The sequence below is a fragment of the Lolium perenne genome, chromosome 3, assembly GCF_019359855.2.
Source record: "Lolium perenne isolate Kyuss_39 chromosome 3, Kyuss_2.0, whole genome shotgun sequence".
In the NCBI taxonomy this organism is placed as follows: domain Eukaryota; kingdom Viridiplantae; phylum Streptophyta; class Magnoliopsida; order Poales; family Poaceae; genus Lolium; species Lolium perenne.
The window spans coordinates 252173988-252245514 of record NC_067246.2 but is presented as its reverse complement, the minus strand read 5'-3'; the positions used below and the strand labels follow the sequence as shown (position 1 = coordinate 252245514).

Genomic DNA, 71527 nt, shown 5'->3' with positions numbered 1-71527 from the left:
CACCACCCATGGCCGGCCAACCCTAGAGGGGTGGAGTCCCAGGTGGGCTCCACCAAGGTGGCCGGCCACCCCCTCCCAAGGAAAGGTGGGAATCCCACCTCAAGTGGGAATCCCACCTTGGGTAGGTTTCATGTCATATGGAAGGTTTTGATTTGGGGTCTTATTCGAAGACTTGTAGACCAACTCTTGGGTGTTCCACCTATATAATGAGGAGCAAGGGGAGGGGGCCGGCCACACCAAAGCCATTGTGGCCGCACCCCTCATAGTGGCCGGCCACCTCTCCCTCTCCCAAACCCTAGCCGCCCCACCTCCTCCACCTCTCCCGCAACGCTTAGCGAAGCTCTGCCAGAGTTCTCCATCGCCACCGCCACCACGCCGTCGTGCTGCCGGATTCAAGGAGGAGCTACTACTTCCGCTGCCCGCTGGAATGGGGAGAAGGACGTCGTCTTCATCAACACTGAATGTGTGACCGAGTATGGAGGTGCTGCCCGATTGTGGCACCGTCAAGATCTTCTACGCGCTTTTGAAAGCGGCAAGTGATCGTCTACCGCAGCAACAAGAGCCTCATCTTTTAGGCTTTGGAAATCTTCAAGGGTGAGTCTCGATCATCTCCTCGTTGCTCCCATCTTCTAGATTGCATCTTGGCTTGTTTTGCGTTCTCGCGGTAGGAAATTTTTGTTTTCTATGCAACGTATCCCTACATGAATCTCGTCAGGAAGTTGAAGTAAACTTGGAGGATGCTCCTTTAGATAAGCGAGAGAATTGCAATGTCGTGAGTGATATAACGAAAAGTGAGAGAGTGAATTCCTTAGTCTCATTAGCCACCAAACAAGACATGAGAGAATTTAGTGAGGATCCTACAGCCATGCCTCTTGTGCTCTTGTACAGGGGTACGATTTTGGTTTCTAACAACATGACCCCTCTTCCTCTTGGTGTTTCTAATGTTTTACAGGAATTCGGCGACGTGTTTCCGGAGGAGGTACCCGCAGGACTACCACCATTGCGAGGTATTGAGCATCAAATCGACTTGATCCCCGGAGCTTCGTTGCCCAATAGGGCACCATATAGAACGAACCCCGAAGAGACGAAGGAGATACATAAGCAAGTACAAGCGCTACTCGACAAAGGTTATATTCGCATAAGCCTTAGTTCTTGTATTGTTCCTGTTATTCTAGTTCCTAAGAAAGATGGTACATGGCGTATGTGCGTAGATTGTAGAGCGATAAACAATATTACTATTCGATATCGTCATCCTATTCCCCGTTTAGAGGATATGCTAGATGAATTGAGTGGTGCTGTTGTTTTCTCTAAAATTGATTTGCGTAGTGGTTATCATCAAATTAGGATGAAAGAAGGGGATGAATGGAAAACAACCTTTAAAACAAAATTTGGTTTATATGAGTGGTTATTAATGCCTTTTGGGTTAACTAATGCACCTAGCACTTTCATGAGACTGATGAACCATGTTTTGCGCAATTTTATTGGCAAGTTTGTGGTTGTGTACTTTGATGACATATTAATCTACAGCTGCAATGAATCTGATCATACTATACATATTCGACATGTTTTGCAAATGTTGCGTGATAATAAACTCTATGGTAATCTTGAGAAGTGCACATTTTGCAAAGATAAGGTCATATTTCTGGGTTATGTTGTCTCTAAGCATGGAGTAGAAGTAGATGTGTCTAAAATTGAAGCAATTCAAAATTGGCCTACTCCCATGAATGTGAGTCAAGTAAGAAGTTTTCATGGTCTAGCTGGGTTTTATAGAAGATTTGTGCCCAACTTTAGTACTATTGGTGCACCTTTGAATGATTTGACTAAAAACGGTGTTGTCTTTGAGTGGGGCGCAGCCCAAGATCATGCTTTTGATGAACTTAAGAGATTGTTAACTTCTGCACCGTTGCTTGCATTTCCTGATTTCAATAAGCAATTTGAGATTGAATGTGATGCTAGTGGTATTGGAATTGGTGGTGTGTTGATGCAAGAGGGTCGCCCAATTGCATATTTTTCTGAGAAACTTTCTGGTGCTAAGTTGAACTATCCTATATATGATAAAGAATTGTATGCTTTAATTAGAGTTCTTGAGGTTTGGCAAGATTATTTGTGGCCAAAAGAATTTATCATACATTCTGATCATGAAGCTTTGAAATATCTGAAAGCCCAATCTACTTTGCATAAGCGTCTTGCTAAGTGGGTTGAGTTCATTGAGTCTTTTCCATACATTATTAAGCATAAGAAGGGAAAAGATAATATTGTTGCTGATGCTCTATCTAGGAAGAATATGCTATTAACTCAACTTGATGTTAAAATTCCTGGATTAGAAGTACTATGTGATTTGTATGCTACTGATCATGATTTTGCTGAACCATATCGCTTGTGTGCTATTGGTAAAGTATTGGAAAAATATCACATACATGATGGGTTCTTGTTTCGAGATAACAAACTATGTGTTCCAGAATCGTCTGTGCGTTTGCTCTTATTGCAGGAATCACATGCTGGAGGTTTGATGGGTCACTTTGGGCGTGAGAAGACGCTACTCATGCTCACTGATCACTTTTATTGGCCAAAAATGAGGCGGGATGTGGACAGGTATGTGAAGAGGTGCATTACTTGCAACAAGTCCAAATCCAAGCTGAAGCCTCACGGTTTGTATACTCCTTTACCGGCACCTACTACACCATGGGAGGATATAAGTATGGATTTTGTGTTGGGTTTGCCGCGTAATAAGAGAGGCCATGATTCTATATTTGCGGTAGTGGACAGATTTTCTAAGATGTCACATTTTATTGCCTGCCACAAGAGCGACGATGCGTCGCATATTGCTAACCTGTTTTCCAGGGAGATTGTACGACTACATGGAGTCCCGAAGACTATTGTTTCTGATCGTGATGTGAAGTTCATGAGCTACTTCTGGAAGACACTTTGGGGAAAGCTGGGGACAAAGCTACTTTTCAGTACTACTTGTCATCCCCAAACTGATGGTCAAACTGAGGTGGTGAATCGAACCTTGTCACAATTGTTGAGATCCATGATCAAGAAGAACCTGAAGGAGTGGGAAGAATGTTTGCTGCATGTGGAGTTTGCTTACAACAGGGCGGTACATTCTACCACGGAGCTGTGTCCTTTTGAGGTGGTGTATGGTTTCAAACCCATTACTCCACTTGACTTGTTGCCTTTGCCCATACATGAGAGAGTTAATATGGAGGCATCCAAGAGGGCAGATTTTGTACGGAAGATACATGTGAAGACTAAAGAGTTGATAGAAAAGAAAGGCAAGAGCAATGCTGCAAGGATGAACAAGAAGCACAAGGAGATGTTGTTCAAGCCTGGTGATATGGTCTGGGTACATTTTCGCAAGGATAGGTTCCCGAAGCTGTGGAAGTCCAAGTTGCTTCCTCGTGGTGCTGGTCCTTACAAAGTGCTTGCCAAGATCAACGATAATGCATACTCGATAGATCTTCCACTTGATGAGTTTGGTGTAAGTAATTCTTTCAATGTTGCTGATTTGACACCATATGACGGTAAAGACCTTGGAGCGTCGAGGTCGACGCCTTTTGAAGGGGGGGAGATGATGAGGACATCCCTACCACAGTACTACCTCCGTCATTACCAAATGAAGATGAAGCTGCTGTGAAGCTCAAGTCCAATGAAGTTCGGATTGGACCTATTACAAGGGCTCGTGCGAAGCTACTTAAACAACAGGTGAAATTGTTCCTAAACGATACTTTGATTGATGAGAACTTTATACTGCCTAAGTCATGTTACTTATGTATAATCAGGTATGAAGAGGAGACAAGCATCGCACGAGGAGGAGAGGAGCAGCTGGACGTGAAGATGGACGTGAAGCTGGACATGAAGATATTACATGGACGCGCGAGGGTGGAGCGGGAGGCATGCGCGAGAGAGGAAGATGAAGTCCAGGCTGGCCCAGCATCCGGTCAGACCGGCCGCCACGCCGGCGCGCCCGGTCTCTGGCCCGGTCTGACCGGGCGGTCCGTCGGATCCACCCCGGCGCCAACCGGGCGATCCGCTCATGCCAACCGGGCGGGGTACTGAGCCACACGTCCCGCACCCGGTTGCCACCCGGTCACAGGCCCGGTTTGAACCGGCCTGCCCGGTTCCAGGCCCGGTCGACTGGCCCCAGACCGGCCGTGTCCGAGTCTGTCACGACCAGATCTATTCTGGGTCGGTTATTTTTGTACTTTTTCGACCTGAGGTCATCCCGGACGCCTATATAAGTGCCCAGGACGCCCCCAAACTTGCTTTAGACCACGTTTAAGATAAACCCTAGTTCTTAGTTGTTTGCTCTGCAAAACTATTGAATCCCCTACACCATATTGCTTGATTTGGTGTAGATCTGAAAGTCTTGTGTAATCTGATGTTCCATTGGGAATTAAAAGGTTGCAACTTACCGCTTCGTGGTCGGCGGCTACGTGCGCAAGTGTGTGGAGTTGGGAATATCTTGCAGGGTTGAGAGCTGTTGCATTGGCGACAGGGACCAATCGAGAGATCTCGTTGCGTCATACAAGTTATCATCCACTTCATCATCTGTGATTCTCCGCTGTGTTCATCCCGTGATCATCATCACCACCGTTGCTTACTGTCGTCGTGGTGAACAGACAGATGCCATAGGATGGCTTAGATTGGGGCCGAATGGACGCTAGAGGATTCGGGGGAGGGTTTGCGACTAGATGGGATGAACTTCCGGATGCTTTCCTCAAGAACACAACCAAAGGCCGGTATGCAAGAAGAGAGACAAGAGGAAGAACTCTTTACTAGATCGCTTGCTTCATTGATCTCCACACGATTACAGGTTCTTGGATACAAGTTCTATCGTCTCATCTCCTCTGTGGACACGCGCCTGTATGAGGCAGTACCCCCTCTCCTTATATAGGGGAGAGGGTGGCTTACAGAACAAGAAACCCTAATGGCATCTTTGACTGGACAAACTACTTTACAAAGCTACTTTAATCACAGATGACGCCGGAGTCTTCTTTAATCAGGGACGCTGACGTCCTCCGGCTTCTTTCAGCGTCATCTCTCTCTTTGGCGCCAGGACTCTGATTAAAGCCGCTTTGCTTAGCTCATCCTTGTCTTCTTGCTCTGAAGAGAATCTTTGACCAGTTCCGCCGACAGGCCCTTCTCCCCGGTATCTTCTTTACCGGGTTCCGGCATACCCCCTTGGGGATACCGGCTTAGCTTCACTTAGCCCGAACTCTTACCTTTGTGTTCCGGTAAGATTATTAAACCGGTATCTCGATGGCTCAAACCATCCGGTTTGGCATGCCTTTGGCATGCCGGGGGTTATCCCCCCAACATTAGTCCCCGAAGCTGGTATAGTCTGGCGGATTCTATCCTACAGACCATGCCAGGTTTTCATGCTTTTAGGATACCGGTTTAATCTCTCCGGCTTGAGCTTGGATCCGGCATCTTTGCCCTCATTTGTCTTTACTCTCTTTGCAAGGAATCCCCCGGCATCTCTTTTCTCCGATATCATTTGCATTTACTCTTTCCTCGACGAAGTCGAGAATATTTCGGGCCCCGCGCCTGCCAGTGACATGCGCACTGTTAACTGGCGCGCCAGTGTCAGATGTCACTTCGCTTCGACTCCCGCGCGTTCATTAAATGCACCACTGCGGATCCCACTAGCCACTTCGGATCTCGTGTGTGCCTCCGTGTGGCTTCTCATTTTTTCGCGTGTACTTCCTCGCCACGTGGTGGCCCGTGGTGCGAACTGTCGCGGCCCGCGAGGCGAACCGCCGCGGCCCGGCGGTTTTCGGCCCACCTCCTCTCTTCTTTATAAGGAGAACTGCCCCTTCTTCTTCCTCTTCTTGCATTCCCCAACCTTCGCGCACAGTACTCCTCGCCTCTGCGCCTTCGCCGCTCTTCGTCCGCCGTCGTTCACTTGAGCTCTGTCGCCCGGCGAACTCACGCCGCGTTCCCGCCGGACCTCGCCGGGCGGAAATCTTCCGCAGCACCTCCGTCGCGCCCGCAGCATTCTTGCTTCTTCGCGTCCTTCTCCGCTTCGCCGTCGACGGTGCTCGTCGGCGACAGTAGGTCCGCTCCTTCGCCGGCGAACGTCTTCCCCAGCGACTGCGCCGCTCGAGGTTAGTGCCAATCTCACTTTGCTTGCCATTTGCTTGTTTTCTAGATCTTGGGTCGATAGTGTTCTTATTTCCTCTTTTTCTTTGATTTTATTCTTACTCGTAGATCTTCGCGCGGGGTTCAACTGTGGGATTTCTGTTTTTTGGCCTCCAAACCAATGTCTGGCGAGGAATCTTCCTCTGCTTCGTCTTCTTCCTCCTCCGGTAGCCATCGTAGACAATCTTCCGGTGGATCTATGGCTCCAGATCCGATGGATACCGATTCCGGCAACCAGCAGGGATCCGGTAGCCGTCAAGATCCGGTGGCCATCTAGAATCCGGCAGCTTTAGCCAAGCATCCGGTAGCCACCTAGAATCGAGTAGCTCTAGCCAAGCATCCGGCGAAGAGCCTTCCCCCATCACTCGTGGAGCCTGGATGGGCTCCAATGTTACCGAATTCGAGATCGATTGGCTATACCGGTCCCGCAGGATTCCGGAAGGAGTAACCTGCCGGCTTCCCGGTGACGAAATTGAACCGGAGCCCCAGCCCGGTGAACATGTTGTTTTCCTTGCTCATTTTGAGCGTGGCTTCGGCCTTCCTGCCTCGCCTTTTTTCCGAGAGTTCTTAGATTTCTATGAACTTCAACCTCATCACCTTCCTGGCAATGCCGTCTTTTACCTTTCCTGCTATGCCACCTTCATGGAGGCCTACATCGGCATTCATCCCACTCGTGAGACGTTTGCCCGCTTCTTTTCTCTGCGGATTAATTCCGTTCAGGGCAAGGAAATTCCTAAGCCCAAGCCGCCTGTGGAGTGCGGGTCCTGCATCGTTGGCTCCTGCCAGGGGAGTCCTTTCTTTAAGTTCACCGGCCTCGAGTCTTGTCGCGCCTGGCAAGGAACTTTCTTCTACGTGAAGAACAACGGCCGCGCAAATCTTATTGATCTTCCGCCGTTCAAAGTGGGGCCTCCCAGTAGAGCCAACTGGAGCTACAACCCGAAGACGGATCATATCGAAACCAACCGGGTGGTACGCTTCATGGCCTCTTTGAAGAAGGAGACCAACATCTGCTCGGATGATATCATCCGCACTTTTATTTCGCGCCGGGTGCTTCCTCTCAAGCGCCGGGTGCATAGGATGAGCGAGATGTACGGTCCTGGCGATCCCACCAAGATCACAGGCCGTCCCCTTAGCAAGAAGGACGTCGTGCGCAAGGCTAGGCAGATCTGCCAAACCGCCATGCCGTTTGACTGGGAATGGGGCCTCCTTCCCCTCAGCACCACTAACCCTCCGACCCAAGAAGTAAGAGATTACGCAATTAGGGTCGGTTTTGCCGGTAACTTTTTTGCTCTTGTTAACCTTCTTTTTTCGTGTTTCAGGCCAAGGACCGCTTCCCCCTCATTGAAGCAGAGCGGCGTGGGATCTGCGTGAGCGCGCCCTTGACTCCGTCGACCCAGATCCCTACATTTTTTGGAAAGATCTGAAGATGGGCAAGACCCCAGCCTCGCGCCTTGGCAGGTCTCCGCCGAAGCCAACCGGTTCTTCAGATGATTTGACCATGCTTGAGGTATTTTTCTTTTCCGGTTCCTTCTCCTTCTTTCATTGTTACTTTTTCGCGAATCGCTTCTTAGCCATTTCTAACTCACAGGTCCACGAGCACGTGCCGCCCTTGCGCGCCGAGGCCGGCTCCGAGTTTGTGGACAAACTCATGGCCCAGGGCCAAAAGAACAAGCTGCCGGCATCTGATGCCGGCTCCAGTCAGGCCCCTCCCTCCAAGCGCTTCCGGACTGAGCCCTTGGGGGAGAAGGAAGTGGGCATGCGTCGCTATGGGCGCAAGCAGATGCCGACTGCCTCCGGGTAAGTATCTTGTTTTCTTGCTTGCCTCTTTTGCCAAGTTCTTTTTCCGGTTGCTTTTCTCCAACTGTTTTTCTTTCTTTTTCTCAGCCCTGCACTCAAGCTTGGCTCAAGGCCAGCGGGCTCTGAAGGTTCCGCAAGGACCTCAACCCCTCCTCCTCGCTCAAGCCCGGCACCATCTGGTGCCGGCAACACCTCTGCCTCCCCTTCGGGGGACACAACAAGTTTGGGGCGTGCGGCCCCTACACCGCCAGAACACCGCACGGAGGAGGATCTTTCCTTCCTTCCAGAGAAACAGGATACCGGCGCCAGCAACATTGGCGCCGGGGAAAAAGCTGCCGGGCGGGCGGAGCCTTCGGCTCCTCCCGTCCTTGAAAAGAAGACAACTTCCGCGCCGGGAACTTCCGCGCCGGAAAGTTCCAACCTGGGTGACGCGCCTAGCGCTCCCCCTTCTCCACAAACTATTCTAATGCCACCGCCAGATGCTCCTCGCACCAAGCCCACCGGGGCCGCTCCAACTGCGCCGCCGCCCAAGACCTCCAAGCTTATCAAGGGGAAGGCAACGGCTTCCAACGCCCCTTCCGGTGGCCAGCAGCCCCTGGTGCTGCACGTCTCCAAGGCCGCCAGAGATACGGCCACGAAGGCCACCGGCCTGCTTGGCCATATCACTGAGTTCCAGCGCAGGGGCCGGGACCTGGGGCATCTGCTGCCCTACGCCCAGAAGTGGAACGCCGCAGATATGACTCCGGCGACCCGCGGTTTGGGCAAGGATAGGCTGCCGGCACCTGACCCTGTTGGGGACCGGTCTTCCGAAGAGCACTTCATGCGGCTTCGCAGCGCCGTGAAGGAGCTCGACAGCGCGTGGTATGATGCCACGAACAACTTGATGGTACGCTTTACTAACTCTTTTCAACTTTTACCGGTTTCCTTGCTTCCGGATTCTTTCTATCTTTTCTTTAGTTTCATGCCGGTTTCTCTCTTGTCTCTCTTCCCAGTCCCCGAGTTTTGTGGTGAGAGCGCAGCTTTTAGCACAAAACTTTAACCTAACAACTTAGCGTGAAACCGGCACTGCCAGTCCCCGAGCTTCGGGTTAAGAACCTTGTTCTTAGCGCAAAACTTAGCTTAAAACGCGCGAAACTAGCACTGCCAGTCCCCGAGTTTCGGGTTAAGAACCTTGTTCTTAGCACAAAACTTAGCTTGAAACGCGCGAAACTAGCACTGCCAGTCCCCGAGTTTCGGGTTAAGAACCTTGTTCTTAGCGCAAAACTTAGCTTGAAACGCGCGAAACTAGCACTGCCAGTCCCCGAGTTTCGGGTTAAGAACCTTGTTCTTAGCGCAAAACTTAGCTTGAAACGCGCGAAACTAGCACTGCCAGTCCCCAAGTTTCGGGTTAAGAACCTTGTTCTTAGCGCAAAACTTAGCTAATCTCTTTTTCTTGAACAGCTCACGGCTGACGCTCGGAAGGCCCTCTTTGAGGAGCTTCCGTGGGAACATCGGGACCTCGCTGAGGCACATGATAAGTGCCAAGGTAAGTTTCTGTACCACCGGCATCTTCTTACCGGAAACCTTTTTTCCTCCTAACATTTATAATTTTTGCTTAACAGTGGTCCCGGAAGCTTCCATTGGGGCTCTCAAGGAGCAGCTCGCCGCCGCCCGACGTACAGTTTTCCCTCTTTCCTGTTAGCTTGGTTTTCTTTTCATCTGAACCAGCACAATTTTGTTAACATCTTCTTTTCCGGGTTACAGGGGAGAAGGACCAGCTCATCCGTTAGCATCAGGAGGAGCTGAGCGCCCAAAAGACCAGCTACCAGGAGCTCAAGTCCCAGTTCATCCAGGTGGGGCTTGATTATGCTAAGGCTTTCAAGGCTGCTGAAGCTGATGCGGCGGCCAAGATGAATGAGGCTCTTGAAGATGCCGGCAACGCCAACATGGTGTTGCTAGCTGAGCTGGAGGAGCTGGCCAAAGCCCAGAAGGCTGCCGAGGAGAAAGCTGCACGGCTGGAGGAGGAGCAGAAGGAGTGCAACCGGCTGGTCCTGCAAACTGACACACTTGCCTACCGTAAGTCCTTTCCTTTTGCACTTTCTGACTACTGCCCACAAGCCTTTTTTCTTCCGATCACATTTTCTTTTCGTTATCTTTCCTTCCGGTTGCCTTTTCTTCCGGATTCCCTTCCTTAGCCTTTTTCTTTCCTTGCACAGGCCTCTTCCCGGACTCTCAGAGGTTTGCTGTTAAGAAGGTTGACGAGCGCCGCACTGCCCAGGGCCAAGAGAATCTTGGCGTGCCATGGACCCCCTATGACCATCTGGTCGCGCTGAGTGCGCGGGTGTCTCATATGCGCGCCATAGATCGCAACTTGTCTGACATTCCTGATGTAGCTACCCAGCTCTTCAGGACTCTGTGGCCTGGCGAGGAGGTGCCGGATACTTTCTCACTGACCAGCGACCGCCTTAAGGGCGCCGGCAATAGGTTTAACCCACGACGGTGTCTCTCGAACCAAAAACACCGGTGCATCTATCTCCATGCTATCTACCAGCATCGTTTCTTCCGGTACGGCTGCAGCAGTCCCCGAGCTTGCCGGAGCAGTCCCCGAGTTTCCTTCATCGATATCCATGGGTACTACATGCGATTCGATCTGAAAATTGATTCCGATTCCGGGCTTGGTTTGATCGATGGTACTCTTAAGTGAGCTAAAGCTATTCCGGGAGGAATTTCTTGCCTGGATGAGCCCAGCTTGGACAAAGCATCCGCGGCTTCATTTTCTGCGCGCGGCACATGGTGAAACTCACACCCTTCGAAGAATCCGGCAATCTTTTGTACGTGAAACCGGTAAGAGGCCATGTTGGCATCTTTTGCATCCCAATCCCCGGAACACTGCTGTACCACAAGATCTGAATCTCTATAGCAAATGATCCGGTGTGCACCGATTTCTTTTGCGACCTTAAGCCCATGGATCAAGGCCTCATATTCAGCGACATTATTCGATGCCCTGAAATGCACTTGTAAAACATACCGGAGGTGATCTCCTTTTGGGGAGGTAAGCACCACACCAGCACCTAGACCCTCTTTGAGTTTGGATCCATCAAAGTGCATTTTCCAGTATTCTATCCTCTGATCTGGCGTTTTGTATTGCATCTCCGCCCAATCGACGAGGAAATCAGCCAAAGCCTGTGATTTTATGGCATCCCTTCTTTCGTACGCTGGCACATATGGTGATATCTGGATTGCCCACTTTGCAATCCTTCCGCTAGCGTCCTTGTTGCACATGATATCGGAGATTGGTGCTTCACTCACCACCTTCATAGGATGTTCTTCAAAGTAATGCTTGAGTTTTGTGGCGGCCATGTACACGCCATAAGTCATCTTTTGGAAGTGAGTGTAGTTTTGTTTTGAGAGGGAGAGCACCTCGCTCAGGTAGTATACCGGCCTCTGGACGGTTTTTCCTTCCTCTTCTCTTTCAACCACCACCACTACGCTCACAACCCGGTTTGTTGCTGCTATGTATAGTAGCATAGGCTCTCTTTCTAGAGGCGAAGCCAATATAGGTGATGTGGCCAGCATTGTTTTTAGTTCTTTAAACGCTGCGTCTGCCTGAGGGGTCCAGACGAACGTGTCGGATTTTCTCATTAGAGCATATAATGGCAAGGCTTTCTCTCCTAGCCTGCTTATGAACCGGCTTAGCGATGCCAAGCTTCCGGTAAATTTTTGCACATCTTTTAGCTCTCGTGGAATAGTCATTCTTTCTATTGCCCGGATTTTTACCGGATTGACTTCAATGCCCCGGCTTGACACAAGGAAACCGAGCAGTTTGCCGGCAGGGACACCGAAAGTGCATTTTGCCGGATTAAGCTTCATCCGGAACCGTCTTAGGTTATCGAATGTTTGCCGGATGTCATCGATTAAGGTGTTCTTTACCTTAGTTTTTATCATAATGTCGTCTACATAGACTTGCACATTCTTTCCGATTTGATCAAACAAGCATTTTTGCATACAGCGCTGGTACGTTGCACCAGCGTTGCGCAAACCAAAGGGCATAGTGACATAGCAATAAGCCCCATGCGGGGTAATGAACGCAGTTTTTATTTGATCTTCCTTTTTCAAGGGAATTTGGTGGAAACCGGAATACGCATCCAGGAAGGATAACAACTCACACCCAGCAGTTGAATCAATCACTTGATCGATCTGTGGCAAAGGAAAAGGATCTCTCGGGCAAGCCTTGTTTAGGTTGGTGTAGTCGATGCACATGCGCCATACCTTCGGAGCTTTTGCCTCCAGGTTCTCATCTTTTTTCTTTTCGACCATTACCGGATTGGCCAGCCACTCTGTGTGCGTGACCTCCACAATGAATCCGGCAACGAGCAGTTTGGTCACTTCTTCTCCAATAATCTTCCTCCTATCTTCAGCGAACCGGCGCAAGGGTTGCCGCACCGGCTTGGCGTCTTTCCGGACATTTAAAGAGTGCTCAGCCAGCTCCCTCGGAACACCCACCAAGTCATCAGTTGACCAGGCAAAGATATTCCAATTCTCACGGAGGAAGCTGAAGAGCGCGTTTTCCTATGCTTGATCGAGTCCGGCACCGATGCGAACGGTGCGCTCTGGGTAAGCCGGATCCAGCACAATGTCCTTTGTTTCATTTGTCGGCTTGAATGCCGGTGAGCCCAAGCTTCCACTCATTGCCGCTAAACTCAATTGTGAGGACTGAGCCAGCGCAACCGCGGTTTGCATTCTTCTCTTTTCCTCCGCGATCACCAGCGATTCCGCTAGGTTTGATCCGGCAGATGCAGTTTCCAGTGAGACCTTATAGTTCCCCACCACAGTTAAGGGTCCACGAGGTGCTGGCATCTTCATCTTGAGGTAAGCTGTATGAGTCGTAGCCATGAAAGCTGCCAACGCTGGTCTTCCCAGCAATGCATGGTAAGGACTGTCTAGGTCCACCACCTCAAACTCAACATTTTCAACCCGGCAATTGTCACGTCCTCCAAATGCTACGTCCACCCGAACTTTTCCTACCGGGGCACAGGACAAGCCCGGAACGATTCCGTGGAACGTTGTACGTGTTGGCTGAAGCATGTTTTCTGTTATGCCCAGCGTATGCATGGTATGCTTGTACATGATGTTTATGCTGCTGCCGTTGTCTATCAGCACCTTGCTGAATTTTACTCGGGTTTGCGGCCCTTTCATGATTGGATCCACAACAAGAGCATATCCACCCGGATTCGGCATGATTTTGGGGTGATCCTTAAATGACCAGGTAATTTCCTGATCTGACCACAGCATGTATTTGGGAACCGCCGGCATCACGGCGTTTACCTCCATGGAGCGGCGATGCACACTTTGCCTGTCTGTCGGCTCAGTGACAAAGACAACACAGCACAGATGCGGGCCCTCGTAAACATTCCGGCCTAAAGGTGCCGGTGGAGGTGGTTGATCATCGTTTTGCTCCACCCGGTTAACTTGCTGGTATTGTTGCCTATTTGGCTGATGCTGCACCGGTAAAGCATTTGCTCCGGTGAGTGGTGGCGGTGGTGGTAGTTGTTGCTGACGCAGCATATCTTGCGACGGTGGCAACACTGTTGAGCACCCTTGTGCCTGCGCGTCCTTTACCGCTCCCTTTTGCATCAAGTACTTGGTCCAAGAACAATCCTTCGTCAGGTGGTTTGACGGGTGATCCGGGTTCGGCGTGTGCCACCGGCAAGGTTGATCCATGGCGGCTTCCATGGTGTATTTTACGGGTTCCTGCCAATTCTTTTTCTGGCCCCAGGGTTTCTTTTCGACCCACTGCTTTTTTGGACCCGCCCATGGCTGCGATCCGGTTTTTTGCCTTTGGCTGCTGCCGGCATCATAATTTTCTTGCACGGCAGCAACGTGCTGCGGAGCGTACCTTCGATCCGGGAAATCTTCCCTTCTCTTGTTGCTCCGGTTGTCCCGGTATTGTTCCTGTCGCTGCTCCGGCTCAGCTTGTACTGCTGGTTGCAATGGGTCTCCCAATGCATAGCTATCCGCCACACGTATCATCTCTGCCAAGGTTGCTGGCATGCTTCTCTGCAGCTTTTGCCACAGCGGTGATCCTCTCCGGCATCCTTGACTGAACCAAGCAATTGCTTGTGCTTCAATCACTCCTTCACACGTGTTTCTCGTGGAGTTCCATCGGGTAAGATAATCCCTGTCTGTCTCACCGGCACGTTGCTGGCACAAAGCGAGCTGTTGGGGCCGGTTTGGCCTCTTGTAAGTGCTACTGAAGTTGTTCACGAAGGCTTCCTCAAAGTCCAGCCATCCGTTAATGCTTCCTGCTGGCAAGTTGTTAAGCCAAATCCGTGCAGGGCCTACCAGGTAGGACGGTATGATTCTCACCGCCCAACGCCGGTTCACTCCACCACCAGCTACATAAACAGCTGTGACATAGTCCGCCAGCCAATCTTCCGGCTTGGTCGTGCCATCATACGTTTTTGTGTCTCGGGGCAGCTGGAAATTGTGTACTGGTGGCTCTTCTCCCATGATCCGTGGACCAAAACATTTTGGGCCAGGAGGACCCTCTGACTCGATCATTTCAGAAAGATGTACTCTGTCTAGCCTGTGCCTCGCATCCTGGTCTGGCAAACATCTTTCCCCCAGGCGATCCCCCAAGGGGTTCCGGTAGACTCTTGTTCGTTCTACTTCGGAATCTCCCTCTCCGTATCTTTCCGGTTCCGCGGCTCTTGCCTGCCGGTACCTTGGTGGTGGCATTTCCTCACATACTGCCCTTGCAGCTCGGTAATTTTGCCCGGTTTCATATTTACCGGCATGATTGTTTCCGGCATAGCCTCCTCTGGCGTAGCCTCGACCTGCCCCTTGGCTTTTTCTACCGGCTTCGTGTTGCCCGGCTTGTTGTTTTCCGGCAAGGACCGGATCGTACACAGTCATCTGCTATGCGTTCATCTCTTTTTCTCTTATTCTGTCCGGATGGGGGGACGATGCCTGCCCATGGGACTTGCTTCTGGCATTCTTTGTTGAACGCACGGATTTTGAGGCCGCGGCCTTGTTCAGCTTAGCCAGTTGCTCAGCATTCTGCTGCTCAATAGTTTCCAGTAGCTCTCTAACACGCTCTTGCTGTTTTGCCAAAGCATCTCCGGAAAGCGATTCACATAGCTCTACTGCAGCTTTAGCAGCTTTTATAGTTTTATCCGGGCTACTGTACTTGGGTTTTTCCACGATGCTAATAGATGCAGAGGTACTTTTGCTGGCAAGAACTTCTTTGCGCAAATCCTGATCTAGGTTGCGAGCTTTTAGCCGGTTCTCCGGTATCCTAGCAGCATGAGCGCTAACAGAAGCAAAGCCATGGGCAGCGTTATACTCACGTAGGGTTAGGTTCAGCTCGCGCTGCGCCCGGACGATGTCGGCGCCGTTCGCGAGCAGCTTCTGGCGTTGTGCCTCCAGCTCCGCCTGAGCTGCTACCGGGTCGATGTTCTGCGCGATGGGCGTTGCCAGCATGTTCATCGCCGCTTGGAGTGGTGTTGCCGGTGGTGCGGAAAATGCTCCCGCAGCGCCAGCGTCGCGCTCCAGCGGTGGCTTGGCCGCACGGGTCGAGGCCGCACGACCAGCACCTTCATCCACAGCTTCTTTTCCTGCACCAACCACGCCGGTCATCATTACCTCGACGCTGCCGGCGGCGCGGCCAGCACAGAGCCACCTTGGCGGGTCCGGTGCCACCAGCACCGGCGAGAGGCGCTGGCGCACAGGGACGGTGCCGAAGTAGACGCGGTGGCTGCCGAACTCGATGGTGCGGCCGTTCTTGGGGAAGATGCCGCCGTTGGCGAAGCAGCCCGCGTTGTCGTTGATGAAGTCCATGTCGTAGATGCGCTGCACGAGCGCGGACACCGTACACTCGCCGGCGACCTCGAGGATGCCCGCCCGAATGTGAACTCCTGCAAGCGCCACTTCATGCCCCACGGTGGGTGCCAACTGTCGTCGTGGTGAACAGACAGATGCCATAGGATGGCTTAGATTGGGGCCGAATGGACGCTAGAGGATTCGGGGGAGGGTTTGCGACTAGATGGGATGAACTTCCGGATGCTTTCCTCAAGAACACAACCAAAGGCCGGTATGCAAGAAGAGAGACAAGAGGAAGAACTCTTTACTAGATCGCTTGCTTCATTGATCTCCACACGATTACAGGTTCTTGGATACAAGTTCTATCGTCTCATCTCCTCTGTGGACACGCGCCTGTATGAGGCAGTACCCCCTCTCCTTATATAGGGGAGAGGGTGGCTTACAGAACAAGAAACCCTAATGGCATCTTTGACTGGACAAACTACTTTACAAAGCTACTTTAATCACAGATGACGCCGGAGTCTTCTTTAATCAGGGACGCTGACGTCCTCCGGCTTCTTTCAGCGTCATCTCTCTCTTTGGTGCCAGGACTCTGATTAAAGCCGCTTTGCTTAGCTCATCCTTGTCTTCTTGCTCTGAAGAGAATCTTTGACCAGTTCCGCCGACAGGCCCTTCTCCCCGGTATCTTCTTTACCGGGTTCCGGCATACCCCCTTGGGGATACCGGCTTAGCTTCACTTAGCCCGAACTCTTACCTTTGTGTTCCGGTAAGATTATTAAACCGGTATCTCGATGGCTCAAACCATCCGGTTTGGCATGCCTTTGGCATGCCGGGGGTTATCCCCCCAACACTTACTGAGAAGATCGGGTCACCCCATATCAATGGGAATCATGGGGACAGCAATACAATGATCGAGTACACCGCAACCCGAGAGCGCACCAAGGCAAAATAATCCTCAACCTACTTCGACAGTGCGAGATCCCCCTCGAGCAGGTGACGCAAGAGATACGACGATACAAGAACGAGTTGATAGAGCACGACAGGAGAGAAGAGAACGTCGGCACTCACCAGAAGTCGACGAAGAGGATATGTGCGGACTCCCTTGTTTTACTCGACGAGTCCGTAAAACTCGGGTTCCTTCTGGGTTTAAGTTACCCGATAATTACAAAAAGTTTGATGGTTTGCAAGACCCATAGGATTGGCTGATAGATTATACCTGGAAACGGTTAAGTTGATGGGTGGAACTAGAGTAACTGCCATGTAGAGCATCCAGGTCCACATCAGCGGAGCCACAAGATCATGGATAAAGAAATTACCGAAAGGATCCATCGACAGCTGGGAGACTCTCGAGGACTTGTTCGTGGAAAATTTCCGTTCAACGTGCAAGAAACCTGCATCAATAGAGGTGTTGAGGGCCTGCAAGCATAAGTATGATGAACCAATGAGGGTGTACATCCAGCGATAGAACATCATAAAAAATTCGGCAGAAAACATATCTGACGAAAGAGCAATTGACGCATTTGTTGCGGGGATCCGAAGAAGAGACTTAATCGAGGATTTGTGTAGGTCCAAACCGAGAACAATAGCAGATCTCATGGAGATAGCGAATAGATGGGCGGATGGCGAAGATGGTGTTCATAATAAACGGCACAGATCACCCGAGGAAGATCGCAACAGAAACAACAACCAAAATGGGCGACGATATTCTCGTCAGTTCTCAGATTACGACGGTCCCAGCCAAGTGGCGACTGGCTTCCGAGGAAACAGTGGAGGAAATCATCGGGATGATTATGTGAGAGGTAGCGAGCAGCGCAATGATCATAGAGATGCGCCAAGCTCCAGCAGACAAAATAATCGACCAAGGTTCCAGAGGCCATACAATATATCACCCGAAGATCTTCTGAACGGGCCATGTCAGATGCATTTTTTCCTCGACGGTGAAGGGAAAAGACAGTCAGGACACCTTCAGAAGGACTGCCAAACATTCATAGCTCTGCATACATATGCGGAGCATACAAACGCACAAGCAGCAAACAGGGGCACGTACAGGGGCCAAGGAGTGAGGTTCACCTTCCACCACCACCCAAAATTGCTAGCAACAATCAACATCAGTTGCAGCTGGCAGCAGCTCCAACCAACAATGGCCCTTACATTGACACAACAGGAGCAGTGTCGATGATTCAGAAAGGGAGACCCTCGAATAGGACGCAAAAGGTAATTTCACAACATGCATACATGTTAGAGAAGATGCCTCCACCAACCATCGAGTACCTTAATTGGTCGGGCCAGAACATAGGGTTCACTCAAGCGGATCGCCCACATCAAGTTTCACGACTGAGACAATCAGCTATGATTTTACCGGCAGTGATCGCAAGATTCGAGGTCTCGCGTATATTCATAGATGGAGGAAGCAGTCTGAACCTCATGTATGCAGACACTTTGAGGAAAATGAATATCTCTCTGGAAAATCTGACTCCAACAGATACGCACTTTCATAGTATCACACTGGAGAAGCTAAACTATCCCCTGGGAAAGATCTTACTCGATGTGCAGTTCGAAACTCGAGAGAATTTCAGGAGGGAGAAGTTGGAGTTTGAGGTTATCGACTTTCCATCACAGTATCATGCTATATTGGGATGACCCGCTTATGCCAGATTCACGGCTGTACCACATTACACATACCTGTTATGGAGGATTCCTGGTCCCAACGGGCCAATCACAGTGAAGGGAAGTTTTGCTCTAGCAGATAAATGTGACAAGGACTTTCATAAGCTTTCCGAAACATTCGGGATGCAGGCTGAGTATGAAGCTTCTAAGCTCTCCATCAACTACGATGTGCTACCCGACGGAGGAAGGCCACTCAAAGAGCAAACCTTCGACACCTCCAAGAATTCCAAGGAAGAGCAGATTCACCCGATGGATCCTAAGAAGACGACAGCTATCGCAACAAATATGGATAGCGCATAGGAAAGTGCGCTCGTCGAATTCCTCCGTGAGCGCTTGGAAATCTTCGCATGGTGTCCAGCTGACATGTCAGGAGTACCCAGAGAACTCGCCGAGCACCCCCTTAATCTAGATCCAAGAGCTAGGCCAATCCGACAACCTTTGCGGTGTTTCTCCGAGCCAGACCGCAAAGCTATGCTATGAGAGATTAATCGACTTCGAGAAGCAAATTTCATCAAAGAACTACATACCGAGGCCACATGGGTCGCTAACCCAGTTTTGGTCCCGAATTAAAACACGGATGTTCTTCGCATGTGCGTCGACTTCACGTGTCTCAGTAAACATTGTCCAAAAGATCACTTTCCCCTCCCGAGGATCGATCAAATTATCTCCACAGCGGGATGCGAACGTCTTTCCTTCCTGGACGTGTATTCTGGTTACAACCAGATCCGCTTAAAAGAAGAAGATGAAGTCAAAACAGCTTTTATAACCTCTTATGGCGTGTTTTGCTACAGAACAATGCCCTTCGGGTTGAAAAACGCGGGAGCTACCTATCAGAGGATGATGCAGAAGTGTCTTGCCACACAGATTGGCAAGAACGTCCAAGTATATATTAACGATGTCGTCATAACAGCAAATCAAGGGTCATCTTTGATTGATGATCTTAGAGAAACCTTCGACAATCTCGACAAATTTCTCCTTAAGCTGAACCCAATGAAATGCTCCTTTGGTATTCCTGCGGGAGAACTCCTCGGGTACTTGGTGTCAGCCAGAGGAATCGAGGCAAACCCTGAGAAAATACAGGCCATCGTGACGATGAGGAAACCAACCAAGCTTAAGGAGATACAGCAGCTGACGGGCCGTGTCGTAGCTTTGAGTGGGTTTGTCGCCAGGTTAGGAGAAAAAGCGCTGCCCTTCTACCCGCTCATCACGCAAAGAGAAAAGTTCGGGTAGAACGAAGAAGTAGACAAAGCTTTTGAACATCTCAAGCATGACAAAGCCAGTGTTGGTGGCTCCGACAGAAAAAGAACCCCTCCTGCTATACATCGCGGCCACACCTCAGGTGGTCAGCACAGTCCTCGTGGTGGAACGAGAAGAAGATGGGAAGATTCATGGAATTCAGCGGCCAGTATACTTCATCAGCGAGGTACTATCACCATCCAAGCAACATTACCTGCATTATCAGAAACTTGCATATGGAGTATTCACAACAGCAAGAAAGTTACAGCACTATTTTTCGGCACACCCGATAATAGTAGTCAATGAGGCAGATCTCTCGAACATCCTAAACAATCCATAAGCCACGGGACGTGTCTCCCTTTGGGGAATTGAGCTTTCCCCGTGGGACATCACGTATGAAAAAAGAAAGGCGATCAAGTCACAGATTCTACCAGACTTTGTCGCAGAATGGATGGAATTACAAAATACAGGACCCCAAGATTTGTCGAATATCTGGCATATGAACTTTGATGGGTCCAAGAGATTGGAAGGAGCAGGCGTGATACTTGTATCACCTCAAAGCGACAAAATGAAATATATACTGCGGATGACATTCCCCAACGCGTCCAATAACGAGGCAGAATATGAAGTCCTCGTACACAGAATGAAGCAACTCGGTTAAAAATCTTCGGCGACTCCCAGTTGGTGGCTCAACAGGTGATGAACAAGTGCGATGCAGTCAACGATAGCATGATAGCATACAAGGAGGTGTACAATGAACTCGAGAAACTCTTCGATGGCTGTGAAGTCAATCACATCACAGGCTTAGCAACGACGAAGCCGACGTTTTGGCAAACATCGGCTCGCAATGCTTGCCAATACCACCTGGCGTTTTCTGGGAGGAGATAAGTGAGAGATCAACTAAGGCGAAGAAAGCACCGAAACAGCCAAAGAAAAAAGAAAATGCCAAGGAAGGCTCGGGGGCTCCAGCAGCTCAAGAAACAAATACATCGTCAGACGAAGAGGAACCAGAAGAATTTATGATGATACAAGTTCCATGGATGCAGGTTTACATGGCATACAACATAAGGAAAGAGATACCCGAAGATCCGGTAGAAGCACAGCGAGTTATCCGACGATCCAAGGCGTTAACCGTGGTCAAGGGAGAATTATACAAATGGAGCATCTCGGGAGTATTGCAGAGGTGCGTCACACCCGAAGAAGGGCGAGTTATACTGAAAGATATAGATGAGGGAGTATGCGGCCACCACACAAGCAGTCGAGCAATAGCAGCCAAAGCTTTTCGAGCATGATTTTATTGGCTGACAACAGTCGAAGATGCAAACGATATAGTATGCACGTGCAATGCGTGTAAGAGATTTGCGGCTAAACCTGATTCACCGGCAGCAGAGCTGATGCCAATACCATTGGCGTGGCCTTTCGCGCAATGGGGGCTTGATATGGTGGGGAAATTACACAAGTCCTGGCCAGGAGGACACACGTATTTACTCGTAGCTGTCGACAAATTTACCAAGTGGATAGAGGCAGTACTAGTAACTTCGGCAGACGCAACATCAGCGGTAAACTTCGTCAAGGGGATAGTTTTTCGATTTGGCGTCCCTAACAGCATAGTTACGGACAATGGCAGCAACTTTACCTCTCGAGAATTCAAGGAGTACTGCGCAGAAGTAGGCATTAAACTACATATTGCATCGGTGGGGCACCCGCAAACCAATGGCCAAGTCGAGAAAGCAAACGGTATCATCTGCAATGGCATCAAGAAGCGGCTGCTAACACCACTAGAAAAAGCGCGACACACTTGGATTGATGAGTTACCCAACGTGTTATGGAGCATACGAACAACACCCAATACAACAACTCAGGAAACTCTGTTCTTTCTAGTCCACGGAGCTGAGGCGGTACTCCCGATAGAAATAGAGCATAATTCTCCAAGAGTCGCAGAATATGACGAAGAAACTTCAAGAAAGGCGCTGGAAGATGATGTCGACACACTCGACGAAGCAAGGGATGAAGTATTGTCAAGAGTAACCACGTACCAGCAGAACCTCAAAAATTATCACAGTCGACATTTGCGACCCAGGTCTTTCCAAGTTGGTGACCTAGTTCTTCGGCTCACACAGGATAGTCATGAAAAATTCGAGTTTCCATGGATAGGGCCATACATCATCACTGAAGTAATTCCAGGGGGAGCATACAGATTGAAGGACAAGAAGACAGGGAAGGACGAGTCAAACCCATGGAACGTGGCGCAGCTTCGGTGGTTCTACGCCTATAAAACAATATAGTCGACTATGTAAGCATACATTGTACTGACGAGCTCGCAAGTTTTCAGACACACTCTTTTCCTTTCAGGGCACCGAGTGGGGCTGGAAGATTTTTAATGAGGCGGGCTTGCGATGCTGCAATATAATAAAAATAGTGATGGTATATATCTTTTTCGCAAGGCTCGGGGGCTCGTACCCGAAGAATTCACAAAATATATTCGACTCTTAAAATATAGCTCAGAATTACTCGCCTTGGTTAAAAACCTCGCGACTAACAAACATAGACACGCCAACGAGGACACTCGGGGGCTCGCAAAGAAAAACAATAACATACAAATTTGCCTTGACTGTACATAAGTCTCGCAATAATTACAATATATACGAGTTACAAATATATTCGACTCAGGCTACAGATCTCGAGAAAAGAAAAAAAGAATAGCTTTCATATAAATCTATCTATGGTTATGTTCTCCTTGGCAGCACGGATATTCTGCGTCGAGTCATCATACCGAAGATCCGTGAAGAAAGTGGCATCATACCGAAGAAGCTCATCAATCATTTTCTCGTCTACACGTGACACGACTTCATTGTGTTTATCAATGTTCACTCTCCTCTTCGATGTCTTGCAGTGAAAGATGTCGAAGAGATTATTGAAGTTCAATTTCGATTGATAGATCTTCAACCAAATCAGAGCAAACTTTGCGCCAGGCACCATCTGGTCCTTTACAAAGTCATGGATACTCTCCACATCTCTGAACTTATCCATAAGCTTAGTGAGGTTGGCAGGCTCGGGGTTCCGAGGAAACAAAGCACCATAGATCATGGTCAGAGTGCTGCAAAAAAAATCACCGAACTCCCGGACTCGAGCAGCTCCATCCTGGAATCGAACGATTCGGCGAGTGCGATCCTCGTTCGCCTAGAAGTCAATACCGCTATGTCTGGCAAGTTGAGAGGATTTCGACTTGCGCATTGACACGTTGGTCTTAAGTGACTGACGTTCCTCGGCAATGCCCACCATGAGGGGCTTGTGTTTAGAGAAAGACGACAATGGAAGTTCCGGGAGCGAGACAGTACATGACGTACCCAGGTTCACGTCCCCGCGGTGGAGGATTGCTACGTCCTGCTAGCAATCCACTATATGAATATTTGTGTACAGGGGGCCGCCATAGGAGGAGTTGTTGTATCTAGTCTAGTTTTGCGATGTCCAGGCGTGTCGCCTCTATGATTTATGTTTCTGATTGTGTCCCCTAAGGGGTGCCCCTGCCTGGCTTTATATATCAGCCAAGCTAGGGTTTACAAGAGTCCTAGTAGGATTTGTATTGGAGTCTTCTTTCTTGTTATTCAAGTTGATTTTCCTTGTGGGTCTAGCTTATTGAGTCCTTGTGCTAGTCCAGCTTCATAGTTTGCACCGGGTATGGCAATGTCGAGTACCCGAAGGGTTATGCCCACATCAGTGAAAGCATCCATAAAGGAACCTAGGATCATCCAAGAAACACAAGATATGAGAAAACACGCGAATAGTGTCGAAGGAAAAGGAAGGTCCAACACAACACACCCGTCATATCTTGACTTGCGTCAGTCATCAAGTCAAGCATGTAGTCCTCACGCTGGGTAGCCCGTAAAGCATCGGCTACCGCAGATTCCTTTAACTCCAGAGCCTCTTGTACTTGTCGAAGCGCAACATGTTCAAGATCCAAGGACTTTTGAGACCGATCCATCACAATTACAACCTGTTTCTTCATAGATTGAAGTTGTTGTCGAAGTTCGGTTAGCTCTTGATGGAATGAATCAGCACACGAGGAATCGTCCAAGAAAACGTCAGCAGGTGTTCTCGTAGAGCGAGACGCAGCAGGCGAAGTATCGGAAGGACCAGCAGCTTCGGTATAGTTATCACAAATCAACTAGAAGAAAGACATATCGACATCAATCATTCAGCGGGGAACACTTTTTCATTGATAGTCAAGATATTTACATAAAGGAGGATCCTTACAAAAGTGGAATCCTAGTGAGCCGATATGAATAGTCGCGAGTCACAAAGAAAGCAACAGCTACAAAAGGAAAGAAATACATAGGTACAAGTTGGTCTACTTGATCACCGTCCTGGCAGTGCTGGTAGAAGCAGCAGACTTCAGGTTCAGGAAGGCGAGGATTTTCTTTGAGTGGGTCTTGGCATTCTTCATAAAAGCTTTCCAAGTCTCCTTGTTGATCCCCTTGGGATTGCCAGCCTTCGCCCAGTCGACGTTCTGCTCGCTGGCGGCAACCAAGGCGATGGTTCCCTCGACCCCAATCTTCAGACTATCATGACGATAGGCCAAGGCAAGATCTTCCTTACCCAAGAAACGCTGAACAAGCTCAGAGAAAATCTCCGGCTGCGTCTCCTAATGAAAGAAATGGGGGAACATGCGTGTAAACGCGATGCGAGCATTGGAAATATTGGTGCGCGCCAAGTCACCATTCAGCTCCAAAATAGAGAGAGCATCGAGGAGATTATCCTCGGCTTCTTCATGCAAAGTAAACCCTTCACCCATCCGCCCTGCTGGAGGAAACCACGAGTTTGTCAATATCGGAGATAATTACATGAGCAAAGGCAGAAGCAATATATTAAAGTGCAGTGAATAGCTTACTAGTGAATCTTCGATTATGCGTGTCAAATCACGTTACTGTGGTGTTTTCACGCTCGATCTGCTGGGCTACCTTGTCACTCAGAGCATCCTCGGCAGTCTGAAGCCTTTGGCGGAGCCCTCGCGAGCTTTTTTTCTGCGTTCTAGCTTGGCTGCAAGTGCATCATCGCGTTCTTCGGCTCGCCGGAGAGCTTCTGAAAAAGAAGAAATCGGAAGGCAAAGACCCTTTGTTAGAAGGCAAAAAGTCATTTGGCAAGAGCAGGAATCACATCAAGAACAATGTGGCTTTACCTCTTAGAGCGGTGGCTTCATCGCGGAACCCAATGAATTGGGTGCCAAGGTCGATGAGATTCTTCATCAGAGGCTATCAAGAAACAAAGTCAGGGAAAAATAGTCAGTGGAAAGCAAGCACAACAAGGGTAAAATAGTGGCAGAAAGAGGACAATAGAAAAGCAAAACAAAAAAAGCAAACTAAGGAAAACAAAAGGGACTTACATCGTCTAGGAAGGGAGTCGAAGAATTCCCCATGATAAGTTCACCAGTGTCGCCAGCCCTAGTTCTTACTTTCTTCGGCACAGGTGCTTGGGGGCTGGCTGCTGGAGTCGACGTTTCCATGTTTTGTTGAGGGGGAGGCAAAGATTCAACAGCAGTGCAGTGTTCTTATGAAAGAACCATGGTGTTGGACGTGCTCATAGGAGCCGTGCCATGAACCACGGGTTCCTCATTTTCTTCCTCTTCAGAGCTGTCAATATAGAAATATGAGTATTCTGGAGAAAACAGAGATAAGCAAAACACAAAAACAAAAAAAACTAACGAGCTAATGGCACCAGCTTCATCGTAGGGGTCGAAAGCACCCTCTTCTTCAGGTTCTTCGGCAGCCGGTTCAGTAGGCTTGGAGGCGCCGGAATCCTCGACATCATTTCTTTTCCTCTTGCGCCCTGGAGAAGTGGCAAGAGGAGGAGAAACAGAGTGACCAGAATCAGATTGTTGTTCTGATCCGGTTTCGCTTTCGGAGGAACTCGCGGATTTCTGGGATCCCGCGGTTTCACTCTTAGGAAGAGAGGACTCTTGCGAATCGTCGGCGACAACGATTCTACCGTCCACCTCTCCACCTTCAGGGAGTGGGGGGAGAGAAGAGAGAGTTTGATGGTTCTGCACAATGCAACGCAAAGATAAGAAAAATGAGAACACAAGGAAAAATAGATGCAGTCAGTAAAAAATGGAGAAGCTTAATTAGAAGAAACACTTGCTTTGGGAAGAGCGTGGGAAGCAGTGTATGACTCCACGCGGCAGGATGAGGGAACTTCATGCTTTTTGCTCAAGGAGGTAAAACATCGGATAAGCCTCTCCAAGTCCTTCACAGAGAAATCCTTGGACAAACGATCAACATATTTAGCTCTTGAGTACATCCAGAGAGGGTTTTTGTGAGCCTGTAGTGGCTGCACCCGGATTCTAAGGAAATAAGCAGTTATTTGAACACCCGAGAGTTCCTCTCCGTCGGTGTTTTGCAGTTGATGGATGCGCATCATCAGAGCTTCAGTGGCTGCCTTTTCCTCGGCAGTGGCCTCTGTGTCCCAAGATTTGCGCCTTTGGATTTCTTCGGCAGCTTCAAACGGCGCTATACCATACTCCTGGGAGAGGGTGTACTCGTCTTGGATATATAGCCATTTCTTGCGTCACCCTTGGACAGAGTCGGGGAATTTCACATCGAAATAATCTACGACGGGACGGACGCAGATGCAAACGCCGCCTACATTGTAGACGACGTTCCTAGAGTTGTTACGCTGGAGGTAAAAATGCGTTTCCGCGGGCCCCAATGAGGATGGATGCCGAGGAAACACTCGCAGAGGGTAATAAAAATGGAAATGTGGAGGAGATAATTTGGGGTCAACTGGTGCAGCTGGATCCCGTAGATAAATAGAAGACCACGAATGAATTCGTGGATAGGAGTGGAGAGGCCACGGATGAGGAAGTCGATAAAAGTTACCCGGAATCCGATAGGAGGATGGGGGAAGCTTTCGTCGCCAGGAAAGATCAGAGACTCCTGCTTCTTCAGCAGCCCAAGCTTCTTCAGCATCATTTGATCTTGGTTAGTGATTCTCGATCGCTCCCATCCAAAAACATGCGCCTTCGTCGCTGGCGCGTCAGTACCGGGCGCCTTGTGCTTCAACAGCTTCGTGTGAGGAGGAGCCATGGCGTAGAGCTTTGGTGAGGGTGCAGGATGAGAGGGAGCAAGAGCGCAGAGAGCTCAAGGGCTAGCAATGGCGGAGAGAGAGAGAGGGAAGCAGATGTGCGGCATGGCAAAGGGGGGAAAATGAGGACGATGAGGTAACTTTATAGCAGGAAGCTGACCCGTCGCGCTGTTGGATGAAAAGATGAAGTGTTTTTTAGCCTTACACGTGTTCCAAGGGGTAAACCGGTCTTATCACCCCAAAATTACTGGTTGGAGTTACTGCGCGCGTGCCGGAAATTACGGTGGATGTGTGTCCCCCACTTGCGCAACGTGTCGATGGTGCAGAACTTTGGACTCACATCTTAGTGAAGTGACAGGAGCCGTGGTTTCCCAAGGAGGCAATCGTGGCTATCGTCAGCGGTGATGTCATTCCAAAGAAAACTTCAAGTGCTTCTATTAAATACAGCGACAGGAAAATCTCGAGTGTTCCAACAGAGAAACTTCGGGAGCCTATGATCAAACACAAGCATTTGTTCATATGCTCGTGGGCTACTCTTATCAGAAGTATTGTTCATACTTCTGATAAGAGGACAAGTTCAAAAGAAAAAATACTGGGTTGGTAAAAAATAGCAAAGGCTGAGCCTATAACCAAGTGCAAACACTTGGTTGTAGCCTCGGGGGATACTCCCATTTGGAGCGTTGTTCGTGCACCGATGAAATGAAAAAAAAGAAGGAGCAGCAATTTATAAAAAAAAAGATGAGAGGGAGGTAAAAAATAGTGAGAAGGAAATAAAAGTTAAGCCTACAACCAAGTACAAGCACTTGGCTGTAGCCTCGGGGGCTATTCCCATCGGGAGCGCTGGTCGCGCACCCGACGAAATATGAGATCATCACACATTTTCGAGTTATATATAACTCGAAATATATTCCCATCGGGAGGTCAAGATGCTATGTCATCATATGACTCGAATAACTATGTCATTCCAACAGCCGAAAAAGGCACTCGACAATATATTCTCAGAGCGCGTCCGCCGCGGTAAAATCTCTGAATGTCGTAATATTTTACGAAGGTAAGTCACTGGGATCCGTCCTGTGCGGCGTGGTATCGCACCCGAATGCGCTCTACTACTTTATCCGTGTCAACAAACGCGAATAAAAATCCTAGCGGACGCGTTAGGTACTCGATAAAATTCAACTGGAATTCGGCATATGGTAAGACCTTAAGCGGCGCATGTCGAATTAAGCCAGTATCCCAAGGTCGAGTCCAGGGACTTGACCTTGAAGTAGGTTTTTACGGGATTGCCACAAGAGCAGTTAACTGGTACATGATCCGTCAGATAAACCAGCCCCATCTACCGTTATCTCTGTACAAGATATAAATGCTTCAAGCAAAATATTATAAAGATTCGTAAAACGTATGGATTGTTTCTACAATGGAGATTTTACTCGACTCTACGATTTACGCAAAATCTCGGGGGCTACTGACATAGGCATCCCAGATGGCCTTGCCGAATAAGGTACCCGGGGATAATCGAAGGCCCATGACCCAAAGTTTATGAAGCTCAGAAGCCCAATAGGCATCGATAATGGAAAATAGAGATAGATTAGGAATAAAAGACTTGTATCAATACGGGAAGGACTTAAATAAGTCTCCCGGACTTTGTAACTTATACGATACAAAAACCTCGGCTCCACCTCCTATATAAAGGGGAGCCGAGGGAGAAAGAAAGGACCGAATCATTGTCAACACACACCCTAGTTTTTCATAGTCGAGCACCTTTTCGGCTGAAACCTTCGAGATCTACTTGTCCTCTACTTTCCGCGAAACCCTAGTCGACAACTTGTAGGCATTGACAAGTTAATACCTTGTCAGTGGTTGCCACAATGGTCGTGGTTGCCACAAGTGTTCATCCAAATCGACGAAGGAAAGGACGACGCAAAGGCAACGCCAATTCAAACCCTAGTCTTAGCTAGGATTTTAATTTACTTATTATTTATGTATTTATTCCCTTCTCACCCTATATAAATTATATGTTATATATCTGAAATATTATATCAAAAATGCATCGAGCAGCTGACTCAAACAGACCATGGGTGGACACAACCTCTTTTCCATCCGTGGGTCATGCCAGACGGACAAAAACGGATACCCACTCGAGATGCCCTTATAGCATCTCCACCGACACCCCCTATATTGTGGCACACAACATTGCTAGCCAGGCTCTATAACGAGCGTCGACAACACACGTTCCCTCTGTATTGAGAGCGTCTGCCCACACCTACAGACCCAATAGAAATGCCCAATGAAAGTGCCAATTTTCATTGGAAATTAAGAACTTCTACAAATTTAACGATAATTTAAATTCTTATTATTCCTCTTGGAGTCGAGGTTGACAATGTCGGGCTCTTAAGCCGACCAAAAGGCTACACTATGGGCATTCTCGATGGCATTCTTGATAGTGCAACCGAGAACTGACCAGAACCGCCTCCGCATGGAGATGTTCTTATCCGGTAGTGAATTCATGCTGGTGAAGTGGTTCAGCGCCGCCTCTTGCTCCTCATGAAGTAGCATCGGCTAGTGCTCACTATCCACATCGTACTTGGGGTTGAGAAACAAAGTGTGCTTCCACCTACGGAGGAAGATCTTTTCCCCGAAGTCCATCCCGGTGGGCACCGACGGCACGAGCACCCCGCCCAAGCTGATGGCGAAGCCCCTTGGCACCATCGCTTTAGCTGTACTTGGCGAGCTCGGTGGCCTCGTAACAGTTCACCCAAGGCCTACCCATGAAGATGGTGGGAAAGAGAGGGTGAGAGAGGCGACGACGGGGCTAAGTCAACGATGTACGGGCGGCGAGGATAAATAATTGCTTATTTGCGGTTGGTGGCGAACAATGGCGTTATTTAACTTCGACGTCTCGAAAGCCGATCCAGCAGGCATCTCGGAAGTCGATCCGATCGTCATTGACGCGTAATTAACCCATCTTTGAAGCGGTCACAACGACTGCCAAGCAGGCTCGAGAAAAGCCATCCGACATGGTGCGGGGCGCCAGTGCGCCCGTCCCACGCCCTTTGTGTAGGGGTCAACATTTCCAGCATTGCTCGCGTCCCCTGGCTCCATCTCGCGACGCGTGGCTGAAGGTCCCACCTTATCTTTCCGTCGTGACTTCCCCTGGACCGCACCAAGTAGCTCCCTGACCTCATCTCCTCTCTATTTCCCACCAGCACACCGACTAAATTCGTCCCCATCGCTGGAATTGGTCCTCGATGCTGGAGCGAGCCCGCCGCCGGCAAGGTCCCGCCACGCACCACCGGATCTCCGCCGCTGCCCAGTCCCTCGCGCTCCGATGACACTCCCATCTCTACCTGTGTGCCATGCCATGGCCATGGAGAGCTTGCCCCGCGGATTGAGTCGTCATGGCACAGCCCTGCTGGGACCTCCGCGCTGCTCCGGTTGCGTCTCGCCTCCTCCGGCGACGACCTCGTCGTCCTCCTCCAGGTCTGGTGGTGCTGCCATGGGTGACGGTGAGTGCAGCGATTGTGGTATCATTTTGCAAGCGGAAGCTCGATGGTCTGCCTTGTGATATGACAGTTGCTGCCAATGGCATCAGACGACGCTACAGGCACCTCCATGCGCCAGCACCGCGCGTTTCCGGCAGTTTGCTGCCTTAGACGTGCGGCATTGCTATCGGCGGAGGCCGATTTTGCTATCTTAGGTCTCCGGCATTGCTACCTGCGAAGGTCGATTTTTTGCTACCGGCAGAGGCCTACTTTGCTACCCTAGGCGTAGGGCATTGCTACTAGTGGTTTATGGCGTTGCTGTCTTGGGCAGACATAGTTGCTGCAGCCTCAGACGGTACTATTGCCGGATGCAATTTGCAACATATGAATAAAAAAGTTTGCTACAATTTGTTTCTAGTTTTGCTACATCTGCGCAATATGTTTGCTATGGGGGTCTCTGGCGAGATGTCCGGTGAGTTCTCTGGCGAGTTCCCCTTTGATGTCTGCAATGATATCCAGTTTTTGCTACAATAGCACAACTTGTTTGCTACAAGCTCTCCGGCGAGTCTCCATTGGCGTGTTCGGCAAGCTCAGCCTTTTTTGTTTAGTTTCAGGACGAACCGTTTTTTGCTACACTGAAGCAAAAGCGAGATTTTTTTTTGCTACCCAGTAGCAAAAAAAAAACGTGTCAGGATGGGAAGCAGGGGAAATCAAATCCCCGGGAATTCCTAGCACTGCCCATATAGAATTTTTTTTTGAGAGAAAGCATATAGTATAGCTTTATTACGCAACAATCTGGGCAGAATCGCCCATTACAGCAGTATTGGCGCACTCCGGCACCTCATACTCCCACCGCAACATGGAGATTACACTGCCCATATAGAATTGCTCTAATCTAACCTCGTCCTAGCCATTTCCATCCGTACGGTGAAGTGAAAGACTCCCCCGTGCCGATGCGCGGTCGCTAGGCAGAGCCGGTGGTTGGCGAAAACAAGCGCATTCGGTCGCTGGGTGCGAAGTTGGCGCTCTCACGTCCAGGATCCAGATGAACACACGAGTGTGGCCACCGAGGCAACGACTAGTTCGTCTCTTACCTGGCTGTCAGGCCGGCGCAGGCGAGGCGTGAGTGACAGATGGACTCACGTGCAAGGCCTAGCTCCAAGAGGCCGTGCGCAGCTGGAGCCGTGGAGAGGAAGGAGCGGAGAAGGTTCGTGGGCGCTGGCGGCAGGCATACTCTATCCGCCCGCGCCGTACCGTACTCTGCTCTGCCACCGACCGCCCATGCAAGATACTACTGTATCATCATCGTTCTATATTCGGGTCTTGGGGCAGGCAGGCAGGCAGTCCACCATTCCCGGACTGAACTGCTTCTGCCACGGTGCCGTGGCTACTCATGTGGCAACCTGCACAACTAACCTGGCTGGCAATCCAAATTTCACGATGGTAAGTGCACTTCACCTGACCCCATCTGCCAGACTCTGTTTTTCAAGCTCTAAACCACCCATGGTCCTCTTAGAAATTTTGAAACTTAAATGACCTCTCTTGGACGTAACACACCATTTAGTTTGGCTAGTTTTCATTGAGTCCAGCTATCTAAAATAGCTTGACCTAGCTATTACTTTACCCTAGAGGGCCCGACAAATTTCCAGAGGGCTTGAGATCAAGAACATATCTAGCTAGTGAATCTCATCTTATTTGGTACCATGGTACCACTCTTTAAATTTAAATTGTACCGAAAAAATATGCGGGTATTCACAAGATGTGTGTTTGCATTGTCCATAACTTGCAGAACCGAATTCGAAATACCATCATAGAAACAAAAAAAGAGAAATCCAACATAAATAGTGTCACATAAAGACAAACACAAAATGACACTATTAACATACAATTTTTTCTTCTTCGTTTCTCTTTATGTATTTCAAATTTGGTTTTGAAAATTCTAAGGAATGTAAACACGCATCTTGTGAACACCCACAAATTTGTTTCAATTTTTTTGACATCTAAAATACTATTGAATTCCCTGAAGTGGTACTATGGTATCATGTAAAGTGTGGTATCACTAGATATTTTTCCGTCTGACATCGTTGAGTCCATCCATCTAAAATAGCTTAACCAAACTAAAATATCCAAACAAGCGGGGGTGTCTTAGCTGTTTTTGACCCATCCTAAGCTAAAAAATGGTTAAGTCTAGCGAGTCAAACAAGCCATCCAACATGGCGTGACTACAAGGGATCAGAGAAGTTTTAAAGTTTTGGACGGGGTCATAAGTGTTTTAGAGTCTGGAAATGCCCATTTAGGATAAATAAATCCTTTGGTTGGGTCGTGCATATGTCACGTCGTGCGGGTATCTCCCATAAAAAAAATTATATGTCTCAATTTTTTAGAAGTCTCTGGTAAAAAACAGTGCAACAACAGTTTAAAGAGGAAACACAACTTGATCCAGTTACACTTTCTTTACCGTGGTTGGAATTTTGTTTGGATGAAACAGACTTAAGAAATTCTCCAGCAATTAAGACAAAAAAAGTGCCTAGACTTGAGTTGAGGAGCCGAGATTTTTGTTCCAAAAAGGTCCACCAATTTATCAATCACCAACCATGGTACCAACAAACACAAAAATTCATAATGATCCACTCTTTATCAAAATTCCACGCTTGCATGGAATCTTGGCGGTGGATGTGTTGTTGGCTTTGACGGCATTACAAAGAGCATCTCCAATCGCGCACCCAAGGCCTCCCCAACCGGCTATGGGGGGGGGGGGGGGGGATAGAAATGGGCTCCCACTCGTAGCCCCAAATCCTCTTTTGGTCCGGTGTGGTCTCGCCTGACCAGTTTGCTTCTCCATCCCCTGCATCACCCAGAGCCAAATGGCGTTCCACTGTCGTGAGGGAGACGCTGTCGTGAATAGCTTCGGCCTGCGAAACCTTACCCTAGATGAGGTGTGGGCATTGTATCACAACATGTACCCCGCGAATCCAGACATGAGGCTTGACGGAGCCGCAATCGAAGATGATGCAGGGGATGGAGGAGGTGCACCCCCATTGTGACACCCTCGTGGAGGAGCGCATCGTAACGGTCCGCTCTCTCTAGGTGGGCCACCACCTCGAGCATTGGATCTCATGGCGTTGTGCAAGAAGAACCAGGAGGGGCGCACACGGTAGTGCGGCTGCCACCGTAGCTAGGGTTTAGTTTAATTCTTATTTAAATTTAGTTGAATTTCATTCATATTTTAAGATATGTAACAAAAAAAAAATTTAAAAAATTGAAATTTGAAGTTTGCCTGCATTTTATGTAAATCCTATAGAGACGTGAATGTGCAAAGGCGCCTCCATATATGGCAGTTCGATCCGGAGCCCCCATAAGGCCACTCGGCGTTGTTGCCGCACGCGTACAGAGTGTGCGATTGGAGATGATCTTGCTCTGCATCTCATAGTTTCCTATCGTGTCAGCTGTCAGGCTTCGGATGTGTTTCCTATTTCTCGATGGTCCAGCGATCGGTCGGTGACAAAGCATATTTGGGTTCTTGCAAAAAGAAAATGAATATTGCCGCGTGGGATGGTCGTGCGGAGAACTGGATTCTTCTGGCTCACTAATAGCAACGGCAAGCCAGCTTTATTCGATTGACGATTGTACGATTATAACACACTGAAAGGACAGAAGCCTGTTGGATACCTGCCCTGCATTTGGGTGAACGTGCATGACCTGTGCACAGGGGCATCCATCTCTCAGTAGTCGCATAAGCAAGTAGTATCGAATTTCAATTTCATTTTTAAAATTCCAGATCGCAGCAAAGGTAAAAGTTGGAGATATAATCCAATCTCTACCAATTCCAATCCTAGTACAAATGGTACTTGGATCCGAATGAATTCAGCAAATACAATTCATGGCTGCCAAGCAAGGTGCACACAATTTCATATGAAATCTGAACCCACAGACTTCTTTGTCTCAAGCGACATCACTTGCATTACCCATCCAAGATGAACTCAAGAGTATAATTGTACGTGTTCCAAAATTATGCCTCTTTTCTCCGTTGATGTACATACAGTATATTTACTCAAGTGTGTAACAGCAGATCCTTTTAGCCATGAGAAAGGAATGCTGGAATAACATACTCAGCTCTTCAAAATTTCATGTTTTCCTCCCGAAAGACAAATGCTATACTGCTATATGGTTGTACGAAGACCCTATGTCTATGCCTGTACTGTGTGTGGTGTATCATAAAACAAACCCGTTCCTTGAGTTGCATGCCTACAACCAAATAAGCTCGTGACTATGTCTCGTCGCCTGATTTGTTCGTAACATTGTCTGTATTCTGTAGTTCTGTTGTGCCACATTCTAGTAGCGGTATTTCTGGTGAGCTGGGAATTTCAGGAGGAGGTAGATCTTCCTCACTTGTTTGGATGCCTGTAGAACGTGCAAGATCGATCCATTGCTGCATCAAACATAGGTGTCAGTAAAGACTAGAGAGTCGTAGAATGAAGGTATTATCAACAGAACGTTCTTCATGTATGGAGCTGACTAGTAGACTGCAGAAATGAATGCTTTCACTAGGATTTTCATTTCTACCCTGGAGATATTCAACAAAGTTTCTATTGAAGAGACAAACAGAGGAATTGGGGTGGGTCAGTTTGATCCATAAACCATAATGGCAGAATGGGCGTGTGGTTTAGGGACAAATGGTTCTGCACCTTTTAATCCATATGATGAAGTGGATCGCTCCTATTGGACGCAATTATCCACATTACGTTCTTCATGTACGTATATATATTTACATAATTGCAAATTGCAACAACTTACATGCTGACGGATGAGCCTTTGGTCTAGGAACCAGATATTGATTGTTTACATATAATTACTAAGATTGACGAAGCATGCCGTTTTAAACCATAGTACAAACACATGTGCATGTTAAGTGTGACTACGTGGTAATGTTAAGTGTGATCAATGTAGCGTCCAATATTTTCCATGGTTCAAAAAAGCGTTCCTAAGCGTACGCTTAAGCGTAGATTAGAGCTAAGCGGAGCCATTCCGCTCAGCTTTCGGCCTGAGCGAGAGGAAAAGCAAGGAGGAGCTGTGGAGGCGGGCTCTCACATGGTGTCGAGGCAGAAGCAAGAGGGCTAGCGTTAGGAATTCCGTACTCATCCCAATTCCACTACCGTGTCGAGACAGAAGCAAGAGGCGACACCACTGGAGCTCCTCCGCGCCGCTGGTCAAGCTCCTCTTTCGCACCGCCCTCTAGATCTTCCTCAAGACCGCCTGCCTAGACAGGATCCCCTTCTTACAGGAGCTCGTTCCCCTCGTCCCCTTCCAGTCCAGATCGAGGGGATCAAAGTGAGAGAGGCGGGCGTGTGTGAGTGGCGGCTACGACCTGGGAGAGGTTATTGGGCCTTTTGGAGGTGGTCATGTGTTTGGCTACGACCTGAGAAGCAAGAGGCATCGTGTTGGGCCTTTTGTTGGACCATAAATGACACAGAACTACGTGAGGTTATTCAATATTTCCTATTTTGGGCTTACATATGCATGTTTTGCCATGCACGCTTAAGCGGCACTTAAGCTCGCTTAAGCAGCAGTTCCTCTAGGCAGAACCTCACCGCTCGCTTAGCGCTTAGCGCTTTTTTGAACCTTGATATTTTCTTAGTGCTTGTAGAGAAATAGGAGAAGGGCAGGTCTGGCACAGTTGTAGAATATCTCCACTTGTGTCTTTGCATAAAAGCAAGGGAAAGACTGCCTAAAAATTCCTTTCCCCAAAACCCACAGTGTGTGGGAGCTTTCAACAATGGATACGCCCTGTAGAGAAACGGGACACTTGCATTTATATGCGCTAGATGATTTATGGATCCTGCAGTAATCGAACTACAAGGTGTGTGGTTATGGATGGTTAGTGTTGGAGCCATAAACTTGTTTCCCAGGCCCCTCCTTTAAGTGGAGGACATCACATGTCGTAACCATAGCCTATAAGGGGGGGCGCCAAAATCAAGTTAATTGGCATTAGTTAAATTATGCCCTACTCATTAATAGCTATTCCTGCTCTATGGATCACGCCATTTTTTTTTTCTGGAAGCAAACCCAATAATTGTCTGTGTGGTTCAACCAGCTTGAGGGCGCACCATAAAACCAGAAAAAAAATACCTATAATGGAAGTACAGAGTGCAGAGGCGGCATACCTGTGTTCCAAAGTATGAATTGATTATCCGTGCAACAAAAGATAACACATTAGCAAGAAGTGGCAGATTATAGTACGACACCAGATATTCTCCAAGCCGATGCTCCACCAGACCAGCAATGACCTTAACAATTTGTTGGGAAAGAGTTAAATATTACTCAATAAGACAGATCATTTTAACTATTTGCGAATTTCATATCATGTGTCCTTATATTACAGATCATTTCCATTTCGAAAAAAAATATTACAGATCATTATACCATTGCTAATTTCCTCTCATGTGCCCTCAAATTACAGATCATTTTAACTATTGCTAATTGTCATGTGCCCATATATATATGCAACTCTGGCAGACAAAACTGATTGTCATGATTAACGACAACCACTTCTGAACAACTTTTGGAAATGAGAAGTTGACAACTTCATTGCATATCTAATTCTCGACCCTTCGTTTGAAACTAGACAGATGTCATGAGGAAGTACCTGATATCGCAGATTTGCAGATGTTCCAAGGAAGCCACTATAAACAGCTGCTGATTTCCAGATGGGAGCTCTTGCACGTTCTGCCTCCATAGTTGCAGAGGGTCTCAAAACTCGACGAGCAGCATACAAAACCTCTGAAGCAACTTCAGCTCCAATACTAGAAACGTATCCAACACCAGCAAGTTTAAGGCCACCCATTAGTACGGATGCAACTCTCTGGTTAATGTCCCAATTCTGGCCCACGATCCCCTTTTGAAATGCATTATCTGGTAGTGATCCTAACAGTCCTCTAACAAGCTCCAAGCTCTCACCAGAACCATTGTCAGCAATAGATAAGAGCGAAATAGTTGGAGCAGGAAGCCACACTGTAAAAAAATCAACAACAGAACCTCTAATTGTATCAGTAAGGACATAGTCGATCTCTTCAAAAAACCGTCCTTTCCGTTTTTCATATTGTGCTAAGACAGCTGTAGTTATTGATATGCCCTCTTCGATCGCTAATCTGTTCAAGAATTTGGGATCTGCCAGTAACCTTTCACGGAAACCCTGCACACGGTGATAATTTTCAACATCATTAATAATCAGTAAGTTTTCCTAGATATAGAAGAAGATGGATTTAGATTAGCTCAATGCATGGCCCAGCCCTGGAAAACCGAGGAAAACAAGAACTTCCAGTTTCCCCAAATAATTCTCACACCGTGACCCCATTCAGATAAAATACCAAATATTTATTACTTCTTCCAGTTTTTCTTCTTTCTGGGACGCCAGGCAGGGCTGACCCCGAATAAAATCTGGGCCGGGCCATCCATAAAGAGTTATATTGTTGATAGATTTGTTTTCTAAATATAATCAAGAAAAGCATATATACATCAAAGTAGTAATATAATTTTATACAGTCAAGCATAGCACCAAACCATAATTATAAGGGGAAGTTGTGAAACATTAAGACAGGTGCTTACTTGGAATCGGTGAATCAATTCATCCACAACAGGATATTTCTCAAGGTCAAAAAAGTTCTGCAGTATCTCAGGAGAAACTACACCAAGATCTATTCCTTTCTGAATATCCTGTCATGATTTAAGTGCAAAATATTACATTAGCTGAAACATAAGAAATATGATGGTACTAGAAATCATAAACTGCCTGATATGGCAAGAATTTTTAAGCACGCTCATTACTGGTTTTTTTTACTAACACCTTCTTTCACAGGATGTTACCATTAGTAAGAGATACATAGTGTGAAGGAGCAACAAACATATGCTGAGAAAGCAAGTGATAACCTGAGGTAAAGCTTCACGCCTCCTACCAGCTGCATTCATAACTCTAGCGATTTCAGCACGGTCGAAGCAATTTCTACTGCATGGCTTGGCAGCAGAATACCACAATAAATCGGCTACGGGGATTTCACCTTCTCTCCTTATACCTTGCCTCTCAGGATCAAGAAGAATCACAACTTGCTTTTTCTTTTGCATCTTTTTAGATATTCTGGCAGGAACACCAATTCCTCGAGACCCATACATAACATGGCTCGCACCAGTGACAACAACAAGCATCCCTGAAGGATCTCCAGTAGTAATTTCCTTCATTATTATTTTGGACATGGTATAATCATCAACTACTCTTGCCTGTGCAGATAGATATGAGCTAGGGCCAAAAGGAGAGACATTGGAGGATGAAGTTTTGTCTATCAATGATCGGCCCGAGATGGATGTAAAGCCAGAAATGAAGCCTGAGCCAGCTGGAGGAGCATACAACTTCCTATTTGCTTTTGAAAGACCGTTGATTCCTTCAGCTTGGACAGTTCTTACTACCTAGTCAAGAAATGTATTAGATACTCACCAATAATGCAGAGAAAACTAAGATATTATTCAGTATCAGAACATTTCTTAGACATGGGCCAGTAAATTGTGCAGAATAGGTGGTTACTCATCAAGTAAAAGCACTATATCGCACAAGACAAGATAATGCTTGCCAAGTTGCCAGCTGGAATAATGTAAAATTGAAAATCAATACTGAATGACTACAGTGTCTCAAGTCTACAGCCTCGACAGTAACACCCTAAATTGAGCAAGATTTATGATGATGAAAGTATGCCTAAATTGAGTGCATGCAGATTTGCTTGACAATGTGTCTGGCAGTTATGAATTACCTCAAGTGGAGTTCCACATGCAATAAGCTTGATTCCATTATCACGGCAGTAGTTTAAAAGAGGTTCATACTCCTGCCATCGCTCTGGTGCCCAGTGAGATGTGTACAACTTTAAGCTGTTGCCATCAATGCTGAATTAAGATAGGTCTGTTAGAAGTTCATCAAGGAAGTATTGCAAGGCTGATAAATTGCAATCACGCTTATAAAAAATACACTGTTCCGCAGAAAGATGAAGGAAAAGCAAAACTAGGGCTGCAGTTCAACCTTTGCACGGAAACCTACATGGTCATGATAGTAGTAGTCTACGAGATACGGGTAGAAGTTCTAGCACATCTAAACGGATCGAACGTGCAGAGTAAGCCATGCCTTTGCTGTGCCTTTTACAAGAAATTCTTAGCTAATACTTAGTAGGGCCTCCGTAAAACTTTTTTTTCAAACCATGCAGGAGAGGTGCATGTATCTATAAGAAGAGAAGAAAGCCAACAGATGGCAAGGTTCAAGAGATACACATACAGGTTCAGAAATGACCCGATCAGGACAGTGAAGGAAAAAAACATATCACAGTCCTAGCCTGCTAAGCTACTAGAAACAGAGATGCATTATTGGGTAGGTAACATAAATCGACTTTGACTAGCAACAGCCCAAAAGTTGGCATCAGCCTTGATCTGATCGACAACCATCTGGATAGGTTTGTAGACATTATCGAAGACTCTCCTGTTCCTTTCACGCCAAATACTCCAAGCTGTTAGCATAGCAATTTCACTGCTGTACAGTAGGAAAAGTGGAGGAGAAACGTAGGAGAAGGATATTTTCTTTTGGTGGCCCTATGCATCCATTTGGTTCAAATGAATGAAATGGCGGAAATTTTCCATCCGTCACAGTTTCAAGAAAAAAAAGGCATGGAATTTGCAATTTATGACCTTTTTAGAATTCATACACACGAATTTTTTTTTTTTAGCGGTACAAGACCAAGGTCTTTAGCGGTATAATAACATCCTAATTATATTTTTTTTATTACATGTGGTTTGTCTCCGATTTGACTTTGTTTATTCGGATGACTATGAACAAAACATAGAAGTGCATAATTCCAGTGATTTCCTATCTTTTTTTCTTTTTTCCAAACGATCCACCAGGGGATTGAATTTTCATTACCAGGGGAGATAACGAAAATACATCACAGTTATGTCTTAAAGGAATCCAGTGATTTCCTATCATCTGTTTTGCACATGCATTCCTACCATATTCCAGTGTTTTTCACTAAATTCTCACTATCCTACAAACCGAAGAGGCACCTAACTCTTCCCGTACTTTATATACATCTATCAGAACTGAAACTACAATATAACAAGTAACTGAGTAACTGTGTTTGAATTTGACATTGATAAGGTGCAAAATATCTACTTCAAACACAAAAGCTTCGGACCCATAAAAAAATCCACTGCTCGGTTAGATTTATCATTTATCAACAGGTAAAAAATAACCCATTAAGGAACAAAGAGGGCAGTAACAACCTCCCATCCATGAACTGGCCGAGCTGCTCCTGGAGGTCGCAGGGGAACGCCTCAAGCGAGAGCGAGAGGCTCCTCCCGGCGTCCGCGCACCGAGCGGCCAGCTTCCTCACGATCTCGAGCTCGAGCACCCGGTCGTCGCGGTCGGGCACGAGCTCGGCCTCGCCGAGGTACACGACCCGCGCGGCCATCAGCTTCTCCCACACCCTGCCCCGCGCGTCCTTCCCGACAGCCTGCGGCTCCCCGATGACCGTGGCGTCGTACATCCTGGATAGCGCCTCCCCTTCGGGATCCCCAGCAGGAGGCGGGGCCGGAGCGGGTGGCGGCGGTGGGGCCGGGTTCTCATCGTCCGCGGCGGAGGCCGCGAGGGGGAGGTACTGGATGGCTGTGGATGCTGCCGCTAGGGACGGGACGAGGAGGAGGAAGTCGCGGCGGGAGGCGGCGGCGGTGCAGAGGTTTCCTCGGGAGGAGGCGGGAGCGAGAGGCGGTTTGGTGGGGAGGAGGGGTTTGAACTTGGCGGCGCCGGGGTACCGGGACGGTGCGTGGGGCAGCATTCTCCACGGCGGAGACGGCTGACCACGGCGGAGGCGCGCCGGCGGCCAGCGGGGAAATGGAGGAGGCCAAGGATGGAGTAGCCTCGGCTTGTGGCCGCTGGCTACTATCCCTTGTTGTACAGCACAGATAGCAGTACAACTGTACAACTGTACAACTGTTGGTACAAGTACACGACTCCTATCCTCAGTCAAGACATATCCTGAAAGACAATTCTGCAAATCTTTACGAAAAAATCTCGTCTACGTTTCAATTTACTTGAAACACCACTGCGCAAATCGGAATAACAAACGGATTGTAATTGTTCTGCATACAAATCGTTTGCTGAATTATGATGTGTTGTTGTGCGAAAATAACAATGAAGTGTACTCCATATAACAAAATTGGTACGCTAACAAAAAATGGCAAAAAATTGATTGGAATTATGGTTTATCATAATCTGCCCCAATGCCAAACCAAGAGACAAGGTTGTAGAGTACAATATTTTCCTGCGGTGGAAATTTTCATGGCAACTCGAGTGGTATCTGTCGCTCTCATTTCTCCCGTTTTTGTGGCGGGAATGTGAAAGTGTACACCTGGCATCTCAGGGAGCTCACAAAGGCGAGAAGAAATCTCACGTCTGGGAGTCTATGCGAAGAATAATCTCACAGATTGATGCCTGGTGCTTCTTTTCTTGAGACGACGATGCTCGACTCTGCATGATAGGGATGGCTTCAGAAGCGCCAGCACTAGCTGCCGACCTTACCACAGGCTCGCGGCTCCGCGGGCATATCCATCAGCCGCGTCGCAGATGAGTGGCTCACTTTCCGCACAGACGTGGCTACACTTCCACACAGAGGATGATATGTTCAAATAAAAGAAAGAAAACAAAGGAGTGGATATGAGCCATAGCCCATATGACAGAAAACAGGTACGTGCAAGCGTTCAACTCTTCTGAAGTTTGAACGACTAGAAAGAATGCCGTCTATATACTTCTGTCAGGAAGCAAGAGCTAGTACCGTGTAATTGCACAGAAAAAAAAAACTCAACATTACAGCTAGACCCAGGGTGGGGAAAAACTGGGGAAAACAGGTGTCGATTTTGTGATCGAGGGTTAGTTTGTTCTTTCCTGAGAAATTTTCAGGCACACAACCGGAGATAGCTATCTCCAAGAAAATCCTTGACCATCTCGGGGAGTGGAAACTGTTTCTGCACATATACCCTAAACCGCCGAGGGATAGCATGAATCTCAATAATGTTGTAACCGATGTTGATGCTGCAGATACGAGGCTCAAAATTCACGTGTTATTTACATCCTACTTCAGCTTCTCCTATCTGCATATACTTTTGTTTCTTCTGCTAACTTTGCCCATATACTAGCAATCTGATCTGAGTATTCAACCTGCATATTGAGAAAAGACAAGTATGTCGATTTAATGAAACTTTTCCAGTGATTAAATTTGTTGGTGCTGTTAAATGCATTGTTCACTTCAAAGAGTATAGCAGGGATGCTGCATGTATAAAGATCTCCAAACTGCTGAAATAAGACAGTGTCCCACAGATAAAATATACTGTATAACCTACTGCTACTATAAAATTTTCAAAAAAATACAACGCCATCTAGGTTGCCTAATGTGAATTTTAGAAGAGTATTTACTGATAGTTAGCGTTGCAAAGCTAAAACAGTTCCAGGCGCAATGTACTTCTCATTGGCCAACAAGGCAACCTATAGTACTGGCAATGCACTACGGTGGACCAAAGTATCGTTCACATATTATCTATGGTACCCATTACCCAAGCTAACATTACGTTTAGCTGTACTGATATATTCCTATAACTCAATACAGCTTATCCACTTTCCAACATATCTTCCTGTAGTGAAACCATACAAGTGTTTCCTGTGAAGTAGTTTAGCCCATTTCCCTTTCAGTATATACAGAACAAATTATGTCTTACAAAGTGTCATTGGCAGTTTAGCCCATTGCATCATTACTAAATTGAGGTTTCAAACTGGAAAATTTATGTAATGTTATTGAGGAATAAATCGACAGTGACGGAAACACCCAGACCCATGTGTGTGTGCAAAATCCATTCTCGAACATTTTGGGTTAAATATCAGGTACTGATTTTAGAAAAGAAATGGAGCTATGAAGATAAAGCTACTGCAAATAGCAAAGAGTAAGTAATAAGTAGACACCTACTCTTAACTGATGTAATTTTTTTTTGAATTTTCATTAAAAAGAATTCGGAGGATCGTCCAACCAGCAACAAAGAAAACAATTCAGAATTGAAGTTAGAAATTTAAACCTGATTTGTTACAAATCCTTTCATCATCTCCACCAAATCCTGGCGTATCTCTTTATTAAATCTTTTAATTTCATTCATGTTGTTTTCCTGCAATAGAGAAGCTTATTTTAGAGAAGTCCCAAATAGTTCATATCAAGCAATAAAATGGAAACTTATTGTATTCAACAGCATAGCCATGTCCAGTGCAAAAATCTAACATGTGGTTTCATAATCGACAGAGGGATGCGACACTTTACTTGACTAGAAAGAAAGTACTCTGTGTGATTACATAAACATGTCCCAAAATATTTTTCAGTCATCTCAAATAGATGCTACCAGGTTGAACGACGCCAATATTGTCAACACAACACAAATCTCACAGGACAACTGGACAAGTACAGCCTATATATTCTTGAACAAACCTGTCCCACTAGGTCAATACATAAACTAGTATATATAAGTCGTACCTGGTACTAGCATCATTTAAATTGTAGAAATCTGTTGAAAACTAGTGGTCAATCTGTACATAATAACTTCAGTTATTTCACTGACAATTAATGTACTCGGAATACTTCCCACAACTTCTGAGAGCTTGACTAGTACTCCATAGTACACACCAGATATCACTATGGTGAATTACTAGCATCATTTCAGACTGACTAACAAAGTGAACAAATAACAGATATATACAGCATTGACTATATATTGATGTTCATGCCATTTAACTAGTGCCAGGTAAGTCTTAAATATAAATTACACTGCAGTATGAAGCCATTGCTCCTCCCAAAATACAGGATTGTGCTTGTGTATCCAGGTGCAAGAATATTAACCATAAATTAGGAAATGTTGTCACCTGAACTTATGGCATAACAACCTTAAATTGTGCAATTTAAAATTAAATAGAAACTCACATTTCAGAAGACCACTGTCAAGTACAAACACACATGGTACTCTAATTCACATGTTTAGGTGATTTACCTTGATAAGATCGTACTCTTTGCGTGCATGACTTTTTGCATCTTCAGCTGTTCTTATTGTATCCTTCAGTTCTGCAACCTTCAGATACCTTGACCTTTCCTGATCAATTCCTCTTGATGACACAGATTCAAGTTTTGCCACCCGGCTGTGCAAAGTAAATAAATCTGATGATAGATTTTGGATATTAAGCAACGCATTGGAGCGATCAGTAAATGCATTGTGAACAGAAGTCATCGTCTCCAAGTATTTACGGATAGTGTCCTGCGAAAGCATGAACAGTGGTTACAGATCAAGAAACAAAATAATCAAGAAGGCCTATATCCAAGAAAATGTCTCTCTCGTTCCAGCTCCCCACTTACCAGATGCTTCACGATTTCAGCATCCAGTCTTCCCTGACACCTGCTGACTTTGACAGCAGCACTTGCAAAATGGCTAATATCCGCAGCTCGACTTCTCTGCGAAGTGCATGTAGATTGGTCTTTTTCAAATTTCGCCAGCTTGAGGAATGTCATTCCCAAATGAGCTGTACATGTTTTAAGATCTTCACGAGCTTTAACAAGGGAGTCTGCCTACAAATTATGTAGAAGACTTGCATTAGCATTATTACGCATAGTTATGCTGGATAGAACTGGAAACTTGATGTGTGATATCAATTACTTCATCAAGTTGCAAAATGAAATACTAGTAGTGCATGTAACTTCTTCTTAACATAATTACGCATAATTTAATCCCTTCATTCATCATGTGCCTCTGTCACAGCTACATTAATTACGCATAAGAGTAACTAAACCAGCCAAAAACGTGCGCAGTTACCTGCAGAGATGTCGCTGTGAGCTGCTGCTGCAATTCCTCGAGCTTGGCCTTGTGGGCGAGGAACTTTGCGTCAGTCTCCTCCTCCACCGGAGGCGGCCTCACCGCCATCAACCCATTCGTCACCGTCTGCTTCAGGTCCTTAAACATGCCAAAAAAGTCTCTCCCGCCCCCCTTTGCCGGTGTCGTTGGTGTGGTAACAGCCGTGGGCATGGCAGCAGCAGTCGCAGGGTTGTACCTCGGTGACTCGCCCTCGGAGGTGGGGATACCGCTAGGCTCAGTGAGGAAGGTATGGAAGTCAGCGCTCCGGCCGACCGTGGGGTGCGCGGCGACGCGGCAGAGGTAGCGCTGGAGCAGGACGCAGCGCTGGTTGACGAAGTCGTGGCGCTGCATGACGTGGCCCTCGACGATGCTCTTCTCGGGCCGCGCCGGGACGAAGAGGCCGCGGTGGGTGGCTCGGAGGCGGTCGGCGAGGGCCACCACGTCGCGGAAGCGCCGCCGCACGCAGAACCTGCCGCCGTCGGCGATCCGGGTGGTGACGAGGTAGGAGAAGTAGGTGCCGGAGCCGGGGATGACGCCCGCCGCGCCGGTGGCGGCCTCCTCGTGCTTCCGCGGATCGGAGACGGTGATCTGGTAGAACTCCGGCGAGGGCTCGCGGGGAATGGCCGGGGCGTCGGGGGTGGGGAGGACGGGGACGAAGTCGGCCTCGCCGTCCTCGTGGACGAACGCGTCGTGGTTCGCGGCTGCGGGGGAGGTGGACGAAGGCGAGGGAGGAGGGTGGAGCAGGGGGTCTGTAGAAGCGGCGGCCGGGGCGGGGGATGAGGAATCGAAGGCGAGGGTCTCGAGGTGCTCGTCGGCGGGGTGGTTGTCCGTCGCCGACGACTCGGCGGCCATCATGGCGGCCGCCGGCGGTTAGGTATGGTTGGGGAATTAAGCGAGATCTGGCGGGGAAAGCCGGTGAGGAGTCAAGTCGGGTGAGGGAGAAAGGTGAGCGCCGTGATACGTGTAAGGCAAGGCTACCATTCTTCCTACTCTGCACTCAATGCTATGTGGGGCCCATCTGCACATACTCCTACAACGCAGCCTAGGCACTGTAGTGTCAAGTTTTTTTTTTGCGAAAAAAGGACAGGGTTGCATGTAATTAACACAAGAAAAAGTACAAGATTGCACGAATTGAAAAAAGATAGAAGTATGGCAGAAAGGTATGCAAAACAGAGAATCAGAGAAATAGCATTTTTGTGAACTTGGATGTTTGGTTCACTGGAAATCTCATAAATATGGTTAAATTAAAGCCAAACCATGTTTTATAGTATAATCAGGGTGTTATTAATTATGCGACTAGTGTCGTCCTTCATGCATTCACATTTGAATACAAATGTCCAAATAGATTGTAAAATTCATGTGCTCGTCCTTTTAAAGAGAGATTAACGAAAAATGTATATGTTTTTTTTTTTGTTTCCTCAATTTAAAACAAGCCTTTGAATTGTCCCGATTCCTGAAGGCCGAAGCCAACAAACCATCACTCTAGTCTCCAATCTGTCATTAGGAATGGAATCGCACCATCAGAAGAAGACCGAGTTACGACATCGTCCTAATCACCCATTCTTAGTCGACATCGTCCTAATCACCGATTCTTAGTCAACTTGTCAGTGGATACCCGATCGATCAATCTTAGTAATTCGACACTCGATCTTATCAATTTGTAGATCAATCGATAAGCCAATGGATTCTTTCTGTTTTGAAATGCCAATGAATCGATCAATTCATTGACGTATGAATTATTCATATTAGTAACATCTTTTTTTTTGGCTATGTAGCCCCTAATTTCTTGAGATGGTCCTTCCAAACCGATCTTACAACTAGTAAAAAGCGAAAATCAAGTGGAAACTCAATCTTCAATGCAGAAAAATAAGATCAACTCATTCCCAAGTACCCACTAGATAGATTATTATAGATTTGCAACTTGATATACCAAAAGTGCATTTGCAGTTGTGGTTAGAAGACAATGAGCACGCCTTATCCAACCTGCACACTAAAATATGGTTCAGGCTATGATGCCATTTTCCTCCAACCTCCGAAGCTCTTGCCAAAAAAAAATCAGGCACATGCAGCAGGGCCAAAAACAAATTAGACACAATCATCAAGTGGCGCTCTCACAGATGATTGCATGTCCAGCTACTCATCAGAAAATTTTCTCCAATAGGTTAGAGCTTCAGGGGCGGATCGGAGTTGGTATTTTTGTGCAATTTTGTTGTTCCCACCTGCCATTCCTAACTCACCAGATAGATAGATACTCTGATACTACTTTGTAGAGTGGTCGTGGAAGTCATCGGAAGTGGCGAGGTCGCCGAACCTACCTCATGGCCGGTCCACGACGACACAAGGCAAGGCCTATGTAAAGTTGGAACCTGGAGCTTTTCTAGTGTCATTGTTCAGAGCTTAGTATTCATGTCAACTGCTGAATTAGGTGTTTCCTGAAAGAATTCAACAGAATTCCGTTTTTTTTCTGTATACGTAAATGAATACCTAATTTGAAAGGAAACGTTGGATGTAGAGGAGTTGAGAACACATTTTACGGCAGCTGAGGTGTTGTACTCGTACAGTCTTAGCTTCCAAGTTGACTCGTTCGTTTTGCAAAAGCAAGAGATGGAACGTGGCGTGTAGAACCGGACTGAGCAATCACATACGGTGCCATTGCCGATTCGGAAGATTTGTTGGAACAAATGTTGACACCTGCAATGTAATGTTGGTTACCAAATCCACCTCTTTTTTAGTACTAAAGTCGGTACAAAATGACTCAACCCCGAGCAACCTGACGAAGTTCAGTCTATTATCTTTATGGTGGCCATCCGGCCAACCATTCATAGGACAGAAATGAATAGTAGAAAATGTCACGGTTGACTCCTAATCATTGGATTTCAACACCAAGTTGCTTTGCCCACAAGTTTCAGCAAAGTATGGTATGAACTGTAGCTCCTGCATCGTTTGAAAAAAAGAAGAAATGTAGCTCCTGTATTCTGCCTTGCTATAGCTTCTGACAGCGGCAGATTAACTGATCAGGAAGAAGATGGTGAACAGACTCTGCTGACCTCTGTACGTCTGAAACTAGAGATGCCTGCATGAGGGTGACCATTATCCTTCAAAAATGATTTGCTGGTTCACTTATCTTTGTGATGACAAGATGTGTGGACCTATCAATTTCGTTGATTATGTAGGTTTAGCGTGTGTTAGAGGAGAATTCAGATCTCAAAAAAGAGAAATTATCTTTGAAATGACAACATGATGAAATATGAAAATGGGAGTGACTGATTTTGACAGACCGGATAGATTTTTGTTGCACCATTTGATTGAGACATGATAGCCATGATCGCAACCTCAAGAAATTGCGACTCCGGTGGCTTGGTCGCGGGGATTGCCGCTTCCTCATAAACCCCGCCGACCACCACTGCCATCCAGCCCCTGACCCCAACCATAATCCCTAACTCGTTACCACACATGTGTGCCTCACCTATGCAAGCTTCGGCTAGACCCTCGGCTCCTGTTCGGGGCTGACAAATAGAAGGAGGAATGTTTTTGTAATAAAAACTACTGCCTAATAAAGATAGGAGGATGAATATTTTTGTAATAAAAAATTAACTAATTGAACAATAGTTGTTGTTGTCCCATCATAAATGCAACAATATACTCCCTCCATTCCAATGAATAAGATGTATCTTTTTTGAAAAGTCAAGCTAAGTAAACTTTGATCAAAAGTTTAAAAAACATTAATAAGAACAATATTATATAGATATATATATATATATATGAAAATACAATTCATGATGTAACCATCAATACTTATTGTGTATTATGCATATTAATAATTTATTCTAAAAGCTTCATCAAAGTATACATAGTTTGACTTCTAAAAAAATGACTTATTCATTGGAATGGAGGCCGTATGTATAACAAAGTTAGAATCCTATTTGATTTTAGCGGCTCAAAAGACTCCGGCAGTGGAGAGGCAGCGGCCGTGTGCCATGGGCCCGTTCAGGAGAAAAAAGACGTTTAGTTCCTCCTTAGAAATCTGGATGTACTCCCTTTGTTCACAAAGATTGATTAAGATTTGTCAGAATTTTGATGTATCATCTAAATATATTAAAATTGTGACAAATCTTAGACAGCCTTCATATGATGGAGGGAGTATTTTTCTTATGTTTTAGAAGTGTCTGTATGGTCGGTTTGATGAACAGATCTGAGGTCTTGTCACGAAAAAAATAATTACCCATAGAGAAACATCTATTTGTCGCATCAACAGGTAGCACCTACTCAGAGACAGTTTACTAAATCATAATGTTTCCAAAATCGACTCAGTTTTATCGATAGAGGGATTTATTACTTAAATCTTAAGTATTGCATCCAGTCTGCATAACTAAGATGCACACAACCGATCAATATACAAGTGCAAATACAAAAATAATGTAAAGGCTCGATACATGAAACCCCGAATCCTAGGGTGGTGAATGTTCAATCCTAAAATTATGTTGCCACTCATGTTGGATAATAAGTCTCTCGCCGACTTGTCATGCCCTTCAACCGTGTAGACACCTCCGTAAAGAGGTTGCTGTTCTCCATATGCTGAAGTGACGACCATGAAGAAAAGTGGTGCACTGATAGATAAACTGCATAAGAGAAGATTTTTTATCATTAAACACCTTATCATTTCTACATAGCCAAAGCGGCTAAATAACGGCAAGCACTACCACCCTAACAAGTATTTAGAACATATCCACCCCATTAAGCCAATTACCGAAAATGTTGGCAACGCTACATGGCAGGTATAAGGTAGAACTTATTTGGATAATTGACCATAAAAATCTTGCAAACTGGCGTTGAAATAGTAAGGGTTTTATTGTCTCGGGATGACAAAAGACACTTATTATTTTCTTGCTAGTTGCATTTTGTAAGATAATCTTTAGTGAGAATAACACCTCGAGGAAGATACCACGCGAAAACGTTAGTCTTCAGCGGTATCTCCATCTTCCAAATCATCTTATTATTTACTACGGGCTCGGGAGGCTCGATTATCACTTTATACATGGAATGCACCAAAAATTTAGCCCCTTGCGTCAAATGAACAAAAGCTAATCTATGTAGCAATTTTTTTTTCAAAAATCGATTCATATGAAGTGAATATAGCCAAATGAGTTCTTGAAACTAGTGCCGGAGATGTACACATTAGGGATGTATCTGACATGATGCAGGAGGAGCCGTGTGCTATTGCAACCTAATCTCTCTTTTTTTTTAGAATTTGACGGAATTTAATAAAACTTAGGAAATTTTCGAAAAATCGTTATCTTCAAAGTGACCATAGGCCAACCATTCATAGGACAGAAATGAATAGTAGAAAAATGTGACGGTTGACTCCTGATTATTGAATTTCAACACCAAGTTGCCTTGCTCACAAGTTTTAGCAAAAAGTATGGTCTGAAATGTAGCTCTTATATCCTGCCTTGATATAGCTTCTGACAGCGGCAGATTAACTGATCAGGAAAAAGATGGTGAACAAACTCTGCTGACCTCTGTACGTTTGAAACTAGAGATGCCTGTAAGAGGATGACCATGATCCTTCGAAAGTGGTTTGCTCTGTTCTTTCGGCTTTCACTTATCTTTGTTTTGACTTCCATTATATGTGCGGTCATATTGATTTCGTAGGTTTAGCGTGTTCCTAACAGTCCCTCTAATACAAATGACGCGTGTTAGAGGAAAGAATTTAGATCTCAAAAAATAAGAAAAAGTTCTTTAAATGACAACAAGGAAAATCCGGAGTAACTGATTTCGATAGACGAACGGTCAGATTTTTCAGGACTGCCAGGATTGCAACCTCAACAAATAATTGCGACTCCCGTGGCTTAGCTGCCGGATCTAGCGCTTCCTCATAAACCCTGATGAGTTTGGATCCTAAGTTACTACTAAAGTTACTTGCACTATGGCTAGTCTTAGAGACGCATCTGAGTTGACGCAGGAGGAGTGTGAACTATTGCAGCATATTGCTCTTTTTAAATTTGACAAAATTTAATAACATGGGAAATTTCAGAAAAATCATAATTTTGTAGAGAATGTGATTTTGCACCGGATGACTGCTCAATTTGCAGTCTTGCACGATATGGTGAAAGTTTATTAGTTTACAAGAACACAAATATGATGAGATTTTTCATAAAGTTACAACTATTAGGAATATTATGACAAGAATTTTCCAAGGAGTGTCAGTTAGTTAAAGTTTCCCAATTCATTCAGTAGCCTGACCCCCTGAACTTTATCAGTTCGGTCGACAAGTAATCCCTAGTCCCTACTTACAGACCGTTAAATGGACGATGATGTTCAGATACTCTACGCAAATTAAGCAAGAATAACGGAACGATTTGTGACATCGAAGTACGGTGATAAACACTTCCCACCTGTACCCAGAGGCTTGTCATTCTCGTAGTAGCTTGCCCTGTGAAACTACTACATGCGCCAACCATGGCAGGCCAGTGGGTGCACCAAACCATCTGCAGGGTTGAATTAGCACGGGGACTCGATTCGAAGCAGGTCACTCTGATGCATGCAGAAAATCACAACCTAATCGACCAACCCGCAGGCCGGACGTCAGGAACATGACAAGCTTTTTTTGAAAGATAGGAACCCTGTTCTTTCGAACGCTATATATACCAATGCCCTGAACCCGGAAGTCTCATCGCCAACACAGAAACATTCAGAGTTCAGACACAACAAAACCTTCTACCACTCGATCACCCTGTGCGCAGAGAGCGCCAACGTACACGAGCCGATCGGCATGGCGTCCTCCGGGATACGACTCTTTCTCCTCAGCCTCCTCGGGTTCGCCTTGCTCGCCGGCGCTGAAGTGCACGAGCACGAGTTCATCGTAAGTGGCCCTCTACCCCTTTCTCTCCCTCCTAGCAGCGAATTCATGGCGTCGCATGCTGCTCTGTGACTATGTGCAGACCCTGACCATTTTTGTGCTTGGCAATCTGGCCGACTAATGCAGGTCCAAGAGACGCCGGTGAAGAGGCTGTGCAACGAGCACAACATCATCACGGTGAACGGGCAGTTCCCGGGGCCGACGCTGGAGGTCCGGGAGGGCGACACCCTGGTGATCACCGTCGTCAACCACGCGCAGTACAACGTCACCATCCACTGGCACGGCATCCGGCAGTTCAGGACGGGGTGGGCGGACGGGCCGGAGTTCGTGACGCAGTGCCCCATCAAGCCCGGCGGCAGCTACAAGTACAAGTTCACCATCGAGGGGCAGGAGGGCACGCTGTGGTGGCACGCGCACAGCTCCTGGCTCCGCGCCACCGTCTACGGCGCGCTCGTCATCCGCCCCAGGGAGGGCAAGGACTACCCCTTCGAGAAGCCGTCTCGGGAGGTCCCCCTCATGCTCGGCGAGTGGTGGAACGCCAACCCGATCGACGTCATCCGGGAGGCGCAGAGGACCGGCGGCGGGCCCAACGTCTCCGACGCCTTCACCATCAACGGCCAGCCCGGCGACCTCTACAACTGCTCCCGCCAAGGTACGAGTTAGTCTCGTGGTCGATCGATGCCATTCCGCTTGACGCCGACACGCGCCAGCAATCGCCATTAACGTACGATGCGCGTTCTGCATGCAGACACCACCGCCATCTCGGTGAAGCCCGGGGAGACGGCGCTGCTGCGGTTCATCAACTCTGCGCTCAACCACGAGCTCTTCGTCTCCATCGCCGGCCACAAGATGACGGTGGTCGGCGTCGACGCGTCCTACACCAAGCCCTTCGCCACCTCGGTGCTCATGATCGCGCCGGGCCAGACCACCGACGTGCTCGTCACCATGGACCAGCCGCCCACGCGGTACTACGTCGCCGCGCGCGCCTACATCAGCGCGCAGGGCGTCGCGTTCGACAACACCACAACCACGGCCGTCATCGAGTACGACTGCGGCTGCGACACCGACTTCGGGCCCTCCATCCCGCCGGCCTTCCCCACCCTCCCGGCGTTCAACGACACCGGCGCCGCCACGGCCTTCGCCGCGGGCATCAAGAGCCCGAAGAAGGTCGAGATCCCCAGCCCCGTCGACGAGAACCTCTTCTTCACCGTCGGACTCGGCCTGTTCGACTGCAAGCCGGGGCAGCAGTGCGGCGGGCCCAACAACACCCGCTTCACGGCCAGCATGAACAACGTGTCCTTCGTCTTCCCCAAGACCGACTCCCTCCTCCACGCGCACTACTACGACATCCCCGGCGTGTTCACCACCGACTTCCCGGCCTACCCGCCCGTGCAGTTCGACTACACGGGGAACGTCAGCCGCAGCCTGTGGCAGCCCATCCCGGCGACGAAGCTGTACAAGCTCAGGTTCGGCTCCGTGGTGCAGATCGTCCTGCAGGACACCAGCATCGTCACGCCGGAGAACCACCCTATCCACATCCACGGCTACGACTTTCTCGTCCTCGCCGAGGGCTTCGGCAACTACGACGCCGAGAAAGACGCCCAGAAGTTCAACCTCGAAAACCCGCCGCAGCGGAACACCGTCGCCGTGCCGGTGAACGGCTGGGCGGTCATCCGGTTCCGGGCCGACAACCCTGGGGTGTGGCTCATGCATTGCCATCTCGACGTGCACATAACATGGGGCCTGGCGATGGCGTTCCTGGTGGAGGATGGGTACGGCGAGCTGGAGTCACTGGAGGCCCCTCCAGTTGATCTTCCGATGTGCTAATGAGTAAACGACCAGCAGAGATACAACAATACGAATATTGAAGGCTGCTCATGTTATATATTCTTATTCTTATTAGTAGCTGCCTTTTGGGGTATTTGTTATCTTCTTGTTTTTGAGAATTTGTTTTACATTTCTAGGGGGTTTGATTTTCAGTGATTTTCAGTGAATCTGTTTGTAACAGTCCCCTGTAAATCTGTGTAATTTTCAGTGATTCATCAGCTTATTATTTGAAGTGAACTTTTATTTAATATACTCCATAGCAAGTGTAATCCAAGCGATACGCATTTTTTTCCTTTCTGCAAACTAGGCAACTTCTGCAGATGGGCAACAAAAATTAACCTATGTGTCTTAATGAAACAAAATCCAAATATTTTTTGCGGGGAAACAAAATCCAAATATTAATAGTTAGTCACCATTCACATGCGGGAATTACAAACTAAAGGTGTGTTTGGTTGAGCTTTTAGAACCAACTTCACGTCTGCAACCGCACAATCTAAACCAAACAGTTTTTTGAGGCACTAGATTCTCCAAACGCAGCAACTTCTTGTACGTATGAATCACCCTTCCGCTCGCGGCAACTCCAGACTAGCTTTCATCGTGGCGGCTTCTCAAAATTAGACAAAAATTACCCACTGACATCCGTAAGTCGTACCGTTTCGCTGAACAGAGCGAAACCCACGTCCGCTCCACCCAATAATCCTAAACCTACGGATATTTCATACGGAATTGGCTTACGGACGTACGTGGAAGTTGCTGGCTGGTGGAAATTTGTTTTGCTCCCGTGATTTCAGGGCTAGAATGGCTCCACGCTTCTCCACGTCAGTCCGTAACCAGAATTTCGTAAAAATCTGTCCGTAGTTCTAGCATTACTGCACGCAGTCCCTGACACACCAACGTACATCCCGACACCAAGCGATTGCAGTGCAGCTGGAGGTACGTGGTTCCTAATCTCTGGCCTCTTCCTCTCTCACGGGCTGATGTGGATCGTCTTTCCCCAATGATTGTTCCCTGAACATATATTGGTTGAAGCAACCGTATTTTGTAACCTGAACATATACCTGATCTCATGGGCTGATGTGAAGCGTATTTTGTAATTTGTATATATCATATTCAGTACGTTATTTATCCCCTCTGTTCTGGGTTGAAATTACTACAAGAACGTGTGATGTACTTGTGCAAAATAATCTAACTTCACTTTTTTGTCACGATTCCAGTCCTATTTTCTATTACTTTTGCTGTTATTTATTTCTAAAAGAACATGTGTTGTAAACCTGTATAAAATTACTACAAGAACATGTGTTCAGGCACATGTGAAAAGATAGGAATTGCAGCTGAAAAGATTTCCTCAAGTTTTGTACCACCATCGGCTCCTCCAACAAACCATGTACCTTCCATTGCAGGTTGCAGATGGTGAAAGATTGTGGGGTGAAAGAAGGAACCACACTGATGCATACAACCACTATGATGATTGTGAAGCCTGATTTTAGGGAGATCTTCAGCTTGTTTCAGACAAAAGAACGGCGGTTCGATTTGCTGCAGAGGGAGCATGAAATGGAGAGATGAAGCGCGCGTAGAATCTTTTAGTTATCGTGTCGAAAAAATTATGTATTCGCTTGTCTTGTCGTGTGAACCATTTGTGTCTTCTCGTGTGAACCGTTTGTGATTTTTGTGAACCATTTGCTGCCATGTTGGTTGGTGCCATGTAAAATCACTTTTATTTTCCGATGCTTTACTTTCATGAAAGTACCATCTTGTTGAATCCGGTTATCCAACCTGAATTGGATACCTTGCTCCTTTCAAAGGGAGAACGTACCCGTCTTTGTCGTGGGTGATGCACTTCAAGAGAAGTATGAAAAAAATACAAATATTCTCCCAAAATAGCGATTTACATATCAATTAGTGCACGTGTCCATGTTTTCCGATCAATTCGCATATGAACAGTCCTTGTGTGTCTCAGGGGCATTGAAGATATTTCTAACCACACCCACAGTTCACAGTTGTTACAACCAAACAACTTCCAGAAACAGCTTCCAGATAATCCACAGTTCAAAGTTCACAGCTGCTTTTCCACAGCAGCTGCTTTTTCAGAATCAACAGTTCAACCAAACACACCCTAAGCAGAATTCAGTCAAGAGCAGTGAGACACAGATTCAAAGATTCATTTGGGAGCAGAGCAACTGCATCAAATTAATTGTTCCCTTAGCTCAAAATATCACCATCTCCCAGAACATCGACAAGAGACCATACAATATGATCCGACTATTTTTCAACATCGAACACACAACAAGCCCACTGTTCTCAAGGACAGGTCCAATCGGAACGAACTCATAACAAGGACTGAACACCAGCAACTGCTAGATCTTACATTTGCAGCTTCAAATGATGTTGTCAAATGTCAGCCCAAGAAATTTTGATGCATCACTTTCAGGTTTGAATTGTGACAAGCAAGTCACGTTAGGGAATGGTAATGATCAGACTATAGAGAAGACTATTTGCAAACTACATATTCTTACGAGGTACAAAAGAATGGCCAAACTACTGGATAATGTTAAGTTTTACCTTATTTCTTCAATGCAGGATAGGATAAACAAGAGTTTTAAAAACAACAAAGCATTTTCTACAGATAGGCAACAAACCGACGCAATGAATGCTCCATGATTCGACACAATATAAGTAGTGGTAATGAAGAAACGGTATAAGATAAAGCTTCATGCCAGAATCTCAGTTTTCAGCAGACATTTTAGATCAGCCAGATCAAACCACAACAATTGGTTTCAGCAATCAGAATCAACTGTACTGAAAGCTCAACAAGCTACATCCACAAACCTTCAAACATCTAAAGCCTGGCCATGGGTGGCTTACACAGGCAAGACCTTGAAACCACCTTCATAGTTGGACATAGCAAACCAAAATGATTTACCTGTTGTACCCAGCACTCTAACATCCACTATCTCAGAGCTGCAGGAGTCTAGCTTTACATAATTCACATGTTGTACCTAGCCCTCTAGCATCTGCAATCTAAACCTGCACAAGTATGCCTAACAATTAACATACACTACCACCTCAAGCTGCAAGAGTTGTGCCTAACAGTTAACATACAGTACCTACCAGGCCAGCACTCTAACATCCACTGTCTCAAACTGCAAGAGTTGTTCCTAGCACTCTAACATCCACTATCTCAAGCTGCCATAGTTGTACCTAGCACTAATATCCACCATCTCAGGATGAAAAGTTGTACATCAGTACATCACTCATCATTCACTAGTCACCACAACGCATACAATCGAATGAAACAGCAAACATCCATCACAACCCCAAAATTCAGGTATGACAGAGAGTTTGAACAAGTTGATACAAAACTGCAAACTGCACTGACAAAGTGACAATGATGGAAAAAAAACCATAAAACCTGTCATGATATTCAATTGTATCAAATTTTGATGCATCACGTTCAGAATTGAACTGTGACGAGGATGTCACGTTAGGGAATGGTAATGATCAGACTAGAGAGAAGACTATTCGGAAACTACATTTTCCTACGAACTGCAAAAGAATGGCCAAACTTCTGGATATTTGTTCAATGAAGGATAAGACCAACAAGAGTTTGAGAACAACAAACCATTTTCTACAGATAGGCAAACTATCTGATGCAATGATTACTCCATGATTCGACACAATATAAGTGGCGCCGGAAAAGAAGACACAATCCTAAGATAAACTTCATGCCCTTATCTCAGTTCTCAGCAGAAATTTTAGATCAGTTCAAACCACCACGTCAAATTGGTTTCAGCCATCAGAATCAACTGTGTTGAAGAAAGCTAGAGAAAGCTACGTCCACTAACTTTAAACAGGCAAGAACAATGAAACCACCTTCATAGTTGTAGATATCACCCCAATATAATTAACATGTTGTACCCAGCACTCCAACATCCACTATCTCAAGCTGCAAGAGTTTAGCCTTAAATACTTCGCATGCTTTTTCACGAAAAAAATACTTCACAAGTTGTACAAAGCCCTCTAGCATCTACAATCTCAACTTGCAAGAGTTGTGCCTAACAATTAACATACACTAGCTGAAGCTGCAAGAAGTGTACCTACCAGGCCAGCACTTGTAACATCCATTATCTCAAAGCTGCAGGAGTTGTACCTAACACTCTAACATCCACTATTTGAAGCTACAAGAGTAGAAGTGTAGAACCTGGCACTCTAACATCCACTATCTCAGCATGAAAAGCTGAACAACACTCATTATTCACCACAGCGCATACAATTGAATGAAACAGCAAACATTCCAGCACAACCTCAAAATTCAGGTATGACAACGAGTTTGAACAAGTATATATATTAAAAGGTTGCAAACGGCACTGACAGTGATGGGAAAACCATAAAACCTGTCATGATATTCAATTGTCTCAAAGGTCACAGCGATCAATTTGATAATGCTCTCCAGGCAAACGAACTTGTTAAATCTAAGAGAGTACAATTCTTGCAGACCTTTGCATAACTGGAGGTACATACTAAAACCAAAATCACACCTAGTCGAAATTATGTACCAGCCGAGTGAGAAGCGATTGGCTACAGTCACCAAACCAGATCTATACGAATTCAGACTTCAAATGAACTCTTCAGTCCAAGAAAGAAAGAAACCCTACCAGATCTTGCGCAGCCTCAAACCCCAGATCCGGGCGACGCGAGGAAGGAGAGCAGCCTGTTGGTGGTGTTGCCACCGGAGCCGTTGCTGGAGTCGTCGAGGAAGAGGTCCTCGGGCATGCGGAAGGCGCCGTGCACGGCCACGAGCGCGCCGCCGACGAGCAGGCCGGAGATGATGAGCGAGGCCACTGAGGTGAGGAAGAAGGCGAGCAGCGAGGAGACGACGAGGCCGAGCAGCGTCTCGCGGTCGGTGAAGGTGCGGCCGAAGAGCACGACGGGCTGGTCGGGGGCGCGGAAGACGTAGAGGAAGCACCAGGCGCCGAGGATGGCGAGGAGGACGAGGAGGGAGAAGGGGTGCGCCAGGAGCGACGCCGCGAGGGAGACGGCCACCACGGCGGCGTAGTTGACGCGGAAGTAGCCGAGGTTGCGGCGCAGGCGCGAGGTGGCCTCGGAGAGGGAGTCCGGGCGCGCGATGGCCGAGCGGTCGACCAGCTCCGCCCAGGGGCGGCGGTCCTCGAGCGAGCGCCGCGCCGTGTCGGAGACCCTGCTGAGGAAGAGGCGGAAGGCCGGCGTGGCGAGCGCGGCGTCGGAGAAGCCGCTGCCGGAGGACGGGGCCGAGCCGGTGCCGGAGGAGGGGTTGGTCACCGGGAGCAACGGCTGCGGCGTCGGTGCGGAGGCCATGGCGTCTGCTGCGGGCGGCCTGCGAGATTCGGGATTGATTGATTGATTAGCACGTTGGGTTGGGCGAGCAGTTTTATGCTTGTGGGGATTGGTGGTTCTGCGCCCGTCTCCACCTCACAGTGGGTGCTGGACTAACACGGGACCCACGCGTCATTGACGTACTAGTCTAACAAGGCATGAGCACGTGATGATCAGAAGGCCGGCGTAGTACATGGGAAAAGGTCCAAAATAAACACTTGGAGCATCTCCAACAGAGGCTGCAAATTAGCGGTGAGCTAAAAAAACCATCAATATACAGCGCGGAACGCGTTTTTGCGCCCTCTAGCAGACACTGCAAAATAGCCCGCGCTGTAAATATTTTAGTGTGCGCGGTAGTTTGCACTATACAGAGCGGTATATCTGGCGCGCCGGCTAGCGCGCGCTGTATTTTGGCACAGCGATTCTTCTCACCGGGCGAAAAAAAACGACTCTGAAACTTCTTGGCCTCGCCTCCACGCTGCGAGGAGAAGCTCCGCCGGCCGCGCAGCCTTGCCCAGCCCTCCGCGCTGCGACTACCTCCTCCACGCCCCCGCCGCCGCCGTGCTCGCCTACCTCCTCCACGCCCCCGCCGCCGCCGTGCCCAGCCTGTATAAGCGCCTCGAGAAGTAGACACCGCGCGTGATCTGTAGCGACGAAGCAGGCTGCGCACTTTATCCTTGATATCGGAGTGCTGGAAGCTCTTCTCCTCGAGGCCCTCGCGGATGGATTCGAAGAAGTCAGAGTCCCCACAGGCCGGTAGTGACCCGTGTTGGCGGCGGTGCTGAGCAAGCGCCTCGAGAACCAGGACCTCGTCATCAGGAGCCCATACGCGCCTGATTCTCTTCGGCCTGGGCTCTGGCGACTCGTTGTGCTGCGCCGTGTTCTTGCTCTTCTGCCGTGCCGGCGCCGGCACCAGCGACTTGCCGATCTCGCCGGACGCCCTCTTGCTGCCGCGGGCGGGAGGATTGCTTGATTGAGGCTGGTTCTTGGCCGCAGGCCGCGCCGGGGTTGGTCGAGGAACCTGATACGACTGAATGATGCGGCTGTATCTCAGTGAAGCCGCAGTAGAGTTGTACAATTTAGTTGATTTTTTCAGATTATTTGTGATCTGTTTGATCTTGTTTATTGTATGTATGTTGAAGAAACTTGTTTGTGGAGCTCTATTTTACAGCCTCTGCTAAAGGACTATTTTTTGGCTTCTTAGTTGCGCTGTAAAATAGAGCCTCTGGTAAAGCTCACGACTGCGCCGCGCGCTGTATCCGAATCTACCGCGCTGCAAACGACTTTTACAACGCCAAATTTTAGAGCCTCTGTTGGAGATGCTCTTAACTCGTAGGCAAGAGCCTCATTAGGGCATGTACAGTGGTATCTAATCAGGAAATTAGATGACGTGGGAGAGAGAGAAAAGCACCAACTGCCTGGTCCGTCTGTAAAATTACAGTCGGTCTACAGCCACGAAAAACGCTGCTTACAGACAGCTTCCTTCCCATTGTACGGGTTCATTACGTCAGTTGAAAATTATGCCCATGTTTCTCGTAAATTTTGGTTGGTTATAGACTCTCCATTGTATACGCTGTCTGCTAGTCTGTCTTTAGGTGACGTGCTCTAATTTTACAGACCCCCCGCGACGGAACAAATGTACATGCCCTTAGGACCTTAAGTTGGTTTAGACTTAAAAACGCTATCAGAGGTGGGTTCACTTAACGGCAATTGTTTGGTCAAGCATTAATCGCACGGTGAGAGAGGTAGAATTGCGGACATTTGCGGAACCAGGGTAGAATTAGCTTGCGCGACGGCTGCGTAGGCGATTTGGCAACGTGGGACTGCTGGGCGGCGCAACGGAGAATGTTGTGGTCGTCCTCTTCCGCGTCGGGCTTTCGAGGAGCTGACAGAAGAAGAAGGGCGACGGAAGCGAGGCCGTCGGTGTTGTATAGGGAGAATTCGATGGCCTACAAGGAGACAAAGTTTTGCCACTTCAATCCACCGAGGAAAGCCCCTGGATGGATATCCAGACATCCACCGTATAGTGTGTGCATCATCACTTTTGATCACCGGTGTAGAGAAGAACTGCTGCACAAGGACGATGATGTAATTGCACCAGAGCACCATGAGGGCATGGACAATGGAAGCGGTAGAAACCTTATGCCTCATGATGTCATCACGGTGAAGCGACAACATGGAGCAGCTACCCTGCAACGCATGTTCTCAGGCTATAGTCTTTTTGTGGGCCTTGCGGTTTTCTCTCTCCACTCAAATTCATCTTCTTCTTCTCTTCTTCGGTCTATTTTTTCCTTCTCTCTCCTGTTTTTCTTGCTTTCTCGCATGGAGCTGCTACCTCTCCTGCAAGAGACTCTGACACAATTTGAGGCTACTAGTCTGACAATCTGAACCTAGTTGGCATGTGGGGAAGCTAGTTGAAGCTACGGGTTGGCCATGCCTTGAGAGGGTGCCGCCCATCTGACGTGTTACCTCCACGACATCATTTTTTTAACAGGGATCGGCCTAGAAAGGCCGAGAGAGATCATTCATTGAAAGCGGTGGAGTTACAGTACATCAGGAAGACCCTACAAAGATCTAAAATTAAAACCAGATCATGTAATTTTGCACTAAAGACCCCAGATCTAAAGATGAAAACGTGATCAGGTCCAACTCCATCTCCATCACGCTCTGGATTCCAACCATGAACAACCATGGCGACACCGGGGACAGGACCACTTGGGTCGCCATAGTGGGAGTCAATCATGGCGGAGCAGAAGAGCCTCCATAGAAGGAGGTTTTTGGTGACCTTGAGCTGGCCTTTCAACACCAGCAGCCAAGGAGGGAGCGGCCGCCCTTAGGCCTGAAAAGTCGACGGCGGAAACGCCATCGAGGATGCACTCCCTGGAGCCTCGTCTCCAAGTAGAAGTTCCGTCGTTGTAGAACTTGACGCTGGACTCCGATCTTCCCCGCTCGCTCCATATCCTATCAGATCTAGATAGATCTCAAGACGAACTGCTCCTTCCGCCCCCATGACGGCAAGAACAGCGTCAGAGCCATCCAGATCTTGTAGCCCTGGAGCAACCTCGAGCTTATTCTTCATGGAGGGTGAGGGGATGCTGCTGCTCACCTCCGCCTCCACCCTCCGGAGCTCCGCAAGCAGAAGCCACACCACCACCGGCCACCGAGCACCGCCCGTAAGCGTCGGCCACCAGATCTCCACCGGCATAGCGCCAAACTCCACTAAGGGAACAACAACTACTCCTAGACTACTATGTACAGAGGGGAACCGGCCTCCCCTCTCCCAGTCACTCCGGCCGGCGAGGCCACCGGAGGAGGGGGAGAGGGGAGCCGGCAGAGAGGAAGAGACTCTCAAGGGGACTATTCACTCGCGAGAGCTGGGAAGGGGGAATGAGAGCGTATTGCCACGACATCATTGAAGTAATCCCTCACCTGGATGTGCAGAAGGTCAATAGCATGCATGCGGCGCACATGCTTCTTCATTGGCACATAGATGTCCTTGTAGATATACAATTGCTCCATGCATCAAAAGTTGGTGTCTTCAATGTCTTCATCTCTCAACATCTTCATAGCAATATTTTTTATCTGGTAGCGACATACTCGATAGGATCCATTTCCTTACAGTTGGGCATTGTTTGCTTGCCCTTTCTGCGCATGGCTACCTTTTTTTCCTCTATTTCTCACTGGTTCTCTCTTGCATATAGACATCCTCGTCCACAAACTCTCCTTGAGTGTTGGCACGGGCAACACGCCTTCGAGGATGCTTCGGTGGAACATATCACCAATGATATGAATATAGAGGGATAGCACATAGATGAGTAGGCACACAAGTCAAGGATGAATATGTAGTATGACATAGATACAAACTAGGTTCGATAAGTTTTAGACATAAGTAGTTCAAGTGAAGATGGAAAAAAATATTCCCCGGCCGAATAATTCGGCCTGTTGAAAGGACATGAATGCCGCCTAGAGGGAGGTGAATAGGCGGTTTAATTTTTTTACGATTATGGCTTAACAAATGCAGAATAAAACTAGCGTTTAATTTGCCTAGCACAAAAACTATATAACTAGAGTTCACTTATGTGCACCAACAACCTATGCTAAGCAATACAAGCAACTATGTGGTAGAAACATATAATTCAAACACGAAGGCTATCACAAAGTAAAGTGCACAAGTCAATAGCTCGGGTATAGTAATAACCGAGGTGACGCGAAGACGATGATGTCTCCCGAAGTTCACACTCTTGCGAGTGCTACTCTCCGATGTAGCGGTGTGGAGGACAAAGCACTCCAAACGCCACGAAGGCCTCACCGTATTCTCCTCGAGAATTCCTACCAAAAGGGATGTCCTCGATCCACTATGGGACCTTGAGGGTGGTCACCGAACCCGCACAAAGCTTGGGGCTATCTCCACAATTTAATTGGAGGCTCCCAATATACCGCCACAAAGGGCTTGCCCTTGAGGAATATCCACAACTTAATTGGAGGCACCAAGAACACTACAAAGACCACTAAACCTTCTAGAGTCCAAAGACCCAAGAGGAACAAGCTTCGGGAACAATCTCCCGAAATGAATATCTCACGAACTTTCACCTCCACGTATTACCACGGAGAACTCAAACTGATGCACCAAATGCAATGGCAAGAACACCACAAAGATGCTCAAATCCTTATCTCTCAAATTCCAACAAAGCTACAAAAGCTATTAGGGGAATAAGAGAGGAAGGACAAATAAGAGGAGGAACATCAAAATTCTCTAAGATCTAGATCTAGTGGATTCCCTCACAAAGAGAGGGATTTGATTGGTCAAGATGTAGATCTAGATCTTCCCTCTCTTTTCCCTCAGATAGGTGCAAGAATCATTGATGGATTAGAGGGATAGGAAGCTTCTCAAGTTCAACAATATAGTAGAGAGAGTAGAAGAAGCAACTAGCCCTTGGGGAAGCAGGGGGTCTTTTTTTAGGTCCACCCCACTAAATATGACCGTTACAACCTTTTTAGATCGGAATTTCTGGTCTAGGACCGGAGTCTCCGCCCCCACCATAACGTGAGGCTATGGGGACTGGGGACTTTTCCGAGTCTCCGGCGCCCCCGAGACCGGAGTCTCCGGTCCTGAAAAGGGAAGAAAATAGTTGAAACTAAAATGACCATATATAACTAGAGCATCCAGACTCCGATGTTGATGATCGTGGGCTCGCTTTGAAGCTAGGAACAAGCTCTACAAGATCATGAAGGAAACCATCATAGTACAACAAGGGAGGATAGAAAAAATGGGGAAAGGTTGATCCTATTTATAGAGACAAACCGGTAACACCTCCAATATGAAAAATGCAACAACTTGAGTTAGGAAACTCGGATATAGGTGAAACCATTTTTTTGTAATAGAATGACAATAGGTACCCCACAAAGAGAGAAAATATTAAGAACAAGTCAGTTAGATTTTCCAATAATTTAGAGGTGAAACCTCTTGATACAAAGAAACGGGAGAAAACTCCAATATCGAAAACGTAACAAGTATTTTATGTGAAGTCCGTTTTCGATGAACTAGAGCTTGTCATGAGAATAAGCACAAGCTCTAAAACACCACATGGATAAGTTCCAAATAACAACCTAGAAATATGATGCAAGGATGCAACGATTTGAGCTCTCTCCAAACGATACGGTCGAGTTACTCACCCGAGAGCCCTCTTGGTTGTACGACCACTATCCTATAAACTGGTGTCTCAAAATAATCACGAGACCGGTAAGAAAGAAACCCTATCAATAGCAAAACTCAACCTTGTGCCTCTGTAAGGGTACAATGCCCCTATGTGTGGTTTTGGTAATTAATGACAACCCCTATGGACTAATGTTTTCATTAAGTTTATATGTAGGAATATTCCATAGGTTCTACTTGTATTCCATGTGTTGGATTCAAGTATGGATGCCATGTAAATAAAGATACATCTTGTGTGTTGGCATCAAGATCATCGATTTGAAGACATATATGTGATATGATCAAGAAGTAGAAATGAAGATGGAGTTCTTGATGGGGTTCGTAGCATAGAAAACAAAAAAATTCCTACCGCAAGACGAATAAAAACAATAGATCTAATCTATGGAACACCCAAGATCTAATCTACAAGATTGAAGCAACGAGATGGAGATGAGGCTAACCCTCGAAGATTCCAAAGTCTACGAGATTAATCTCGTTGTTGATGTAGACGATCGTCCCCGGTGCTGCAATCCGGCAGCACTTCCGTACTCGGTCGCGCGTACGGTGTCGATGAAGCTCCTTCCTCTCCCGTTCCAGCGGGCAGCGGAGGTGTGGTAGATCTCCTCCAAAATCCAGCAGCACGACGGCGTGGTGGTGGAGGTGGAGGAAGAAAACTGCAGGGCTTCGCCTAAGCCGGAGCAGCGTATGGTGGAGGGAGAGGCGGCCAGAGGAGGAGGCAATGGATGGGGGTGTGGCCGGCCACCCCCTCCCCTCTTTATATAGGGGGCCAGCCGGCCAAGGTGGCCCCCCTTCCCATCTAGGGTTGGGGGGGCGGCGGCCAAGAGGGGGGAGAGGGCTTTCCCCTCCCCCAAGTTGATCCCCCCCAGGGAAACCCTAGGGGGTTGGCCGGCTGATAACCCACAAGTATAGGGGATCGCAGCAGTCTTCGCGGGTAGTAAAACCCAATTTATTGATTCGACACAAGGGGAGACAAAGAATACTTGAAAGCCTTAACAACGGAGTTGTCAATTCAGTTGCACCTGGAAACAGACTTGCTCGCAAGAGTTTATGAGTAGTAACAGTTTTATAGCAAAGAGCAGAGTGAAATAACAAAGAACAGAGTAACAGAGACAAACAGAGTGATTATAGTAAACAACAGGATTAAAATACTGTAGGCACGGGGACGGATAACGGGCGTTGCATGGATGAGAGAAACTCATGTAACAATCAAGCAGGGCATTTGCAGATAATAATAAAACGGTGTCTAAGTACAAAGCAATCAATAGGCATGTGTTCCAATTATAGTCGTACGTGCTCGCAATGAGAAACTTGCACAACATCTTTTGTCCTACCAGCCGGTGGCAGCCGGGCCTCAAGGGAATCTACTGGATATTAAGGTACTCCTTTTAATAGAGTACCGGAGCAAAGCATTAACGCTCCGTGAACACATGTGATCCTCACATCACTACCATCCCCTCCGGTTGTCCCGATTTCTGTCACTTCGGGGCCATTGGTTCCGGACAGCGACATGTGTATACAACTTGCAGGTAAGACCATAAACAATGAATATCATGATGAAGTAATAACATGTTCAGATCTGAGATCATGGCACTCGGGCCCTAGTGACAAGCATTAAGCATAACAAGTTACAACAATATCATCAAAGTACCAATTACGGACACTAGGCACTATGCCCTAACAATCTTACACTATTACATGACCAATCTCATCCAATCCCTACCATCCCCTTCAGCCTACAGCGGGGGAATTACTCACACATGGATGGGGAAAACATGGCTGGTTGATGGAGAGGCGTCGGTGGTGATGGTGGCGATGATCTCCTCCAATTCCCCGTCCCGGCGGAGTGCCAGAACGGAGACTTCTGGTCCCCGAGACGGAGTTTCGCGATGTGGCGGCGTTTTGGAGGGTTTCTGGCGACTTCGACTTCTCCCCGTGCGTTTTTAGGTCGAAGGCAATAAGTAGTCCGAAGGAGGGCGTCGGGGGCCAGCCGAGGCCACCACACACTAGGGTCGCGCGGGCCCCTCCTGGGCCGCGCCGGCCTAGTGTGTGGGGCCCTCGTGCCCCCACCTGGCTTGCCCTTCTGGCTCCGCCAATATTCTGGGAAAATAGGACCTTCTGCATAAATTCCGAGGATTTTCCTGAAAGTTGGATTTCTGCAGAAAAACGAGACACCAGAACAGTTCTGCTGAAAACAACATTAGTCCGTGTTAGTTGCATCCAAAATACACAAATTAGAGGCAAAACAATAGCAAAAGTGTTCGGGAAAGTAGATACGTTTTGGACGTATCACCGGCCTGGGCCTTGGGGGCCATGTGCCCCTGGCCCATTAGGCCAGGGAGCATCCCCTCGGCCCATGCTAGGCCTCCTAGGTCGTGGGCCCCATGGTGGACCCCTCCGGAACCTTCTAGAACCTTCCAATCAACCACCGGAAAAATCCCGAACATTTCCGAAACCCAGAAATCAACTTCCCTTATATGAATCTTATTCTCCGGACTATTCTGGACCTCCTCGTGACATCCTGGATCACATCCGAGACTCCGAACAAACTTCGTCTCCATACCATATTCAAATCTACTTATGCGACATCGAACCTTAAGCGCGTCACCCTACGGTTCGCGAACTATGCAGACATGGTCGAGACTCCTCTCCGAGCAATAACCAATAGCGGGATCTAGAGATCCATATTGGCTCCCACATATTCAACGATGACTTAGTGATCGATTGAACCATTTACATACGATGCCAATTCCCTTTGTCACACGATATTCTACTTGTCCGAGGTTTGATCATCGGTATCTCCATACCTTGTTCAACCTCGTTACCGACAAGTACTCTTTACTCGTACCGCGGTATGTCATCTCTCATGATCTAATCATGTGCTTGCAAGCTAATCAGATGACATTCCACCGAGAGGGCCCAGAGTATATCTATCCGTCATCAGGATGGACAAATCCCACTATTGATCCATATGCCTCAACTCACACTTTCCAAATACTTAATCCCATCTTTATAACCACCCATTTACGCAATGGCGTTTGATGTAATCAAAGTACCCTTCCGGTGTAAGTGATTTACACGATCTCATGGTCGAAGGACTAAGGCAACTATGTATCGAAAGCTTATAGCATTTTGAACTTAATGACTTGATCTTATGCTACGCTCATTTGGGTGTGTGATACGCGTACAACACGCGTCCGTTGGGAACCCCAAGAGGAAGGTGTGATGCGTACAGCGGCAAGTTTTCCCTCAGTATGAAACCAAGGTTTATCGAACCAGTAGGAGCCAAGAAGCACGTTGAAGGTTGATGGCGGCGGGATGTAGTGCGGCGCAACACCAGAGATTCCGGCACCAACGTGGAACCTGCACAACACAACCAAAGTACTTTGCCCCAACGAAACAAAGCAGGTTGTCAATCTCACCGGCTTGCTGTAACAAAGGATTAACCGTATTGTGTGGAAGATGATTGTTTGCGTAAAACAAGAGAACAAAGATTGCAAGAGATTGTATTTCAGTATAGAGAATTGGACCGGGGTCCACAGTTCACTAGAGGTGTCTCTCCCATAAGATAAACAGCATGTTGGGTGAACAAATTACAGTTGGGCAATTGACAAATAGAGAGGGCATGACCATGCACATACATATTATGATGAGTATTGTGAGATTTAATTGGGCATTACGACAAAGTACATAGACCGCTATCCAAAGATGCATCTATGCCTAAAAAGTCCACCTTCAGGTTATCATCCGAACCCCCTCCAGTATTAAGTTGCTAACAACAGACAATTGCATTAAGTATTGCGCGTAATGTAATCAGTGACTACATCCTTGAACATAGCACCAATGTTTTATCCCTAGTGGTAACAGCACATCCATAACCTTAGAGGTTCTTGTCACCCCTCCAGATTCACGGAGACATGAACCCACTATCGAGCATAAATACTCCCTCTTGGAGTTACTAGCATCAACTTGGCCAGAGCATCTACTAATAACGGAGAGCATGCAAGATCATAAACAACACATAGACATAACTTTGATAATCAACATAACAAGTATTCTCTATTCATCGGATCCCAACAAACGCAACATATAGAATTACAGATAGATGATCTTGATCATGTTAGGCAGCTCACAAGATCCGACAATTAAGCACAATGGGGAGAAGACAACCATCTAGCTACTGCTATGGACCAATAGTCCAGGGGTAGACTACTCACACATCACTCTGGAGGCGACCATGGCGGCGTAGAGTCCTCCGGGAGATGAATCCCCTCTCCGGCAGGGTGCCGGAGGCGATCTCCTGAATCCCCCGAGATGGGATTGGCGGCGGCGGCGTCTCAGTAAGGTTTTCCGTATCGTGGCTCTCGGTACTGGGGGTTTCGCGACGGAGGCTTTAAGTAGGCGGAAGGGCAGGTCAGGAGGCGACACGAGGGGCCCACACCACAGGGCCGCGCGGCCAAGGGGGGGTCGCGCCGCCCTAGGGTGTGGCCACCTCGTGGCCCCACTTCGTCTCCTCTTCGGTCTTCTGGAAGCTTCGTGGCAAAATAGGACCCTGGGCGTTGATTTCGTCCAATTCCGAGAATATTTCGTTACTAGGATTTCTGAAACCAAAAACAACAAAACAAAGAATCGGCACTTCGGCATCTTGTTAATAGGTTAGTTCCGTAAAATGCACGAATATGACATAAAGTGTGCATAAAACATGTAGATAACATCAATAATGTGGCATGGAACATAAGAAATTATCGATACGTTGGAGACGTATCAGCATCCCTGCTTAGTTCTCGCTCGTCCCGAGCAGGTAAAACGATAACAAAGATAATTTCTGGAGTGACATGCCATCATAAACTTGATCATACTATTTGTAAAGCATATGTAGTGAATGCAGCGATCAAAACAATGTATATGACATGAGTAAACAAGTGAATCATATAGCAAAGACTTTTTATGAATAGTACTTCAAGACAAGCATCAATAAGTCTTGCATAAGAGTTAACTCATAAAGCAATAATTCAAAGTAAAGGCATTGAAGCAACACAAAGGAAGATTAAGTTTCAGCGGTTGCTTTCAACTTATAACATGTATATCTCATGGATATTGTCAACATAGAGTAATATAATTAGTGCAATATGCAAGTATGTAGGAATCAATGCACAGTTCACACAAGTGTTTGCTTCTTGAGGTGGAGAGAAATAGGTGAACTGACTCAACATTGAAAGTAAAAGAATGGTCCTCCATAGAGGAAAAGCATCGATTGCTATATTTGTGCTAGAGCTTTGATTTTGAAAACATGAAACAATTTTGTCAACGGTAGTAATAAAGCATATGTATCATGTAAATTATATCTTACAAGTTGCAAGCCTCATGCATAGTATACTAATAGTGCCCGCACCTTGTCCTAATTAGCTTGGACTACCGGATCATCACAATGCACATGTTTTAACCAAGTGTCACAAAGGGGTACCTCTATGCCGCCTGTACAAAGGTCTAAGGAGAAAGCTCGAATTGGATTTCTCGCTATTGATTATTCTCAACTTAGACATCCATACCGGGACAACATAGACAACAGATAATGGACTCCTCTTTTATGCATAAGCATGTAACAACAATTAATAATTTTCTCATATGAGATTGAGGATATATGTCCAAAACTGAAACTTCCACCATGGATCATGGCTTTAGTTAGCGGCCCAATGTTCTTCTCTAACAATATGCATGCTTAACCATAGGGTGGTAGATCTCTCTTACTTCAGACAAGACGAACATGCATAGCAACTCACATGAAATTCAACAAAGAGTAGTTGATGGCGTCCCCAGTGAACATGGTTATCGCACAACAAGCAACTTAATAAGAGATAAAGTGCATAAGTACATATTCAATACCACAATAGTTTTTAAGCTATTTGTCCCATGAGCTATATATTGCAAAGGTGAATGATGGAATTTTAAAGGTAGCACTCAAGCAATTTACTTTGGAATGGCGGAAAATACCATGTAGTAGGTAGGTATGGTGGACACAAATGGCATAGTGGTTGGCTCAAGTATTTTGGATGCATGAGAGGTATTCCCTCTCGATACAAGGTTTAGGCTAGCAAGGCTTATTTGAAACAAACACAAGGATGAACCGGTGCAGCAAAACTCACATAAAAGACATATTGTAAATATTATAAGACTCTACACCGTCTTCCTTGTTGTTCAAACTCAATACTAGAAATTATCTAGACCTTAGAGAGACCAAATATGCAAACCAAATTTTAGCATGCTCTATGTATTTCTTCATTAATGGGTGCAAAGTATATGATGCAAGAGCTTAAACATAAGCACAACAATTGCCAAGTATCACATTACCCAAGACATTTATAGCAATTACTACAAGTATCATTTTCCAATTCCAACCATATAACAATTTAACGAAGAAGAAACTTCGCCATGAATACTATGAGTAGAAACTAAGGACATACTTGTCCATATGCTACAGCGGAGCGTGTCTCTCTCCCATAAAGTGAATGCTAGGATCCATTTTATTCAAACAAAACAAAAAACAAAAACAAACCGACGCTCCAAGCAAAGCACATAAGATGTGATGGAATAAAAATATAGTTTCAGGGGAGGAACCTGATAATGTTGTCGATGAAG

The 71527-nt window shown here is 47.1% G+C and overlaps 4 protein-coding genes across 4 annotated transcripts; 1 reads left to right on the top strand and 3 right to left on the bottom strand.

Moving 5' to 3' along the window:
• Nucleotides 1–33926: 33926 nt before the first annotated feature.
• On the bottom strand, nt 33927–41193 carry LOC127344741 (protein RETICULATA-RELATED 6, chloroplastic). The gene is made up of 7 exons (XM_051371074.2): nt 40503–41193; nt 38993–39122; nt 38124–38654; nt 37803–37910; nt 36844–37389; nt 36362–36484; nt 33927–34629 (listed from the first exon to the last, which is right to left on the bottom strand). Exons 1-7 carry the CDS (start codon nt 41051–41053, stop codon nt 34468–34470), a joined length of 2151 nt encoding a protein of 716 aa, XP_051227034.1. The 5' UTR covers nt 41054–41193; the 3' UTR covers nt 33927–34467.
• Nucleotides 41194–41966: 773 nt separating this feature from the next.
• Nucleotides 41967–46100, bottom strand: LOC127344742 (sorting nexin 2B). Its single transcript, XM_051371075.2, has 5 exons — nt 45108–46100; nt 44654–44863; nt 44295–44555; nt 43338–43424; nt 41967–42432 (listed from the first exon to the last, which is right to left on the bottom strand). Exons 1-5 carry the CDS (start codon nt 45999–46001, stop codon nt 42352–42354), a joined length of 1533 nt encoding a protein of 510 aa, XP_051227035.1. The 5' UTR covers nt 46002–46100; the 3' UTR covers nt 41967–42351.
• A 5705-nt stretch (nt 46101–51805) lies between these two features.
• Nucleotides 51806–54082, top strand: LOC127344740 (laccase-3). Its single transcript, XM_051371073.2, has 3 exons — nt 51806–52008; nt 52132–52657; nt 52754–54082. Exons 1-3 carry the CDS (start codon nt 51919–51921, stop codon nt 53830–53832), a joined length of 1695 nt encoding a protein of 564 aa, XP_051227033.1. The 5' UTR covers nt 51806–51918; the 3' UTR covers nt 53833–54082.
• A 4121-nt stretch (nt 54083–58203) lies between these two features.
• LOC127344739 (PRA1 family protein B2) lies at nt 58204–59218 on the bottom strand. The gene has a single exon (XM_051371072.1). It carries the CDS (start codon nt 59161–59163, stop codon nt 58501–58503), a length of 663 nt encoding a protein of 220 aa, XP_051227032.1. The 5' UTR covers nt 59164–59218; the 3' UTR covers nt 58204–58500.
• Nucleotides 59219–71527: the final 12309 nt, after the last annotated feature.

Bases quoted from the DNA above. Each gene is read 5' to 3' on its own strand.
- LOC127344739 (XM_051371072.1), bottom strand. From the start codon at position 59,163: ATGGCCTCCGCACCGACGCCGCAGCCGTTGCTCCCGGTGACCAACCCC.
- LOC127344740 (XM_051371073.2), top strand. From the start codon at position 51,919: ATGGCGTCCTCCGGGATACGACTCTTTCTCCTCAGCCTCCTCGGGTTC. The intron at 52,009-52,131 runs GTAAGTGGCCCT...CGACTAATGCAG, and splicing joins TGCACGAGCACGAGTTCATC to GTCCAAGAGACGCCGGTGAA. The intron at 52,658-52,753 runs GTACGAGTTAGT...TTCTGCATGCAG, and splicing joins CTACAACTGCTCCCGCCAAG to ACACCACCGCCATCTCGGTG.
- LOC127344742 (XM_051371075.2), bottom strand. From the start codon at position 46,001: ATGATGGCCGCCGAGTCGTCGGCGACGGACAACCACCCCGCCGACGAG. The intron at 44,864-45,107 runs GTAACTGCGCAC...CATAATTTGTAG, and splicing joins TCACAGCGACATCTCTGCAG to GCAGACTCCCTTGTTAAAGC. The intron at 42,433-43,337 runs GTTTAAATTTCT...CTCAATATGCAG, and splicing joins AAGGATTTGTAACAAATCAG to GTTGAATACTCAGATCAGAT.
- LOC127344741 (XM_051371074.2), bottom strand. From the start codon at position 41,053: ATGCTGCCCCACGCACCGTCCCGGTACCCCGGCGCCGCCAAGTTCAAA. The intron at 37,390-37,802 runs GTAAGCACCTGT...CACCGTGTGCAG, and splicing joins AATTGATTCACCGATTCCAA to GGTTTCCGTGAAAGGTTACT. The intron at 34,630-36,361 runs GTATGCCGCCTC...TGTTTGATGCAG, and splicing joins ATTCATACTTTGGAACACAG to CAATGGATCGATCTTGCACG.